We start from the raw sequence: 71,241 nt of genomic DNA, 5'->3' as shown, positions 1-71,241 counted from the left end.
TTTCAACACTATCATCTCAACCTGTCCACTTAAGTAGTATTAAAAATCTTTAAAAACTGTCTTTGAAGCCAGTTACATTTAGTCTAGGCGTCAGCACAGCGGAGGTGAGTGGGGAGGGCAGAACATCAGAATGGCTGTGCCCAAGGGACCTTGCTAAAAGCACGGCTGAACCTCATCCTCCGCAAGCTGTGTGTCCCCAGGGGGATTTCAGCACAGTAGGCAATACTGCTGCAAGGCATTTTCAGTCTCTAGAGGAGAGAGAAGTCTTACTTGTGAAGAAACTCAAGCTGTTTGGGAGAGGACTGGCTGCTCTTGCTCTGTTGGGCTTTTTCTTCCACTGCTTCTCTTCACCACTTCTCTGTATTTGCTCAGATGGGAGGCTTTACACAGGCCAATGTACAGCAGGAAAGAAAATGGACTGTTTACTCGACAATACCACTTCACGACTGTTCCTGAGAGTAACACATGCAATGACAAGGTGAAAAATTCCCTGCAGTGAATTGATCTAGGACATCCTTGAATAAAAGTTGGGTAAAATAGACCCTTTTGAGATGCCTGTCACCTCTAGACCTGTGAGCTTCTGACATCTCAGAGATGGGGACAAGCGTTATCTGTCTTTGGGCAGATCATGAAGAAATTTGTAGTCTTTGAGCTCTGTTTGCACCACAAGCTTTTTTTGCTGGACAAATGCTTCACAAGCCTGGCCTGAATAAAACCAGAGATTTTCTTTGGAGTGCATTGTCTCTGAAGTGCATTGCTGCTGGAGACTTTGTCACCCACAAGGAGAAGGGCAGCAGAGGGCAGTCCCCTGGTTTCATGTTTACTTCTCTTTTTGAGGTAGACCTCACCTCCTCATCCTTCGATTTTGTTTTCTCATCCTTCGAGCCCTTGTACCACTCCCTGGTCACTACCAGCTTGCTTTTGTCTCCTCCATGGTTGCCAGAAAAGTCTGAGGGAATCTGCTACGCTCTGCCCCACTCCTCACCTCTTCTTTTGTACCAACACATCCTATTGACAGGAACCGATGACCCAGATGTTGGTAAGCAGCACTAGCCTTAGAGGGCTCCCAGGAAATGATCAGACTCTGGATAAGGCTGCCAAAAGTTGCTTTCAGCCAGAAAACTCTGAATCAGAAACAAATCACAGAGAAAGTGTACCCAGCCCAGCTCCAGAAATGTCTAGCTTGAAGGATGACGGTGAGCTGCTCCAGTCTGGCAGGCCATGGGGTAAGAGCTCCAGGCCACGTGCACAGCAGGTCTCACCCATCTGGTCCTGCTCCATCCACACAGCCCCTCTTGTAGGTGACTTTTAGCTCTGCTAGCCATGGTTACCCCAGGTCTCTGCTGCCATTCATCAGCCTTCTGGGCTCATCCTTTTCTTCTTCTGAGCTAACTGCAGCCAGCTGTCCACTTGATCACTGACTGGCTGGTTACTCTCAAGGGTAGAGCAGGGCCTGCCACAAAGACAGCACTGCTTCACATCATTGCATTTGCATAAATCATTATGAATATGTAATTCATTCTATGTTCTGCATTGCCAGAAGATTATTATTGTTGCTAATCTAATTGGAAAATGATTTTACAGAAACAGAGCAAAAAGAAACAATCTTCCCTGGTTTGACTATGTGCCTTTGGTTGTGCTCCTGCTTTCCTTGCTGTAGGTTTAAGCGTACACATTCAAGTGCATACCCAATGTGCTACATTGCCCTTTTAAAATCTCTCTTGCCGCTAGCCGTGATCCCGTCTCATAGTACTTCTCAGCGAAGACAGTTCCCATTTAGGCGCAGTTCCAACCATTTAAAACTGACAGTTTTAATTCATCTCACTGTAGTTACCAAAGGCTTATTAGAGAGAGAAAGAAAAAAGCAAGAAAAAGATGAATACTGGACTCTCCTAAATATCAGGCTCCTGTGACCATTTTGAGCTATATAATGGTAACATGTATTGGTAGCATTTATTGTAGTTACAGGTAAATTGATTTCATTTCTCACAGGAAGAGAAAGAAAATAAGTCTGAAGATTTGTCTTCTGCAGAACCAGAGTCCAAATTGTTTACAGTGATAGCAGAGGGAATTAAACGGAGGAAGATACTGTCACTGTGACTACTGGTATCAGAATTTATCACTGTGAGAGTCAGCCACCTCCCTGACACAAAGTACTGCACTACTGTGAAAGTAGCTACAGCAAAGTTAGTAGCTCACCTAAGATGCCAGATTCATGTGCCAAAGTTCTGAAGGACTTGCAGAAATGTTAACATCAAATGATCTTAAGATAATGACTTTTAAGGTAAAACTGTAACTGGCCCAAGCAATCCACCCCATCCCTCTGAAGGACACTGTTGTTCCTCAGGCAGGATCATCTAATCTCCCCTGAATCCGTTCCACCCCAGATTTTGGCGCAGAAAATCTGATGCCCAGGGAAGACCTGGCTTTTCCAGGTGCCACATTGTCCCTCAGCAGGGCGTGATGACATCTGCTCATATGCCACGTCTGGCAGAGCTCTGCAAGCAGCAAGAGCTGGTTCTAAATCACTAGAATTTCTTTCAGTTTGGACTGAGAAAAGAGTGTCCAAAAGCCAAAAAGGAAAACGCCTCAACTCCTCTCTGAACTGAAAATAAAGGAAGGCTTTGCAAATGACAAGTCACTAAAACATACTTCTATGATGCTGCCAATTATTTGTTTGCATTGTGAACCGCTCAAAAAAATCGCCTGAAATGCTACACGCAGACAAAACCAGAAGTCTAGTAATAATAAGCTAGTATAAATGCATTATTCTCAATGGAATTGCGCTATTTTATTTTAACCTCCCCCCCCCCCAGTAATATATTTTTAAGGAGAGGTTATAGTTTAAGCAGTGTATTTTTCCTGAACATCTGCACAGAGGTGTCTCTTTTGTGATAAGATCTTGTTTATAAATGGGGCAGGCATTCTTAGCAGACAGGAACAAAGAAAAGCGTTTTTATTAGCAGCAGGAACCACATGAACAGCTTTGACCTCAATTTAGGATTTAGCTTATCATTTCACACAGAGGCTTGCATCAAGAATTTGACACTGGTGCCCTTTTCTAATTTGTAAAGCAAACTAACAGGAAAATAATGGAGTATGGATAAGTACTTTCATGAACCACTGAGCAGGCTCTATTCCGTTCTGCCCAAATTACCCCACCATCAGTCAGAAATCTCACGAGAGACAAGGTTGTCTTTTTGTTGTTTTTATTGCCCTAAAAAAGCAAATTAAACTGCAAGTCCTGTCCATCTCTATTCCAGTGGTGATCAGAAGTATTGTGGAATCTATAGTCTTCGTTCCGCTCGTCGCTATGTTCATGGAGGAAAATATTGCTTTGGTGAGGGGAGAATGCCTGTGAATGTTAAAGCTGCAGTCGTGTGATTGCAAAATAACCTAAGGTTAGGTCTTAAGTGTGGTAAGCTCTCACAGCTTTGCTCCAATTGGCTCAATGACATTCTCTGCTCAGCAGTGATCCTAATGTCTTGAGACTGCCTGAATTCTTCTAACCCCAGCAATTAGTTCTTTCATTTTCTAGAACTGTGCTCACTTGAAGTGTTATTTTTTGCACACTGAGGGCATGTTAGAGCTCGGGCTTAGCTAACAGTGATTGTGTTAGCTATGTGAATCATCTTTAAAGCAAAGACACGATGCCCTACCCCCTGTGCTGAGTCAGCCAGACTTTTATCACTGACAACAACAAAAATGATTCACAAATTTCAATAGATTTTCCTAAATGAAGGACCAAGATCTGTACAAAAGCAAAACTATACCAATGATCTTCCCAGGTAAGGGGTATTACCATCTCAGCAAGGGAGAATTTTAGGCTTTCTCTCCTCTGGGTGCATGATGACACAAGGCAAGCCTCCACTTGCATTACTGGTGTTTCACCCTCAATGCTGACACCACCAGTTTACACCATCAATATTTGTGACAGAACAGTCTGGCAAATTACAACTCCTTTTCAGAGGCATTTATATGGGCACTCCTTCCTCAGTCCTGTATTCTCCTGGGAGTGCCCAAATAAATGCAACTTTTCTGAACAAAACTGTGCTTCTACGTTGCTCAGAGTTATATGTATGTGTTACACTGATCCTCACGTTACTGAGATGCATACCTTTCCCCCAAACTTTGTATAAAGGCAGGCATTGTGGCCCCAACGCAGTGGGCCGTGGCAGGGTTTGCACTGCGTGTGATTCCAGCGAGCGCAGCAGGACTGGGGATGAGTCGGATGCTCTGCTTTCAGCCTGGGTAATCCTCACAGGAGGGGAAGCGAAGGATGCACAATATCTCTCTTTAGGTCAGCTTGTGCATAGAGGCACACAGGTGCATACACACAAACCACTATGCGTTTACACATTTTTGTGTCATCTGTGGGAAGAAGTACAATGAGGGAGGTTTAGGCTCTGCGTGTCATCGGGGGAAGCTAAATATAGGACAGGAAGAGAAAGTGAGGAGAAGAGGAAAAACATAAAGCAGGGTCATACATGGGTCTAGAGAGGAGAAGAATATAAATATAAATGAGTTAATAAGGAAAAAAGCTAGGGCAGGGGTGTGTCTGTGTTTGCATCCGCACAACAGAGCAATGCAGGCACAGTCTCTAGAGTGCAGGAACAAGACACATGCATGACCCAGCCTAACTGCGTGACTCCTTACTAAAATGAACTCCTCATTCCTCCCTATGTCATCCTCCCACTCTTCTGCCAGTGTTTGCCTCTGCTACCTGTTGTATTCATTCTCCTTTCAGAAGTCAGGCTGTCTGGCTAGGGAGCATGCCAACAGACACGTGCATAGGCCATATGCATGAGGATGGCCCTGACCCACACTGCTGAGAGCTGCTGTGTTGGATCCGTTGAATACATACCTGGGCTGAGGACTTATCTGGATACAAGGAGACTCCTTAGCTCAGCATCCAGAGAGGGAGAGATGTCTCCTTACACTTTAACAAGGGGTGCAGAGTTGGGCTTCCCATATTTAAGCCCCCAGATTCATGGAAGTATACATAACTCAAGAAAACACATCATTTCTTTTAAATCTTTTTCCTAACGAAGGCCTCTAGTTCATCAAAGAGGATTGGTTTACTTATACATCCTGCTTATGCATATACACTATCATTGTCACTATGTCCTGGATGGGTCTGCCACTCAACGTGTGTTTGAAGTCGAGATAGCTGATGGCAGCTTCGTTAGTCTGCCTGGTACTTGACACTCTTTTGTTTCCTAGGCTTTCCTGTCACGCTGCCGTGGCAGCTCAGCACACATCATGATGCATATCATAGCTGAAAAGTAAGTGCGTGTAACAGGCCGTTCACTATTCTGACATGCCTGCTTCAAGCCATCAAACATTGGGGTTCACCTCCTGCCTCACATGGGAAGCTGAGCTCTTTCTGAGCTCAAGCACAATCTGACTGCTGCTTCCTCAGGAGAGTTATCCTCTCTGCAATCTTCTTGTGATACATAACATTTGGGAAGTGATGTTTTCTGTGACAATGCATCAGAAGACCAACTTCTGAATGGTACTTTTGAGTGCTGGAAGAATACAACTGCACTTCCCACAGTGTTAACTGAACTGAGATGATATCATTGAAAATCTGAGAAACAGCTTAAAGTGTTGTTCAGCCTTTAGAAGCCCAAACAGGGCACTTTAATTTAAATAATGTGTGGTTAAATCTAACCCCAGAGTCAAGGCCAGTCCTTTATTCAACATGAATTTTACAAAGGTTTGCTCTGGGAACTCCTCCCAAGTGATAAATCAGCATGACAGGAAGACTGGGAACCCTTTCCAACCTTAGCTTGCAGGCATCAACCAGGTGTTCACATACAAAGCAAACTAGATTGGAGGGTGAGTGAAACAGGCAGAGTTCAAAAAGCCTTCTTGAAAAATTAGTATGCAAACAGCATACAGGTGAAGGTATAAAATTAATATGGTGCCTTGAACATGGCTGACAAACCCAGTGCAATGCAAATTAGGGATGAAGGGGAGAAGGCTGAGTCCTTCTCCGGCCATTCAGGTGTCGTGATGGGTAGTACATGAAATTGCATGATGCTGTGGGCCTGTGTCAAGCGGCTTTGGCTAAAATGATGCTTTAGCACAATATCTCCCATGCCCTGCAGTAGTTATGAAATCATTTGCATTTTCGGGATTAATTAAAACACACTCACCAAATATAACTTGTTCTGCAGCTAAGAGTGCAGAGAGGATCAGAAAATCCTTCCACCCATCTTTCTGTGTGAAATTACCCTCTTGGTTGGATTCTTTTTGACTTGTGACTCAGCAATGTCTTTCTTAGTATCCTCATTGCCAAGAAGCCCTAGCAGACAGGACTTAGTTTCATTTCAGAAGAAGGGGTAAAGACCATGGCTCAGCAAGTTTGCCCCCAGATCCTACAGATCAGATCTTAAATGAATTAACTACAAGCAATGCAAGACTGTGCTAAATAAATCGGCCTCTTCTGAAATCAGGACTACGTATGCTTGCACTTGCATCTTCATTTGTCAGCATGACTAACTGAAGAGATGATACTCCTCCTGTGATAGGTCTTTCCCATCATTGACTCTCCAGACTCTTATTCTTCATTCTCCAGCAGGCAGCAGTTACTTCTAGAGTTGAGCAAGATAGTATAAACAGTAGAGATGTGATCATTTAAACCTGCAAAGGATGCAGGAATGAAACAATAAGGAGTTGCAAAACCTGTTTTAAGAAAGTTGTTCTGCCCTTACCTGGACATTCAGAAATAGATGCTAATTGATTTTTCAGAAGGTTTTTCAGTGTGTATTTAAGACCAACCTATAAAACATAACCATTAAATTATGCTGGGACTCTAGTTAAAACTCAATAATACTTCATTAAAGGAGTTATGAGGTCTTCAGGACCTTTTTGGAGGCATTTATCATACTGATAATTGATTTTCTTGCAAACCTGAACAGATACATGTTGAGTTTGCAAGAACATTGCTTTGTAGAGGCAATTAAATCTCTCAGGAAAGGTGACACAAAGTATTTATTCGGTTAAGTAGTCCATGCCAAGGCAGGATGGAGTGTGCAATTCCATCTGCAGGAGCCTGTGGTTTCTACTGTTTGAGATGGGAATGCAGGACCTGGGAGTGTGACATGTCTCTTAGCACTTCTGGTCTACGGTCAGGACTGGGAAATGGAGACAGCTGGAAGCAGTATTCTCACAGCCTGCCTGGGGTGTTAAGTCAGGAGGGGAGGTCTTATATCAATAGCATTAGGCACCTCCAGAAGATGGCTTGGAGCTCCTACTGTGAACTGCTGCCTGAAGGATCCTAGATCTCTTCATTGCTTATACAGGGCAGACTAACTTCCAACTTTGGCACTTAAATTTAAAGCCCAGAGTTAGGCATGTGAATACTCCTCTTGAGCACCACCAGATTTTGTTGAAATGTTGATTTTTGATAGTTTTCAACTGAAAGATTAAAAAAAGACTCTAAAAACAAAGCATGCAGCAATGGAATGACACTCTGAAGTGTCAAAAAACTGCTGCTTCTAGACAAAATGTCTCATTTTGAGATTACTAGAACTGAAAGTTTAGAATTTTTTTATTCTGCAAAAATAGTGTTCTGCCTGGTTCTATTTTGAGATGACAATAAAGGTCCAAATTTCTGAAGAGAAATTCTGTTGGAAAACATGCAACAACATGCCGACAGCCAACAGTATGAAGAATATATAGTCAGTTATCTGCGTTAAATGAGTTAAATACCTTCCTTGCTGTCTTTCCCGTGCAGCCACATTATTGGATTTCTGGTGCAGTTTCAAATAGTAATTCTTTGTGGCTATTGTAAGCAAAAAAATGCTAAGAAAATGTTTGCTGAGACAGTTCAGAGTCCTGCGAGACTAGGAGTGATTCTTCCCAGAGGGCAACTCTGATTCCACTTTGACCCTGATAGGCTACAGAAATACCTGACTAGCATCTTTTCTGGCTCAGCACATTTTTTAAAAACCCTCCGTTGTGCTTTATTTTAAAAATCTACATTAGCTTTAAAAATCTTACTGGATGGCCTAGTTTCCTGTGGAATGATTAACAACAAAATGTGCCTTAGGCAGAATGACCTTATTCTTTGTATTCTTATTCCCTGCAGCTCTTCTTTATGCTCTTTATTGCTGTGATGTACTGGATTGTGTTTTGCATCAGTTGCCGGATAAAGTAAGGAAGTGGGTGTGGAAGCACAGGTCATGTGGGAGACAAGACATAAGCGCTAATCACTGGGTCATTCCCACTTATCCAACTTCATCTTTCATATTTTCTCACCAACTCGAACACCTATGGGAAAGCATGCATGACAGCCTCCTGGAGTAACGCACAGCCCAGCAGCTGCACAGTCTCATGGAGATGTGGGTCATGTCTAGGTCTTCTACCGCCTAGGTGACTGTTTATAATTGTCAGGTAAATAAAGAAAAGGTTGCCATTAGCTTCATCGCTATAAGAGAAAATGTATAGATGACTACCCTCCTCTCCTGCAACTGGAGTTCCCAGCTACCAGCCTCCTACTTCCTCTGCACAAACACCACCAGGCTCTGCCTGTCCCTCCATCTTCCACACACCACTTGCCCAGTGGTGAGTGTCACCTTGAAATGGGGTTCACATCCTTTCTATGTCTATTTAAAGCAGTGCTATGCTACAGACAGAAAAGGTGAGAAGACGAGGAGGAGCTTCCTCCCCCCATCTCAGGACTCTGCCAAAGGGGAGCAGACAGACAGCACAACCTCCTCTCTCATGTGTCAAGGGCTTTTGACCATGGGGACTTGAACACTTGTGGAAAAATAGATAGCAAATTGAACTGCAGAGTCTTCAAGAGGTGGCTGGCTTTCACTCCCTGCCATTGGAGCTGCTTCACTTTGTACAGACTATTAAATATTCATTGGGCCAGAGAGAGAAAAGCAAGAGATTGATTCTATTGCCCAGTTGCTAGGGTGCTCACCTGGGATGCGAGAGATGCAGGGTCAAGTCCTTGCTCCAAAGATGATTTAATTATTTATACAAAATGGAACAGCTTCAGCAAGAAGGATGTATGTGCCAGAATGCCTGATGGCCTTGTGGTTGAGCACTTTCCTGCACTGCAGAAAATCCCTTTCCTTTCAGCCAGCGTGGTGATTTGATGTAGTTTTTCTCCTTTCCAAGTAAATATTTCCTGACTGCATTTTGATTTGTTAACTTCTCTTTCTTGCTCCCCAGGCGAGGGCTAAGTTTTCTGCCTTGCTCCACAGCAGGACTCGTGGCTGAGATGCCTGATGGAGGTGGGCACATTGCCCTGGCCCACCAGTAGGTAACTCATTACTGATGCGGGTCAAGGATTAGTCTTTTACTAAGCCGGCTGCCCACTTAACTTGCTGGCTTCTGTCAATTCTCCTCTTCGTTGTCTATGAGGTAGAGGAAGCTCAGGCAGCTACAGTGAGGGTTAGGGCTTCAAGAGGCAGCAGGAAACCCAAGTTTCCATGGGGATTTAGCTCAAGCACCTGATCCATGGTGTTCATGGGCACTACTGTAACAGAGTAGCAATGAAAATAATGAATTTCAATTTCAATAAAAACCCTTAAAATTATCTCTTCCCGTTGATTCTTCCTAAACACTTATATGTGGATTTATTTTACTTGCTAAATGTTAGCGTCACTGCTGTTAGTTTTTTTTTTTTTAATCAGCTAATAGCATTATTTAAAAAGAATTGAGAATGAGAACTAATATTTTTCTTTGCAAGTGGTGATGTGAATGCCTGGGCCACATTACCCTCAACACTTGAACAATCTTCATTTCACTAGCAGTCCACAAGCTTTAGAAGTGTCCTGATTAAAAGAGCAATCAAGTAACCTAGTCTCCATTACAGAAAAGGATCTTACTGCAACTGGCTACAAACATAACTGTTTTTCCAGGTGGATTTTCAATTGGCTGTGCCACCTCCAGTTCATGAGACTCTCGTACTACTGTTCTGCAGCTAATGCTATTAGGTAGCACAGCCTGAAAAAACAAAGATTTCAGTATGTAATTTATACACTTAAATTTGCAGATGAGATTGCAATGGCAATGAGAGAACCCATCTCTTCACTTTATGCAGAGCCTGTCCTGCTGGTGTTCACTATTTTGTCTGGCTCACTGATTTTTTTCAGTATTCACAAACAAAGTAAAAGTTAATAATAAGGAAAATCACTGAGTACAAAAACAAACAGTATAAACATGACTATTCTGTACAGAAATTATTTTTAAAATGAAATGAAACAAAATGAAAAATGAGCTGCTATAAAAGAAAAAATGTAGTGCTTATACCTGCTATCAATATCAGGTTCTGTTGATTTCAGCTAATGTCTTAAATATTGATGATACTATTTGTTTTCTTACCCAAGTTCATGTTTACTATTACTGTTAAGTTTTGTGTTAACATACACTGTTTTAAATTATATGAATATCCAAATACTGGTTTGAAGTTTCTAATGGGAACACATGTGTTGCATTATCTTGCACGCTATTTAAAGAAAAAATTCTTCATTGTACTACTGTAGCCTGAGGATATTTTTGTGGTAAGCAGTTAAGGTTCGTTTTCCTGATCATGTAGCCTATCACCTCATGAAAACACTGGAATGTAATAACTTTTGTTCAGTTCTTTCTGCATTTTTGCTTTAATCATTTGTATTCAGTGAACTGTTTATAAATATCTGATGGGAGGGTGTAAAGTGGGGCAGGCTCTTCTCAGTAGTGCCCTAGGAGACATTCAAAACCCAACTGGACATGGTCTTGGGAAGCCTGCTCTAGCTGACCCTGCTTGACTGAGGGGTTGGACCAGATGATCTCCAGAGGTCCCTTCCAACCCCAGCTGTTCTGTGATTCTGTGAAAAAAGAATCATCATTTCAAATCTGAGTGTCTTGATAAGCATTTATTGGTTACTTCTAATTGAATAGTTCACTTCCCCATCCATAATGTAGAGAATGCAGCAAGATTTAAACAATCCAGTATCATCTACTTCTAAACTTCACCGATGAGTCTATATGTCCTCTGTCCTTTGCCCTCTTAATTCATCGTTAAGCAATTCACAACAGATATAAAATAGATGACAGAAAACCAAAAGTTGCCTAAAGAAGTTAGCATCAGAAAATCTGAACAACCACATAAGTACATCCAATATTTGACACATATTGGAGATAAGAGTCCTAATTTCTTTAAGCAGGGAACGCAAATTCAGGGTTGCCGTAACTCCACTGGAGTCAATGGATTTGTGTCTGTAGTGAACTCAGCTCTGCCGCGGGTTTAAATCTGTGTCAAACACACAGTTGCACAGACGCAGCCTTTGTTTCATGAGGATAAAAACTCACAGCTGCTGCACTGTGCTGAAACGTCTGTGATCGGTGGGTCTCAGAAAAGTTTCCTTCCTTCCTCGCCAGTGCCGAGCCTGAGCCTGGGTACGCAATAAAGGAGGAGGAAGAGGCTCTGAGCCACTCCGCCAGCCCCACACTTTGACATTGTTTCGAAGTGATTTGTTCTTCATGACAGGGTCAAGCTGCTGTGAAAAGGTTAAACAAACGGACTTTGTAAGCTCCTTTTAGGGGAAAGCTGGTCAGAATGCCCCTTTAATCACCAATCCCCTTTATTCCTGAGAAAATAGATCCACCAAGCTCACTTGCGTCTCTGCAGAGAGACGGGGGTGAGGGACGGGGATGGAGATTCTCTGCCACGTTGGGCTGAAAAAAATCCTCCTGGGAAGGCGTTTGGTTGGAAGCACTCGTGTGCCTCTTCCCGCGCAGAGGTGCTGCTGCGGAGGACATTCCTCTGGGGCTGCTGTGTAGCCCAGCGTCCCTAATGCTGTCTGCACCCATCCCATCAGGAGGGTAATGAGGGGTAAGTTCCCACACAAAAATGAAAAGCACCTCTGCCTTCTGCGTGGGGCTTGGAGGAACTTTTAATAGCAGCTCAGACTCCACTTCTCTCTACCATGGCTGCAGATCGGGCTCTTTACTTGGAAAGAAAGCCTCTTGCATTAGTTCCCGCAAACAGGAAGGCTTTTAGAAAAGTATCTGCTGCCCCATTTTGAGGTGAGACCATCTACTGGTCACCCAGTGCATTATGCACCTGAACTGTGCTTTCTTGTAGGTGCCTTAGGGTAGGGACCATTTCTCTGGCTGTATTATTCACAGAGCTGCTTAGTAAATAATCCTGGCTGTGGTCCTCTTGCACGGATGAGAGCAGGAACAGGGTGGTGTAATTCCTCCCACCCAGAGAGTGGGGAGCGTGCAGAGACCAGGCAGCTCACCGGAGGTGCAGTGGAGGGAGCAGGGCATGGCAGAGAAACTCCTCTGCCCCAAGTGATTTATTTAAGGATGTACGATGAGAGCTGAGCTGGGGCAGTGAGCATTGCGGACATGGCTACTGTCTCTTCTCAGAGCTCCTCTGCCTTTCTTGGCCAAATGATTTGTTAACTTGGGCCCTCATCTCCTTCCTACTCTTCCCTACTCAACATCCTCCTCTCCTAATTTCCATCTTGCCAGACTTCACTGTCTACCTGTTCCACTGCCACCTTCTTACACACACACTTTCCATCTCAGTCTGTAGACAGATTGGAAGCTAAAAAGTTCCCACCTCCCTCCTGTTTATTACCATGCCATATCAGAGATGCTGTAGTGGGGAACTCTCCTAATCTATTCCAGTGCAAAGTAAAACTGATTAATTTGGCCAAATGATAAAGATAATTTCTCTTAGTTACAGAGAAAGGGACTAGCAGTTGCAGAGTCTCAACAACAGGACCAGCTAAAGGCCACCACTTCTCAGTTGTTCCAGCTGGGTCCATAAGTGTGTGATGGTGTAAGATATGGATGTCAGTGAAAGTCCACTGTCTATGCTTCCAGGCCAACAAGGGATTTTTCTTTGCCTCTGAATCAGGATTTTCTTTTCTTCCTACTTTTTGAAAATCAATAGGAATCTGACTATATATAAAATGTACCCAAAAATTCTGTAATTGATCAAAAGAGGTGGTCAAAAGTTACTCTGTAACAGGCAGAGTAAATCAAGTGCCTTAAAGGTGAACACAAGGGGTAGATAGTGAAAGATAAAGAGCAATTGTTAAGGGGAATGTAGGTCTTTGTGTGTCTTGACCAAAAAAGAACTACAAAGGTAAATGGTATGTACGAATGGGTTATGAATGTAGTACAGGAATAACTCACACCTATATATGCTAAATATGTCGTTGAACAAGTCCAGGTGCTCCTGTCCCTATTTGCTGTACTCATTGGTCTTCTTGCTTACCCAAATTTATTGACTTCGCTTGAATTATTGCCTTCCCACCTACCTAGTCAGGACAATAACTGGAACGTAGCTTCAGAAGATTTGTTCACGTGGCACTTTCCCAACTCCACTCAATGTTTGCCTAAAAAATATAATGCCCCCATGTTATCCAGTACAGCATTTTCATTCATGTCTGCCATTAGTGTCCTCCATGATAAAAATATGCAAGGATAGTACTGTAGTTCCTTCTTTGAGCTTTTGTCTGAGTAATCTTGATGATGACTGAAATACAAACACAAACCCTCCTCCTATGCACAGGTCAATTTTGTATCCATTCTGCACTACTGAAGCCATTTCTCAAGCAATAACTTCAAGATCCAGGATGAAGGTTATTCAGACAAAATGATGAAGCAGAGAATAAAATGGTTATTACTTCCATTTGGTTACATGACATAAACTCCATAGTCTAGTCACCTTCCTTCATCCCTCCAATATTATACTGTCAAATAACTCATGCCGAAACAGCCATCATATTTCAAAAAGCTGAAATGGATCTTGCAATATTTTTTTCAAGAGAATAAAATGGGCATGGTAGCAACTGCCAGCTAAGGACCTGAAACTGAGCTACTGAAGAATAGCAGTTCTGCCAGAGATTTTGGGGTGAATTAAGAACCTGAATTCCATATGAAGCAACGTTTTTCTACCTCCATGGTCAGTCTTGAATTGCTTCAGGTGAATTAAAACGCCATCCTGCATCAGCTGTTAGCCAACCGAATAGTCTCCTTGACTGGAGGAATGATATTTTCATAGAAATGAAGCACTGAAAGAGATTTCAAGAGATCTTCCAGGCCATTCTCCCACCATCCTACCCCCTGCATGGAGGTTAAGGCAGCCAGCTTACCCATCTGTCATTGGTTGTTTCTTCTAACTTGGGGTTCTGAAGTTTTGATCAAACCCTTTGCTAGGATATCACCCTAAGAGAGAGATTGTTTTTCTAATATTTATCCTAATTTTCTTCGCAACACATATGAATGGTTTCTTCTCATTCTTCTTCAGTGGATCACAAGTGATCACGAGCAACTTTTTAACAAGATTTTACATATTGAAAACTGTTGTCCCCTTAGTCATTTTTTTGCAGTTTAAACAAACCCACATCCTTCAACCTCCCTGTTTTCTAGATCTCCTTTACCCTGTAGGATTTTTTCTATTGATCATTATGAGGGCCAAGCTTCCCACCCCTGCAAGCAGCATACCAAAATGCCTTTAGGATGGGAGCTGCAAGACACGTACCTTGGAAAGACCAGCAGGGAGGGAACCAGTGAATTGGAAGTGAGTTACAGTGCAAAAGGGCAGTGTTTTCTGTGAAAATCCACTGCTCCTCTGCAGGATGGGACTTCGCTGCTGTGGCAGCTGTTCCGCAGAGTAACTCAGTGAGTCCGACCTCACCAAAGCCCAAAATGCCTCCTTTTCTCTACAGCAGGAAACTCAGATTATACAACAGCCCCCAAATAAGCAAGGACTTGCAGTCTCTCATGTGATATAGCCCAGGTAGGAGAGACACACTTGGACTGTTCAAGAGCAAGAGTCTGCCATCCCTGCTGAAAACATCTGAATGTTTAATCTTATCCCTGCTTAAAATATCTGCATGCCCAGAGGAAGTCCACGCCCAGCAATGCGGTTGCTTCAGACATCATATGGACACTTTCATCTCAATGAGTGACACAACTGCTTTTGCATTAAGCTCAATTTTCTCCTCCTCATCAAAAGACGCAGATACCACGTTCTACTAGTGGGGCATGGAATCAGCCTTGTATGTTATCCATAATTATGTACAGGATCAGATCTGAATTAATTTAACTTGCTGTTCGAACTTAGACCTTGAAAACACGAGGATTGTGTTTTGGAGCACTGAGATCTGAGCCATGATTTCAGTCTTCTCCAATTTTCTCATATGTTATCAACACCAATTGCTTGTAGCTCTGACTTTCCAAAAGTATGGTTATTAAGAGGTCTTCAAGCAAATTTTCAAAGTTAATTCCAGCATTTGCTCACTCAGAATGATGAATTTTGTAGGTAAGATTTCACATTGGTATTAATGAGTTATCAAGTGATCAAAATTGATTTCAGAAAAGAATAAAATAGGAGCTTAAATATCTTACAGAACCAGAAATCTCTGAGAAAAATAGTATGGAAAAGCTCCAAAATGCAAAACCTCAGAGTAAGAACAGATTTACATCTCCCTAATGCTGAAGTCCATTAACAACATATCGTGTTGCCAGGGATACAGCCAGAGGTTACAGTCTACCCCGCAACTGACCTTTGTTTTGTTTCTTGTAAGTTTGCGCAAGCACGGATAACATGAGCCCAAGTTGCTCTTTGGGATGATGATACTCAAGACTTGGCACAGAAGAGCCAGCTTAGCATCTCTGCGGCTACAGAAGTTGTAGGTAGGTGGTCATGTTCTATAGGGCAAGAAATTCTATGGACAATATCGTAATATAACTTCTGAGACCCTTGATACCTTAAATATCACTCAGAATTTTATCTTACAGATGCCAGAAGACAGTGTCCAAGGAGAGCAAAGACAGAGTTGACCAACAAGAAAGGAAGGCTCTGGTGTCTGTTGTATTCCAGTTATCCTTTATAATTTTTTTTTTATTTTAATCTGCTTTTTAAAGAGTGTTATTGCTGTGCCAATATTATTGGACAGAGCAGAGTTCAGAAACAGACGTCAGCATTTTCTGGGTAAGAAGAAAGCAGAAACCTAGCAGAGAGCTCTGGAGGCCTGTGAACACAGGGGAGTGACACATTCCAGGAGGAGATTCCAGACAGGCAGGCATGGGAAAAGAGACAGGGAAACATTTTTTTAAAAGTTGAAAGGGAATTGAGCTTAAATCTGGCTTACTACGAATGAATGATTTTGCTGCTTTTAAGAATGGGCTCCCTTACCATCTGAGAGGGGGAAAGGGGGTAACATGCCAGCATATAAACAGAATATGGGACAATAACAAGGTTTGGTTGGAGAAGAACTCTGCAGGGTTCTGGGCATGAGGAAAATAGGATGAAAGCATGGGCACAGAAGTGACAGGAGGAAAAATGCCACAAACTCTGTGTGCAGTAGGCAGCTGTCACCAGCATTTCAATGGGAGTTCTGTATCCCTGTACAAACACTGCTATAAGGATTCACTGGGAACAGGGCATATTCCTGTGGGATTTTTCCCAGAGAAAAATACCTGGTCTGCTATTGATTTTCACAAAAATCAAGGTAATAGTTTCCTCTGTGATGAATCTGCGTAAGGTTCCAGAGCCTGGAAATGAGTAAGGACACACACTGCAGAAGCCTCTAAACCTATTTTAAAAGATCTTTGCCTTTGTAAAGAGAAAACTGAAAGAGATTAGGGAATGCCAGGATTTAAGAGCTTCCCGTGTGACACCTCTAGGGCTGGGTTTGTATCTTCTGTCTTGAATAATTACCTGTTTTTTCAAGTATTAATTCAAGTGTGTGAATTTAAGTTACTGCGTAGCAATTTGAATTCATCGCCCCTATTTTGTCCAAACCTAGAGAGTGCTAGCCAGAATAAGATCTTTATTAGAGAGAAGCCAAATACTCTGCTCGAAACGTACTCTTTTTCTGCTCCCATTTTCCAAACAGACAATAAAGACAGTGACACCTCTAAAAGAATAAAAACAAACAGAAAGACCAAAACATCGCCCTGTTTTGGAATAAAGCCGACAGAAGGGAAAGAGAGATTCCTGACGTTAAAAATCAAGCTTACGCGTGTAGGTGAGGTTTTGGGGGTTTTTGGGTTTTTTTGTTTTTTGAGGTTTTTTTTTGATTGCGGAACACGCCTTACCCTCTCGATTCCAGCTTTCCTCGAAGCGCAGGAAGGCTGAGTGGGGATCCTGCGGGTCACTTACTCTTTTGGCTCTGTGCCCAGTGACATCCTCTTTGGCAAGGCGACATCCCCGCTTTTCCTTGAGGCAGGGAGGAGCCTCGCACCCAGGCAAAGACAGTCAAGCTCGGCGCCTTTTGCGTGAACCCATCCTATGTCTGGGATCCAGGAAAAGTTACAGCCTGGGGGTGCCCGAGGGTGTTGCTCAAAATGCGGAGCTGCACCGTGGTGACGAGCAGCTCCCAGCCGGGACGAGGGGGCCGTCGGGGACCCTGCGGGCACCGGGCAGCTTTTCACTTTCACAAAACCCTGCGCGCCTCGTTACTGCGTTTTTTCCCTTTCCTTCCCTGCAAATCTCCCCGACAGGGAAATCCTGCCCTTGCAAAGCCAGCCCAGGGAGTGCCAAACCCCCCTCCGTGAAGATCCTCCTTCGACGGGGTCCCTCTTGCCCCTCATTGCACTCTGCTCTTTGGATCTATGTTCGCCCTCAAAATTCACGGGATCAGCATCATCTTAGAGGCCGAGGGGAAGCGATTGAGGAAACCCTGAATTTGGCCAGTTTGCACCCAGAACCCGTCGCTCTGCTGCCGGCTCCGGGGGGGGAGGTGGGGCGCCTCGCAGCCCCAGCCGAAGCCGTGTGCCCGTCGTTTAGCCCCTCCGCGAAGGCCCCGCAGGGCGGTGCAGCCCCGCAGCAGGAGCACCCCGCGCCCTGGGGGCTCTGCGCTGCCCACCCGCCCCCTCCCTCCCCCGCTGGCTGCTGCTGACGGGGCGGAGTGCGGGGCGTTTCTCCGCTTTCCGCCGCGGTTTTGCCATCGTGGCCTGGCTGCGGCGCGGGGGGGCCCAGGGCGAGGGAAACCCCGGCAGCAGCCGCGGCGGGTGGGCGAGGGGCAAGCAACGAAATCTGCTTCCAGCCTGGGAGAAATGCTCGTCCGGGGGGACGGAAACTCGCCTCCCTACCCCCCCCCCACCCCCCCAATCCTCCAGACAGAACAAGCCGCTCCTGAAAAATCAGTTTCCCTCGAAAAACGGACAAAAGAGAAGCCTTTTCCCCCGCCCCGTGTGCCCCGCCGGCGAGGCGGGGGCGGGCGGCGGGGACCCCCCCGGGCGGCTCAGGGTCTGCCCCCCCGACACCGCTCCCGCGTCCCGCCGCGCCTGCAGCTGGGACCCGTCTGAGGCCGCCGAGATCGGGGCCGGGAGCGGGTTCGGCCGTCGGGGAAGGCTCTGGGGCGGCTCCTTCGCCCCAGCGCCGACGGCAGCTCCGCTCGGCGTGCGGGGCCTGGGAAGGCGGCTGCCGGGAGCGGCTGCTGGGGCCGAGGCCCCCGGAACGGGCCCGCGTCCGGCCGCGGCGCTGCGGGGGCTGCGGGACACCGAAATCCGGCCGCGCTCCTGCGACCCCGACGGGGCGGGGGGGACGGGACGCGACATGCTCGTGTGTCACAGTGCGGGGGGTTCCCCTTCCCGCGGTGGGTGGCAGAAGCGACTGGGGTGGGTCTGGGGCCGGGGGCCCGAGCTGAGCTCCTGGCTGGAGACGGGGTCGGCTTGTGCCGTGCGCTGCTCCCCCGGCGGCTCGGACCCGGCAGCGCAGGGCGGCTTCGCCCCCCGACGATGGCGCCGGGCCAGGCCCGCTGCCCCCGGGACCCCCCCCCCCCCCCACCCTCCGGGGCTGCTCGGCGCTTGCCCTCCCTTCCCCTCCCTCTGGCTATTTCAGCCTCTTCCGTCTCCTAAATTAAGCCACAAAGGAGCTCGCTGCCCCGGAACTAGGACACGGGGAAGGTCGGGGCGGGATGGGGGGATTTGTCCTTTGCTGCAAGTCGTCAGAAAGTCCCCTCATTAGGAGCAGCCCAGTTCCGCTCCCGGGCAGAGGGCCCGAGCCCCTCCAGGGGCCCTCCGGGCGGTGGCGGCCAGGGCAGGACGCACGGTGCCGCCCCCGGCCCAGCCCCGTGTCCCCCCGCGTCGCCCCGCGTGCCCCGGCCCGGCCAGGGCTTCAGCCGCGAGGGGGGCAGAGCCCGGCCGTGGGGGTCCAGTAAGGCCAGCGGCAACAGGGACAGCCCAGGGCTGAGCCTTGTGCTATGAAGGACCTCAAAGAGCGAAAAGTAACTTTGCATTTACTCTTCTATTGGTGATTTTTTCACTCCTTGGCTGTGTCCAGCAAGTACATGCGTTAAAATCCATGCAGAAGCCTGTGGCATGCTGTCTATTGCAGTGTTTCCTGCAGACTCCACGCAGAGGCTAAACTGCATTTTAGCTCAAAATTATCTTCGTGTTATAAAATTGTATGTATTGAAAACAGGCTAATGCAGCAGTTTTATCACTGAAGAATTTTTCTTGCCAGAGTAAAAGCTAATGAAAACCTCTAGTATCAGCATATTAACTACTTCATTCAGTGACATGAAGGTGGGATAATGTGTTTTTTCCATTAGTGCTGCAAGAAAAAGTAGCCACAGTCAACGGTGACCCCTGGCTTTGGGGGAAGTTTGGTGGACGGGGGAACACTGGAGGCGCAGGTCTCCCCTGAAGTTAAGCATCACCCATCTCGAGCAGAGGGAGAACAGGGAAGAAGTGCATCTTTTCCCATTTGTTACCTGGCAAACAAAGGGCAGAAACAGTTCGTGTGCTTCTCAGAGGCCACCCATCCCAGGGGCCCGATTTTCCAGCTCGGACAACGTCGCTTTGTGATCTGCCCTGCATGAGGACCTTCCTACACGGGGTTACTGGCTGCACTGGGGGAGCTTGGGCATCACCAGGACAAGGCTCTGCCTTGCTCCACATAACCTACTCTGAACGGACGGATCTGTGCTGCTAATTTGTCTATAGCCTATAGAAAAAATATTTGGGGAATAAACAAACAATCCACATGACGTTTCTTTAGGGGTAATAACAGTAGGTGGTTATGATGACATTATAAAGTGTACTGAGCGTTTCACATTGCATTTTGTCATGATTTTTGCACTCATCAAGCCCAGATTTGTATTTGGTTTATGTATGAAACTAAAACATGCTACAACCTGATAATTCATTTATTTCTTTTGTCTCAGCTAGACTTTTATTGTGTTAAAAGTATAAAATTAAATCAATCAAGTAGGTCATGAAATATAATCGATCTCTCTTTCTCTCTCTTTTAAGCTTAAAAACCATAGACTTGAAATATGCTGGCTGAGATGTATTGATGAAAATAAACTAGGTTGCAAATCCCACTAACTCCATTGCAGAGATGGAAAGAAACACACCAAATTATTGAAATATGAAATTGTTGGAACAAGCAGTATGAAACAGATACAACGGTGAAACAGCTGTCCAAAGAAAATTTTGGAGTGCACCTGAGGGAAGATTCAGTCATAAACAGAAGCAGAGAGTGTTGCTGAAGGAGACTGCTTGTTGTGTTTTAAATTGAGAGGGTAACTTTGACATCATAAATCAGATCACTGGGATTATTTCAGTGGCATTGTGACTGTATCTTCTTGTAAAAACCATAAAAATGCAGGACAGATTTCATCTCCATGTCCTGCCTGGAGGTCTGCACTGGAGAAATTCATTGTGAGGCTTAAAGAAAGACAGAAAAGCAGGACAAAAACCAACAGTAGGAGAGCTGCAATTTCGGCATGAGAAACAGAGCTCCCCCAGTGTGAGCGATGGCCAAGTCCCTGTTAGGTAATTGATAGCTTTTCAAAGCTGCCTGAAGATGGTGCTGTTTATATGGCAGAAGCAAGGTCTCGGCCTGCTGCACTGAAGTGCTGTATTTTGAAAAACTGTCTTGCTTACCCAAAGTTGTGTAACAGCGATTGCTGAAATGCCAAAATATAAAAAATGAAGATATATTAAGAAAAGGCTTAACAAGGAGCTTCATTTCAGAATAATTTCATTGTGGCAAAACAATTCCTGACAAGGTGACAGTCCAGTCCCAGAGACTGATCGGCAGATTTTGCCCTCCCGGTCCAGTCTGGCTGCAGTACTTCTGCCTACGCTCCTGATGTTCCCCACCGAGTTCAGCTTTTTTAAACTTGCATCTGTGTGTCGGGTGACCTAAGGAAAAAAGAAGCTGAAGGGAAATACTCATGGCTGATTTTCATTCAACAGATGGCGAAGGAATTTAAAGTGGAATTTCCCACTATGTAGAAGCTTTAATGTTATTAAGCTTTATTTTAATGTGAATGAAAAACGATCTGCTATAGCTTATGACAGTCAGTTCTACTCTCTTGGCCAAACTGGGAACAAGACTTTCTTTTGATGGTATTAATAAGGACATTTTTAGAAGGGCACCAGAAACAGGACTAATAAATTCAAAAAGACATGCATTGGCATATTTAAGACTTCCATGCCACTCACAGTAAATAATATGAGGACAAAGCTAGCATTCTGGCAAAAAAAAAAGTTTTTGCAGAATTATGTTTTCCCCTAAATTGCACAATAATTTTTAATACCATACGCCAATCTGGGAATCTCAAATGTAGTAATTAGCTTTGAGTTTTTGGAACACTTCATCAGGCCTGGATTAATCCCAACTGTATTATCTGGTGTCAGTTACTGTAAGCTGGAGACAAGTATACTGAATTACCAACCAGTGAATTGTGCAATAATGACCATATGCTGCATGCTGTATTTTCTACCTATGACTTGTACTAGAGTGAATTACAGGAAAAATCATGTTTGTTCCTGATGCAAAGCGAAACATGCTGCATTTTATCTAAAGTTGATGTATTTCAAATGGCAGGCTTTAAGTCAGCCTCCTACTGAGCCATTGTACTGAAATATATGTTACTTTTTAGAACTCTAAATTAACTTCTTCCAGACAAAAATACTATCTTGGAGCTATGTAAGATCCAGCCATAGGACCTCAACAGCTTGCAGAGTCACAGTCTTGAATGGAAGTGCAACCTTGGCACTGGGTGATGCCGAAGGAAGCTGTTCCCCACAGCCTATTGCTGTCTCCTGTTGTCCCTCATTGTAACAGCCTTGGCTTTGTCTCTCCCATCTGAGTTCTCAGTCTTTGCTGCTACTTGTGAGGAAGTCCTCAGAGCACAGTCATCAGTCTGCATTATTTTCGCAGTGAAGTATGTTGCTCCCCCTTCAGAGGAGCCAAGAGCATTCAGTCTGTCCTCTAAAAAAATGCAGGCGTTAATGACGAAATTCGTCTCATTTTCTTCGCAGGTGGGAACAAGCTGCCTAAGAAGAGTGTCTAGCGTCATCTGAGCCATCCCAGAGTATCCCAGTGCAAGGTTCTGCTCCAGCACTCTGAGTCTCCCAGAGGTCCTGCGTCATATCTGAAGCCCTATGCAAATATCTTAGATATCCTTGGGAATAAAATGGCATTAAATGCCTGTGTTTAGGCAACCGAATTGTGTTTTGGGTGCCTGTACCTTGGCTGGTGACCATGATAGTCAGCTCACCTGATAGTCAGTGAAGAGTATTAGGCACTTCTCGGGTGCAGTGCATCTGATGAATATCTCCTGTGGATGAGACAGACAGCATGCTAAAACTGGATGTTTCTGTGCAGTTCAGGGTGTCTAGTAACGCAATTTCATTCTTTTAGAAGAAGAACCTCATCGATTGGGTTTCCATATGGAACTGCTTGCACGGTGTCATTGAGGGGTTTCTGCTTTAGCTCCCGGACTAAGCACCTAGTAAGAGAAAGCCCCATATCAGAAAGATGGTGAGATAAAATAAGCGGTGAGATAAAATAAAACAAACAGAAGGACTCTATGACTCATGAAAAAGTCAACACTTGGAAAAGCTGTTCTTTGACGTTAGTTGTTAAATTCTAAATTATTTGTAAACTAGACCTGCTTCCTACTTTTTCCATTTCCAAGTTTAAATTACGTCCCTGTTTTGTCTTGTGTGTTAAGATGTTAGATCAATATCTGAATAATTAAATGCAGCAGGACAATGAATGGTTTCATTAGCCCTGAGGATTTCAGAGCATTAGCTATTAAAACTAAATAGGAAAATTGGCTTGGACTGAATCATTTTATTTATAAATTGCAACTTGGCAAAAGTACAGATCTAAGTTTATTATGCATTTGAACTGTGCAATACAGAACCGCTAGGAAAATCTTAATCCATCTAGACCACAGCAATCATTTTTATTTGAGATCAATTTAATGCACTGTGCCCCATCAACATTTGTAAACATCCCAATGAATGCTGAAGTAGAAAGACTGTTTTGGAGCAGTTTGACACCACCTGACCTATGTTTCATTTTGACAGGGCTCGCAATGAGAGAAATCAGAAAAATGTAACCCTTGCTGTGGCTTGAAAGGGCTCTGCAGAGGTCTGTGTTTGATCCGGGGAGCGATTTGTCCTCGAGGTGGCACTGCGACAAGGCTGACTTCTTGGTTCACCTTGCCTTCACTGCAGTTAGCTTTCTGTTCTGATAATAAGTAACTAAAGCACATCTTTGCATACCGGGGAGAGGGTTAACAGAGATGTTCTTTTATGTCATCTTAGTTTCACTTATGTTTCATTTTCATTAACATTTGCATTTACTTGCATGCAAGTAAATACAGGCATAGGTACATTTTGAAAGAAGTTTAAAATAACCTGATGGAGCAATCCAGGACATTAAGTAACATCTTTTCTAAATGAGGAAACTAAAGAAAAAGAGAGAGAGAGAGAGACTTTAATCTCTTTCAAAATAAGCCCAGACTCTTCAAACACTTCTTTATTGACTTTGTATCTATTTACAGAAGGAAATTATGCAAAATGCTGATTCCTGATAGCAAAAGATATTTTCACATGTTTTGCTTCATAGATGTTCTTTTTCCTACCAAGGAAGTGTGGCTAAATGTGCACATGGGAGAAACCTCAGGTAAGACTGCAGAATAGAAATAAGCCAGGTCCAGAACCCAAAAGAAAGGCCATGTCACCTGTGATCCAGCTCGATCACAGTCCTAAAATAGGTCAGATCCAGAAACTAACTCAAGATATTCCCAGCTCAGGGAAAGGTACAGATTTTGGATCACTATCTTCAGATTTCATCTAGATCCAAACTACTCCTGCCAAATGAAAGCAAGAGAAGGCCATATAAACTTGGACACCAACTCATAATTTTTCCAAGTGCAGACACTGCGAAAAACAGTCTTAAGATTTTTATACTTATTTTCTTAAACATATTGATTATCATAAAATTTGAAGTAATCTGTATCTATATATGCCATTTAATTTGCAGTTATGTATAATTTATACCTTTATGATTTAGTACTTGCAAAATTAGTAGTAGCAACCTAAACTGGAATCTCGATTTGAATCTAAAGAATTTATAGATTATTTTTAGGTTTCAGCAGGGCTTCCAAACCGCACTAAACTACACTGAGGGTTACTCAATGTAATTGATAGCTATGCAAGGTGCAAGTACTGCTGATATCCCAATTAGTCCTTCCCATCCAGCTATAGATCACTACTTCAGATTTGATGCTTACGGAAAGAGGAAGTTCAGATTCCCCAGGTTCAAGTTTCTCAAGGATGATCTACATGTAAACTTGTACCTCCTAAGGCTAAGCTAGGTATTTGGGGGTCAAATCTCTGTGTGGAGTCCAGAATTTTAAAACTGACCTTAGTAAATATATGAAAAGGACACACCCGCATGTGGGAACACATTTTGGAGTAGGAGCACAAGATCAAAAGTAGTAAACCAACATTAGATGAAAAGATGCCTGCTGTTTCTGATTCAGAATAAAAGTCTCTTTTTAATCCACTGTTGATACCAGAGCTGCCTGTTACAAAGTTAAGGGAAACATTTCATTGTCACTACATGATCATTTTTTTCTTTTTCTGGATTGAAAGTGAGGTTAAACACATAACTAAATATAGCTAACTCAGATTAATATAATTGTTTAATCATTCACAGCTAAAAGTATTCTGGAAGTGCAGCATTTACAATGAGTCTATTGTTTTTTATTCTTGTGGGCTAAAACAGCAACAAATCTAAGCAAATACTCTGCATTTTGTCCCTGACTGAACTTAACTTTGTCATCATTGCATCATGTAATAATTGGGCCACAGACCCCCAAAACTTGCCATTTTACGTAAGGGCATGGTTGATGTGCATCTTTGTGTGGCATAGTTTTGAAGCTGTGTGTATACATTTCTAAGGCCGAGGAAAAGAAAGGATAATGACTCAGGTTCTTGGTCTGCTTCTGCTGTTCATCCCATTAAAACGCACAAGTGAAGGAAGGGCAAAGGACTAGTCTAGCTAGTTAAGCTAGAAGCAGCCAGAAAATAAAGGTAAGATTAATTTCAGCTAACTTCAGCCAGCTAGGAGTTAGGTGTTCAGTTTAATATAGTTGTCTTCTGCAGTCCTCTCTGACGACCTTTGGAGGCACTTCTAGAGACATTCGTCCCAGCCAAATAGAAATGCACAGGACAGGGGAGATGAGTCGTTCTCTGGAGGTGCCTCGCTTTCCCTCCCACACAGAAAAAGCCTAGATAAGTATATCAGACTAGACATCTGACTTTTGGCTGGCTCTTACCAGAGATGGAGGACAAGACATGCTGAAAGCACATCCTTGCTACTGTGGAGATTCACCTGGCTGAACACACACGTCCTCCAGCCTGGCTGAACCTGCTAGAGACCTATCAGTGCTGAGGCACGGGGAGACCACAGCTGTTACGCTCCCGGGGAGCTGTGAGCACCATGGATGTGCAAGCAGGTCACCACCTGGGAGGAGGTGTGACACGTGAGGCTGAGGGCAAGAGGGTGAGATGCGGCTGTGGGAGGAGACATCCCCGGCAGAACCTGAGGCTTTGGGGCTGGCAGTCAAAAGGTACCAGTAAGATGCCGCTGTAGTCTGAATATCCTGACTGCCATGGGTCTCGGAGACCCGTAAAAGCACAGGGCATGCTCAGCACCTTAAAGACCAATTGCAAACAGATGCTGGACATACTTCTCTCTTCCCAAATGTAAGAGAACAGGTTCTTAAGCATGGCCAAGTCTGAATAGCTCCGTCAGGAGCTGCGGAGGGGACTGAAGCTGCCTCACCTGGAGTAAGGAGCGTAGCAGGGTCAGGCAAGTTCTGGAAACGGTGGCAGCAGGGCACATAATGTTTCAGCAGCTCTGAGTTATACGACAGAGTGTTTTACCTGCTGACAGCTCCAGAATGACGGGATACAAAAAGCCTCTGGGCTGGTGCTGCAAAGGGGTGCCAAAAACGCAGAGCCCTGGCATAGTTCCAGCTCCTTCTCCTCTGTTGTTTTCCCTACTGACCAGCACAGACAGTGAGACAGTAGATGTGAATGAGACAAAGCCTTCTCAGCTCATCTGTTTTACCTCCTTGACAAGGTAGAGATATTACTCCCATTTTCTGCAAGGGGTCCGTCAGCTCTGTGAGGTAACACCATTTCAGATCATCTGGAATAAGCTTCAGAAATGTTGCTTTCATACACCTTAACAGCACATTTGGCGTGGAGGAGAAAAGTAGATATTCGCAAAAAATGATTTTATGGAGTGACTCTGGGATATGAGGGATGTAACTGCCAACCCCCCCACCCCAAGTGGCCAAATGTTGTTCTCCTTAACTCCATGGCAGCCCATTCAAGCACAAGGCTTGTTTGCTTATTTATTAAGTACATATGTTTTATGGAGTCTATGATCTGCAGAAAACATTCCAGCTTTTGGACCCAAGGGCAAAATCCTTCTTTCAAATCTGCACAGCCGATCTTTATGCTGATATTTTGCTCTTCCTAGGGGATTTCTGTGCAGTGAGGGAAAGAGAAATATCAGAGCTCAAATGCGCCAGGTATACCTGAAAGGAAAAGCTTGCTTTATTGTCCTTCTCTTTCCTTCCCTCAGCAAAAGAAGGAAAAAATACAAAAAGCAAGAAACAATAGAAAAAATGATGACTAATACTGCTAATATTTAATAAATGGACTATTTTGAACTAAATCTGGTGGCTTCTTGCAATAAGGTATCAGTTCTATCAACATTGGTAGGACTTCATATCTCAGCAAAGGAATGGAGATATTTGTCTCATGCCCAGCTTATGCATTTTCTGTGAGAATTGAACAACATTTTGGAAAAGGCTTCATTCCCATTCTTTAGAAGTGTGTGATCTTGGATCACCCCTCTAGTTTTTCTTCCTTTTTTTTTCAGCAAGTGTAGTCATTTCCAATAAGGTTCATGAAGGGTTTCTGCTTTTGAAGGTCCCAAATGGCTTAAATCACTCCTAGCACAAATGCACTCTCTATTGTGGAAACTGAAACCTGCCACACCATAAGGTGATCTGTATATTAGAACCAGATATCCCTTCACATCTGCATTTCCAAGCAGCACTGTGGTATGTTTCGAGTTAGCCTACTTTTAGAGAGTGGCTCATCAGATAGAGATACAGCTATAAATATTGCTAAAGGGCCAGTGTTTGCCAGGTTTCTGTGGGGATGCTGGCTGGGGAGAGAAGGATACCTAGACAGGGGACACTGCTTTGCAGACCACACCGCAGCCTGCCAGGACTACCATAACTGCGCACCAAGATGGCAGGGCACCTTTTCTTCCTGCCATCCTTGCCAGACGAATGGCAGGATTTTGGCCTGGTCTGGGTGCTCTGCCTTTGACCCATGCTGGCCCCATTCTCTAGCCTTGAGACCAAGTGGGATGACATGGATTGGGTCCACAAACTACATTGTCCCCACTGCAAAACAGGGTGACCTAATACCTACTGCAAATAGTCCCTGGCCTTTATTACCCTGTGAATGCCCTGGCATTTTCCGTGAGCGGGCTGGTAGGCCAAAATCCGCCAAGGAGTGTGCTTACAGTTGAAGGATATGGAGAACCATTGCCCGAGCTCGTGCCATGATCCTTTTCACCTTGCTGATGAACACGTGGTCAAGAAGGCCAAGCCATATGAAGTGTTTGAGTAGGACAAGCGAAGACCAAGTCATCTGAGACCTGGAGCTCAGAGGCAAAGCCATTACAAGATGCTCAATAAAAAGACCTGTCCCATTGCCCGCTAAGCGCCTCCCCCTTACAAAATTCAGTTAAATGCATCTTCTCTGAAGGGCTACCCTCCAACGTCCCGTACCATGGTATATATTGCAATAAAACTGCAAGAAAGCTTCCCCAAGACTGGTCAGTTGGGACAATTCACTGACTGAATGGAGAACAATTCATCTGACTTATTTTAGACAACAGTTGTAGGACGAGAGCAATTACCCCCAAAGTTCATAAAAAATCTTGACTAGACATGCATTGGCTCTAAGAGGAGCATAGAGTGAAAATCTCAGACAGAGATGTGTCCACTTAGTTTGATGAATCCCCCCGTACTAATTCCAAAGCTATGCAAGCGGATGAGGGGGTAAAATTTTGTATGAGAGAAGGAGATAAAAGGGCACTGGCATCTCTTCCTAATCAGTCGACACGGCACATGCTTGTGACACACAGTGAAGGTACACCTTCAGCTCTCCTTGCCTGTCTCCGCAGTATGCTCTCCTTTTAAATCAAGCTACCTCTGGGTAAGACATGGATTTAGCAAGGTGGGATATGGAATGTTTCCTGCAGCAAGTCCTAGGTACTTATTGCTCCAACTTCAGATAACTGCAGTGTAGATTTTATTATTCATAGCCAGAGGCATGTGTAAACTTCCAGGCTGACTTCTTACATCCTCACGAGGGCAGAATGTAGGTCTCGGTGTTCAGGTTTCATGAGGAATTACTGTGGGAAAGGCTCTCACCAGCCTAACCCAAGTGGAAGAGTTTGCAAAGTCAAAGGGAATCTTATGAGAAGGAGCTGATACGGCTGGGTCTCCTGCCGAGCTCTGCGCAGATCCCGGGGAAGATAGCCCGTCTCTGCCCAGCTCTCCGAGAGAAAACAAGCAGAGCTTTACCACCGAGTTCACGCAGTGTTTGACCCAGCTTTCCTACCGCTTCAGGGTTTTCTAGGACTAATCAGACTCGATAACAAAATAATTCTGGACAAGAAAGCGAATGCATTTGGGGTTTCCATGGATTTACATTAGGATCTGAGTTCATTCTGATACTAATTTTGACTAAATCCAGTCCTTTCTTAAGACATTTCAACACTATTTTCATGCTACGTGAAAATATAGTTTTCATATACCATAATAAACATATTCGTATGTATGTAACTGTATATATCTCCAGATACATATCTCCACATATGCCAAAGCATTGCAAAACCACTTGTAATACATCACAGAACCGTTTGCAAACTGCATTTATCCTCAGGTTTTAATGACTCACATAAACTCTAACTACTCCTTGATTTCTATTATTTCTGAGCTGATTCGAAAATTCATGGGCTTATACATATAATTGTTGATTGAGTTTTGTGGGGGAAAAGTATATGCCTCACTCAAATAAGTTTCACAAAAATATAGTTTTCACAGGTCCACAATGAAAAATATATTTCTTGATCTAATGACAGTTTTAAATCTTGATATGTTGTTCTCCACTATGATAAATGAATTACAATATGAATAGAAAGGAGATATTTTCTGTTGTCTGTCTATATATAGAGCATTTGCTTCTTAATATAACTAGGTGCTTTTTGCTTCTTAATAGAACTAGGTGATTTTAGGTGATTTTATATAGAATAAAGTTCCATGGAATTTTCACAAGCTTTTTTTCTTTTTTCTTTTTTTATCTTTCCCTTAGAACATATACAGTTTGAATCATTTTATTATCAATGTGCAGAAGCTAGTATAATCTTTAATTCTATGTTGGTGGTATTTCAGGACTAACTTTGATCTATGCATCAATTTTCCTTTAACATGAGTGTAAAAATACAAAAGATGTTTTGTACTGTACAGCTTCTAATACTTTATGTGGTTGAACTTGGCTCTGTCCTGGAATTAATCTAAAACTCCTGAGTCAAGCAGATTTAAGAAGGTAGGAGCTTTTACTGAGATCATTAAGCTTCAACTGTTTCTGAAGTTTGATCTAAGAATCCAGTGCATCAACACATGGGCAAGTTCATTACAATCTTTGACAGTGATTTAATGCTCCACCAAAAACATTCAAGAATGGATGAGGGAAAGAGAACAGTATTTTCCCTAAATTTATTTTAGGATACTGAACTTCAAGCTTTTGCAAAAAAACTTCAGATCCAATTCTGTAGGTAAATATAAATCAGAGAAAAATTCTACCTTGTCAATTAAAAAATATTTTCTTTGACATTTTTATATTGCATAACACAAAATCAAATTTAAATGTGATTTCAAAATAAAAACAGTTGTATTCTGAAAATGTCAAGTTCTGACACTGCAATATTTTTGTTTCTCTCCACATTTTTTGTGTTTCATTCCAAGACACCTTCATTTTCTGTTGGAAAATACTTCCAAAACTTCTATGGATATTAGATTAATGCTCAATAGCTCTGAAAAGTCACTTTTTTACTGTGTCTCTATTTTCCAACTTGATTGTTAACAGAACAAAATATCCGTGGTTAGGTCTGGTAAGGATCTCTTTCCATAATGCTCTTTTGTCTGTATAACAATAATAAAAGCTTTATTGGCACCTATTTCACATGACCCCCATAATTCTCCTGTGGCTGACCCTAACCAGCACCAATAAAACCATACATTCTCTCGCTGTGCATGCAAAAAAAAAAAAAAAAAAAAAAAAAAAGTCATGTTAAAATTGTATACTGAAATCAATGCCGAATATCTTTATGGAAAAGCCACTTTAAGATGGGGCTGTATTATAATTAAATTGTTTGTTCTATTCAGTAGGGGCTACCTTTTTTTAAGATATCTCATAATTCGCCGATTATCTGTTTTCTCTTTTTCTTCCCACCTCCAGTCAAAGAATGCGTAAATATTTCTGAAAAGACTCTGAATTTTAGCACATGTGAATATTTATCCCCCAAGTCACTCTCAAAGTGCATCCATTCTTCATTAATTTTTCATGTACTCAAGGATATCCCCCTGTTTTATCATTTATTACGTCCTTCGGTTAAATTTCACTCCTTTACCAAGGCAGTGACACTTAGGGGATTCCTGTTCCCGCTCGCACGCCCTCTGTAGCAAGCAGTGAACAGGCAGCGTGGACAGCTAGGAGCTTCTACAGGCTGCAGGAAGTTTCCATCCAAACTTCTCAGTGACTATCTGAGAATAACGAATACGCCCGTAGCGATCAGCCCCGGTTTGTGCAGCATTCTTGAAAGGGGAAAACTTCTTTGCCGATATTGTGGACAGTGAAGAATTCAATAAGCCTGGTTTTACGGAGTTAATAGTTTACCGAACATCCCATATCTATCAGTTTCGCTGTTTCTGCATCTCCAGGGGCCCCTTAAAGGGATTCCGAATGAAGACAAGAAATCAGCACGGTGCTGCTGCACCTCGGCGCAGCACATTATCTAACCCCCACTTGAAGTGTTTCAGGATGAGGCCGCTGGAACACGCCCCGGGACGGCTGCAGGTGCTGCTACGGGGCAGCAGGCGGTGGGGGGTGCTTCCCCCCGAGGAGCCATGGGCAGCGCTGTGCAGCCGAAACCTGCCCCGGCGCCTCCCGGCCAGCCCGGGGCGGCGGGAGCAGCGGCAGCTCCCACCCGCGGCGCCTCCTCCCCCGCCCCGCGGGGAGCAGCACGGCCCCGGCCCCCCCGTGTCCGCGTCGGGCCCCACGCCGACCCCTGTGCCGGGCCGGGCACAGCGGGACCTGAACCCCTGCCCCGGGCCCGGCTTTGGGAAGGGGCAGCGGCAGAGCAGAGAACTGGCCAACTCCATGCACGGGCAGCGCTGCGGCGGGCGGTGGCGGAGCGGCTTGGCGCGCCTCCCCCGGGAGCCTTTCCCTCCCCGCACTCATTGGGAGGAGGAGGAAGAGGAGGGTGTTTTACACAGAGGCACAGGGTAATACTTTTTTCTTTTCTGAGCGGGTTTCCAAAGCCCTCCACCACTGCTTCTGCCCTTCCAGGGGAGGTTTGGGCCCGAGCACGCCGCCTCCCACTCTCTTCTGTCGCCTTTTCTCGGCTGCCGCCGCTTTACTGCAGGCGCGAAGGTGGTCCCTTGTCTCTCTTCTCTTCACGGTAAAAGCGAACCTGTCTGAAACACTGCTTTTTATCTATACGTGTGTCTGTGTACATATATGTATATGTATATCCGTGTGTGTGCGCGTATATATGTGCATAGCAACCAAAGGCAGATGTTGGCCAAGAATTTCCCCACCCGCAGTGCAGACGTCTGATCTCTAGCACAGTGACAGGAACCGAGCGATCAACTTAACGCCACTTTTTTGGCATGGGGAAGGGCGAGATGATTCCCCTTCCCAGAAAGCCGCAGCTGCTCGCAGCGCTGGGGGTTGAACGCCCCCCGCAAAGACCCGGGCTCCCGGCGTCCCGCGAAGGCAGAGCGGATCAGAGGTTAGGTAGCGAGCGCTAGAGCCTGTCTTTCATTTCGCCTCGGCTTTACGACTTATCGAGGCAGCGCTGGGGGGGGGGGGGGGGGGGGGGCGGGGGGGGAGAGGAAGAGGAGACATCAAACAAAAGCAGGGTAATTGCATTCACATTGCAGGCAGGATCCCCCCAGCCCGCGCAGGGGGAGGCGGCCGGAGCGGCCGGGCCGGCGTCGCAAGGCGCTGCCCTCGGCGGAGCTGCCTTTCACACGCACACGCACACACACACACACACACACACACACACACATACACACACACACACGCCTTCAGGGGACTCAGCCCCCAAAACGCAGCTGTCCCTCCGCTCGTCCCTCCCCCGCTCCCGGTTTCACAGCGGCCGCGCACCGACGCTCACGTCGAGCAAACGCTGCCGAGGCTCAGGGCGGTGGGAGACGGTAGCGGGGCAGTTGGTGGGGCCGGTACCTGCCCGGCCAGGCTCCCTCCCTGCCCCTCTCGCCAGCCGTCGGCGCGGACTGGCACCGCCCGACCGGGGCCGCCCCGCAGCAGCCCCCGCTTTGGCCGCGCTGCGCCGGGTCCGCAGGCTGCAGCCCCAGCAGTGACCCAGGGGAAGAGCCTTGGGCTCCTCAGACGGTCTGCGGAAGACGCATCTGGGAATAAAACAGAGCCAGCAGTGGGGAAATACGGAGCACGCAGCCTGTGCTCTGACCTGGATCGTAAACTCGCCAGAATTAACCTAAAACGCTGGGAAATCGTTTCTAACCGGCCAGGGGAAGGCCGCAGCTCGCTGCCCCGTGCAAAACTCCCCGCTGTTAGCTACATCCCTCTGCAGAAAAACTCCGTCGCCGCAAAGGCAGCGACGGCCGTCGGGGAGAAGGCGATGGGGGCAGAGAGGGGCCGCGTCCTGCCTCGGCCCCGGCCGCCGCAGCCCCGCCGGGGGCCCGGGAGCCCCCCCGGGAGCAGCCCCCGCCCGCCGCGCCGGGTGCCCGGCCGGGGGGGCGGCGATGGCAGGGCCGCGGGGTGGAGGGGGAAGGCCCCGACCCGGGCAGGGAGCACAGCGGCAGGGGCACCCGAGGGGGAGCGCGGCGCAGGGCGCAACCCCCCCCCGCCCCCGGCCCTGCCATTTCTTCCCGAAAATAAATTTGTGGAAAATTTTTCTCCGGGAAAGGTCAGTCCTTTTTTCCTGGGGATTTCACTGTAGCCACCCAGCTCTATGTAAAGCGCAAGAAACGGTGTTTTCATACCCGCTATATGCACAAGCAGTATAAAGGGTTTGTAGTCGTGTTGCTATAGCTATGTGAAAGCTCCGTATACATATCTGCAAGGGTGAAAATACTCTATACACACACATATATGTACAAATGTTGTATTTTCAGATACAGAATTGTATTCATACTCATCATGTGTCTCAAGAATGTATCTGCGTACATTTGACTTTCACGTACATAGATCAGCACATCAGACAATTATATATCATATTACAGAAATATGGAGAAAAAACCCAAGAGCGAAATTACTGGACATTTGTTACACTGTTTCTGTATGGAAAGCAAGATATTGCTTTCCATGTAGAATATTCTATATGTAAGTTACACGACGACGGTGTAGCAACACTTTACAAAATACGGGCACGGGCTACATACATATTGTTTGCATATTGTAGATAAAAACTGTCGAAGTAAGCAGGGTCCACATTTTCATCATTTATGGAAAGCACGCATGTATTTTCTAAGTCTGGCAGTGGAAGAGAGGGGATGCTTTTTTAGCACGCATAGGTCACACACACCAAGACGCGCAGAGCATGAAAGAAATGTGAGTTAGCATCGCTCCTATCCCAGAAGTGACGAAGGCACTTTCTCCCTGTTTGCAGTTCACCAGCAGCCTCCTCGGTCTGTCCCCAGACAGGACTGAAACCCAAACACGCTCCTGCACGGTCCTGCTTTTTGAGGGCTCCTTTCAGAGCTCTGGTGTTCGCATTTTTCTGGGGCTCCGTAGAGGTGGGAATATTCATTTTTTTCCTAAATAGGCCCTGACCCACCGGCAGCCCGGGAAAGGCGGCGAGACCTCTCCGTGCTGCGGGAGGTCCCGGCGGGCCGCGTTCAGCCCCCGCCGCCGCCGCGGGTTCGAGCCCCGCCGCCCCCGGGGCCGCAGCGACCCTGGCGCCTCAGCCGGCAGCGGGCGGCCGCGCAGCCCCCCAGGCCCAGGGGCGGCAGGGAGGCGGGGCTTGGGACGGCTCGCTTGCCCAGCAACACTGCAAACCGGGGCCAAGCAGCAACATCCCGGGAGGGGAGGAAGAGGACGGCAGGGAGAAGGCAGCCGTCTCGCAGGGGAGCATCGCATCCGTCCGAGGGCAAGGCGTCGAGCGAGGCGAGCCGCGTTTCTAACCCGTGCAACCAGCGCACGCAAAAGCAGACGGGAGTGACTGGAACGAGGGTCTTGGGGGACATCCGTGTACTCACCCAAGCCGTCCCGGCTCTCCGACGCGTGCTCTGCAGCGGCTGGTCCCTCTGCAAACCTGGTCCAAGGGGAAAAGGCAGGGGACGAGCCTCCCGCCCGGGCGCCCCGCGGCGGGGGCAGGTGCGGGGGGTCGCTGCGGGCCCCTGTCCCGAGACGGGCGCATCCGGAGGGCCGGGAGAAGGGGCACAAAAGGAGGGCGGCTTAGCGGCTTTCCCTGGGCTGGGGGCACAGTAAGGACACAAAAAAGCCGGACTGCGGACCCCAACCCCCGACGCGACGAGTAGGCTGCGGAGACGGGGCGACGGGGCTTTTTTATAAATAAATTGTATGTATGTCGGTGTGCCTGTGTGTTGTATGCATATATATATATATATATAAAAATGACAAGGTTAAATGGCACCAACTACGCTATGAAGAGCAGCGCGGCCGCGGAAGACCCCGCAGAGGAGGACCCCGTGCCAGGCAGACCCCCCGCCGCCAGCGCGGCAGTGCGCGGCCGCGGAGCAGCAGCTCACACGCTGGAGGGCACCGGGCCGGCGGAGGGCAGGGAGATCCCGCCCCGTCCCGGCGCAAATGCTCCAACCCGAGGGCGTAAAGCGGGAAGGGGGATCCTCACCGCTCCGCCGGGAGGGTCCGTGCGGGGCGCGCAGAGCCGGGCCCGGTACGCGCCCCCCGGGCGGCGGAGGGCAAATCTCCTCCCTCCCTCCCTCGCCGCCGCCTTAAACATAAAAGCGGCGCCGCCGCCGCCGCCGCCGGGAGCGTAAGCGGCGCTTCGGAGGGGGGGATTATTATTAATGATATTAATATTAGCGCGGCGTCCGGGGCGCTGATTGGCTGGCTGAGCTGCCTGCTGAGCCCGCCTCAACCAATGGGAGGGCCGAGACTGGTCTTGGCCAAGCCCCCCCCGCCCCCCCCCCCCTCCCCCGCCGGCCGCGGCCCGTGAGCTGGGGCTCCCCCCGCGCCGGGATTTGCTCCCTAATTGACCTAAATCAGGAGCTCGTGAGCGGCAGCCCCGCGGCGGCGGGCGGGCGCGCACACGCGCACACGCACACGCACACGCGCACACGCACACGCACACGCACACGCGCGCTCACCGCGCACACACACACCGCGCACACGCAGCCCGGCGCGACCCCGGCCCTCCCGGCTCCGCGCACGCCGGCGCCCCGCTCTCCCCTGCGGAGCTCCCATTTGCCGCGCCGCTCCGCCCATCGGCGCGTTTCCCCTCGCTTGTAAAGCGTTTAACTCGCGTGACATTTTTATTTCGTTATTATCGTTTTCGCGCAGAATCTGGCGCCTCCGATGGGTTGCCGGGCTGCTGCTTTTTTTTTTTCCCCCCTCTCCATTCCCTTCCCCTCCGCCCCCTCCCCCCTCCCCTCCTAGCTTGCAGGAAATGATGGCAAACCGCGATCTGAAATGATTACTCCGGAAAAAAACCCTTTTATACCAGGAGAGCATCCGCGGGGCTAGGCAGAGCCGGGAGGCGGCGGCGGGGCAGCGGCGGCCGCGGAGCCGAGGAGCCAGCCGCGGAGGAGCCGGCACCCCCGCTCCCCCCCCGGGGGGTCTCGCCACGATGCCGGACGAAGCCACGGAGAGCGCCAGCTCCACCTCCGCCCGCGTCTCGTCCTTCTTCATCGAGGACCTGCTGGGCCCGGCGGGCGCGGCGGGCGGCGGGCGGCGGGCAGCGGGCGGGGGCGGCCGCGGGGCGCCGCGCTGCGGGCCGCGCTCCCCGCTGCGCCTCGGCGCCCCGGGCTGCCCCCTCCGCGACGCCGCCGTCGGCTGGTACCGCCGAGCGCACGCCGCCTTCCTGGGCTGCGCCAGCCCCGACAGTAAGTCGCCTTCCCCTACCCCTCGTCGCCGCTGCCCCTCGGCGGGTCCCCCGCGGCCGCGGAGGCAGAGCGCGCCGGGCCCGCGGCGCCCCTCACCCGCCGCCGGCCGCCCCGAGCAGACCTCCGAAACGCCCCGGGCGCGGCAGGCACCTGGAGCCCCGGCCCGCCCGCCGCCCCCCCGGACGCGGACGGCCCGGGCTCTCTGCCTGCGTGCCATCTTTTCTCTCGCTTGCTTGCTTTCCCCTGTTTTCCGCTTTTTTTCAAGGCGGCGCGCTGGCTGCTGCGGAAGCCCGCGCAGCGCGGAGAGCTCGCTCCGCGGGCGCAGGCCGCCGGCCCCGGTAGCGCGGCGGCGGGTCTGGACGGCCACGGCCGGGCTCGGCCCCGCGTGTCCCCGCGCTGCCGCCGCTCCCCGCGGCCCCCGCCGCTCCTCGGCCCGGCCAGCGCATCCCCGCGCGGAGCGGAGCGGGCGGCTGCGCTGCCGCCGCCGGGGCCTCTGTCACCTCCGGGTGCTGCGGGAAACGCGCTGCGGAAAGGGCCCGTGCTCCCGGGCGAAAATTAACGTCTGAGAAAGTTTATGGGCCGCCATCAGTGGTTATTTTTATCCTGATAGAAAAAATACTGTCCCTCAGCACATCTCTTTGAATCTGCCCTGGCCTGCGGAGTTCACATGATTGCTCAGTGAGGGGAAGAGGCGTGATTTATAACCCAGGGAGTTTCTTTCAGCAGTGTTGGGTTTATTGATATTTTTAATTTCACTCAAAAATAATTCTAGAAACAGAAAAAAAAACATCCGAAGCAGCCGCCTTCTTTTTCTAGTTTTCTTTTTCTTTTTCCTTTTTTCTCTGTGCTATCAATACTAGGAAATGTTTTTCCATATCATTACTAGGAAATATTTTTTTGCCCCTTTAAAACAGTCGGAAAGTACAATATTGGAACCTCCGCGGAGAGGTGTCGAGAGGCAATGCCACAACATTATAGCAGCTGATCCGATCGATTGGCTTTATCAGGTGCCAAATAACGTGAAGCGAGAAATATTTCCCATCCTCCGCTTTTATATATGCGCCCACTCCAATATACTTACATATAGAGTTGTAAATGCGTGCGTATGTATAATATATATATAAACATACGTGTGAACGTGCACGTGGGCCTATAAATATGTGTAGACATTTTTGTATGTGTGTACGCACATATTTGTGTATGTGCACACTGATATTTATATATGAAAGTATCCTTACGTGCATCTATAAAACGACTATATGTGTTTGTGTACTTATATATATACGCCTTTACGTGTATGCTCGTATACTTTCATATATACATGTATATAGCGCGTATATACTTTTAAATACATCCTCTCTATATCGTATGTGGGCTTTCTACGTGCCTGTGCGCGCACACATTTCACGGCCTCGGGCCCCGTCTCCCCCCGCCTTGCGCCGCTCCCCGCCGCGGTGCTCTCGGGCCCCGCTGCCGCCGCGCCCCGCCGCCTCCCCCGCGGGCCGGCGGCGGCGGCGCGACCGTGTCCCTCTCTCCGCAGCCAGCGACCGCGACTCGCCCGAGCCGGCCGAGGAGGCGGCGGCGGCGCGGGCGGGCGGCGGCGGGCGGGCGGCGGCGGCGCGGGGCCCCGCGGGCGGGCGGCCGGGCCCCGGCGGCCGCGAGGAGGAGGAGGAGCGCGGCGAGGAGCCGGAGCAGCGCGCCGCCGGCCGCAAGAAGAAGACGCGCACCGTGTTCAGCCGCAGCCAGGTCTTCCAGCTGGAGTCCACCTTCGACGTGAAGCGCTACCTGAGCAGCTCGGAGCGCGCCGGCCTGGCCGCCTCGCTGCACCTCACCGAGACCCAGGTGAAGATCTGGTTCCAGAACCGCCGCAACAAGTGGAAAAGGCAGCTGGCCGCCGACCTGGAGGCCGCCAGCATCTCCCACTCGGCCCAGAGGATAGTGCGGGTCCCCATCCTCTACCACGAGAACTCGCCGGCGAGCGCGCTGGGCTTCGCCTTGCCCCACATGTCGCCCCCCTTGGTGGGCTTCTCCAACGCCGTCAGCTACCCCCTGGGCACCTTCCCCGCCGCCTCCCTGCCCTTCCTGCGCTCCCAGATGACAGGACTCGTCTGAGCGCCCGCCCGCGCCGGGACCGCGGTCCCCTCGCTGCCTCGCCGGGCGTCCAGCTCTGCCCCCTCCCTCCCCAGACTTTTTATTTCCACTTACACATTTCTCGAGTTTCTGCTTCTTGACTTTTTTAAACGTGCAATAAACTTACTTTGGGGTAACTCGAAACAAACAAACAAACAAACAAAAAACAGCAGAAGGAGAGAAAAGGACTACAAGGGCCCCAGCGACGAGCCGAGAGCCGCCCCGTCGGGGTCTCCGCCTGTCACGCATCCAAAGAAAATGCAGTCCCGTGGCAGCGGCGGGTCCCTGCGCCCCGCAGGGGCAGCAACCGCCGCCCCCCCCGGCTCCCAGACGCTTCCCTCTGCCCTGGGACGAATGTAAAGGCCTCGGCCCCCCCCTCTTCGTCCGGGCCGCTCGCTCCGCACGGACCCCCCCCCCCCCGGCCGCGGCGTTACCATCCGCGCTGTTGTCCCGAGACCGCTGCCCGAGCGTGGGCTGATGCCGCCGGCCGCGGAGCAGGCTGTTCGGGCGGCAGCACCGCGAAGGCAGGTTGTGCGGATGGATTCGCCCCGCTGAAACCCGAGCTGTGAGGATTTGGTTTCTTTGTTTGCGTTTTATTTCCCTTACAAACTACCAACTGAAATACACGGTGGGAAAAAAATAATCTGCATACGGTGTTTTAACAGCTGGATTTGACGCGTATTTGGGTCTCCTGGCTAGGCTGAGGAAGGCACGGCTCAGCCTTTCTGGCTCTTACGGGATCGGTTTATGTAATCGATTGATAGTCCGCACCGGCAATTAAAAAAGAAAGCAAGAAAAATAATCAGGTGGCGACAGGCTGGGGAGTTGTATGACTAGTTATGCAAGCTGAACTGTAATGTGATATTGTATGAAGTATTATGCATGCCAAGCTGTTTTTCCTCAGTAATTATTATTTCTCCCCCTCTCTATCCACTGCTAAAATGAATACCGGGTCAATTATTGTTTCTAAAGGTTTGAATTTCTTTATCTGAATATTAAGAGAAAAAAATGACCTTGCAAAATTTAGCCTCGATGGAAGGTCAGGCTTTGCCGGTACGTTTTAGGGCATAATCAGATGTATTTTAACCGACCAGCTCGGAGCGCTGGCTGTCCCTGCAGGGAAAGCTACATGGTGGATCTGTTGGGGTATGTGCATGCGGACCTTTCCACAGTGAAGGAAAAGAAATGTAATTGTTACTGTTACCTACGGCTTGAATTGTGTTTGGAGTAATTTCATGCTTTCTTGTTATGAAATCGGTCAGCGAGACGCAGCGGAGCTTAAGCTTTGATGCAAAAAATCTGAAGGAAGGTGCAGTGACGGATTACAACCTCTCCATTGCTTTTTCGCTTCGGCCTGAAACACGGCTCTGGGCATCAGCCTGCACAGTTGCAGTCAGGAGGCTGAAAGCCTCAAAATCGCTCGAGAATGAAAAAAATATATATATCTATTTCGGGTTCCTGAGGAAAGTACTAATTTGTGGGGACGCTTGTTTCGACTCGGAACGGTGAGGAGCTGGGAGCTGTATTTCAACTGCTCCAAAAAAAAAAACAAAAAACCAACCTTGTGTGACACCAGGAGACCTTCGCCAGCTGTTTTGCTTGCATATCAGTTAAACACCCACCTGTGGGACGAAAGCTTCCGAAATCTGGTGAGCAGTTCCCGGGAAGCGCAGCAGGGACCGGGGAGCGGCGAGGCTGGGGACTGCAGCCTGCCGCTGCCGCTGCCTCCAGCTGCGGCCGGCCCGGCGCGGCCCGGGTTGACTCCGGTCCTGCGGTGCGGGGGGAGGCGGCTCCGGGGAGGCCTTCCTCCTCCTCCTCCTCCTCCTCCTCCTCGTGCCCGGCACCTGAGCTCACACCGCACGTCTGGAAAGCGTCGGCCGGGCCGCTCCCCCCGTGGCAGCCCCCCCCGCGGGTCTCCCGGCGGTGCCCGCCGCGGCGAAGCCCTGGCCCGCACCAGCCACCCCGGGGCGGATCGTAACCCAGCGCGAAGCTTCACACGCCGCCGCTCTCGCACGCCTTTTCTTTGGAGCGACATCCGCGACTACCACACTTCTGAGTCCACTAAATATCCTTTTCTCGAAGTTGAGGAACTGGCAGGGCTAAATGATCAATCGGATTTTTAAAATGTGTTTTGACATTAGTTTGTTTGTTTTTTAAAGACGTGCTGATTATATCAATAAACAGATTTTTTTTTCGTACACTGTATTTGTAACTTATGATCATAGTAAAATATTAAAAGGTACAAGACGTGAATTCCTCTAAGAAGAAGTGCTTACTCATGCCTTATTCTGTACATGCAGGGACTGCTTTATAATGGATTATTAAAAGTATGTACTAAAAGTGGGAACATAGACACCTCAGGTTTTTTTTACCTCATATCTTTTTTAAAGGTCCTTTTCATTGTTCCTGAGGTCAAGAGCATTCTGCAGGATTCACAGAAATACCTAGCAGAAGACGTAGTCACTGAGAAACTACCATTTATATCGATGAATGTACACCGACGACTTTAAAGCGGGCCAAAAAAAACCCCCCAAACCATATCCACAAATCAAGACAACATATTTCTCGCAGTTTTATTCCCTGTATATATTTTTATTAAACAAATTAAAGAGGTAAGAGTCGAGCTTTGTATTTCTGCAAACAGAATGTTTTCGGAAGAAATATGTCGGCGGACTGTTGAGCTAAAAGTAGTTTCGCAAAGGCTGTTTGTGACATATAGAGACATACCTTGCTGCTTTATAGATCAAAGCAACCTCAGAATAGCTTTAAAATAAATCCAGTTATACTACAGCTGTAATATTATTATGCAGCATAAATCCTTGTCTGTTGACATTTATTTAATGAATGTTGCTACAACAGCTTAGCTAGATGGCACTCCAGAGGCGAGGCGAAGGAAAACCTTGCCAGACTGCTTACAAAGATAACTTGTGTTTGTTGGATGTTAATAAAAATAATTAGTGAAAAAAAATTCTAAGCACACCAAACGAAAATCAAAATACCGTCTGAACTGACCTTCTGAAATAAATTCTTGGTATAGCTGCTGTAAGATGTTATTATTAATTACACTTCGAATGGAAATGATCAATATACTGAAAAGCACCTTGTTAAATGGCTACTTTGCAAATGGTACATTGCTCACCGCCTTAAGATGGCCTATAACATTTCTTATAGGCATGGATCTAAAATATTCATGCAAATCAATGCTTGATAAATCTCATAGGTGCGCGCTGGCTCCACGGTCGAACAATATATTTGGATCGATTTTTTTTTCTTTTATACTGCATTATCTTGGAACAGACTGTCTCCCCTCCCTGCAAACACGCGAGCCTGGCGGGGTGTGAGCTCTGTCTCCCCGTCGTTTGGAGACTTGCTCCAGCATTTCCCATGTATTTGGAGTATTTAGTGCTCTCTGCTTGAAATTAGATCCAGGCAATTTTATTACATTCCCGGTGAATGTAACTTTACGGAGGAGCTCTCAGCGCTTCATCGAACCGCCCTGAGTTTCTCAAGTGTTCTCACAGATCCTACATTTTAATTCCTACGTAAGGAGATAAGCGCACATCTGTGTGTACATGCTACTACGAAAATCCTGATATGAGCCTGAAATTTAAAATGTCCATCTCGCCTTGCCTTGCCTTGCCTTGCCTTGCCTTGCCTTTAAAAATTCTGGTCTTCCGAGCAGCTGATAATTAATTGCTTTATTCGGAAATCCGCTCTCGGGTTTCAGCCTCACGCCTCCGGTATGGAGCGCAGGGGCTGCGGGGCGGCGGCTCAGCCGAGGACTCCGCACCGAGCCCCGCGGAGGGCGGCAGACCCCCGGCGGCGCCGCCTGCCCCGGCCTCGCACGCGGGCCCGATCCGGCCCCCCCGCGCCGGGGCCCCCCCGGGCGGCGCCCCCGCGTCCCGCCGCCCCCGGCTGCGGCGCCCCCGGCCGGGTCTCGCTGCCGCCCCGGGGGGCCGCGGCGCCCCCGCTGCTGCCCGCGGCGAGAGGAGGCGGGCTGCGGCAGCGGGACCCCGAACCGGGACGGCGACCGCTGCACCCGGCTGCGGCTAACCGCAAAATGGGGTCCCGGCCCGGGACTGGCGGTGCTAAACCAGCCAACGCCGCCGAGGTTATTCTGCCGAACTTGTTTTAGACAGCGCTCCTGGGTTTTTTCACCTAGTCGCTCCGGCTGCGTCCTGGGCGGGGACACCTAAAGGCTTTCGCGACTCGGGTACGACTCGGCTGTATTCAGTTCTTACTTGCAAGGGGCTCTGCAGTCCGGAGAGGGCCTGCTTTGCTGTGGAGCACCTGAGCAAACGAAACCACCTCAGATCCGCACACCCAGCAAAGCCCCGCTCTTTCGTATTTCTCTAGAATCTAATTAGACTTTATTTCGATCAATTTCAGATTAAGAGTAGAAGACTCTTTCTACCCTGGGCTAAAGTGGAAATAAAGATATGTGCGCCAGGTGATTTTTGGTAAAAGCTTTCCCAGGGTTCAGCTTGATTTTGGCTGTTTTTACAAGAATATGCCAGTGAAAAAAAAAAAGCAAAAATAAAAAGGTTCGTTTTTGCTGAGCCGCTGCAGTGTGTCCCCCGACTCCGTGCAGTGACACATCTGGCGGCAGGATTATTTAAAGACAGAATGGGAGCGGAGTGCGGGATTAAAAGCCACCCGCGCTGCAAGGTCTCTAACTACCGTAGGAAAATTGCTTTCAAACGAAGCGGTTACGCGCCTTGTCCGACGGCCTTTTGGAGCCTGCAGCGCGACTTGCGCGGGTGCGGAGAGGAGCCGCGGGGGGAGCCGAGCCCCGCTCCCCCTCCCCGCGGCCCCGGCCCGGGCAGCAGGGAGCGAGCGCGGGGCGCCGCGGTGCTGGAGCAGAGCGGCGGGCGGAGCACGGGAGGAGCAGTGCTCCGGGCCGGGGGGCTCCCGCTTCGGTCTGCTTTACAGACTGTGCGCGAGTCTGTTCACCGACGCGTTTGCAGCCAGGGTGTAAAAACAAGAGGTAAAAGTTATGTCTCCTTCCTCAATTGCCTGCTTATTTTCTGTCCTTTCGAGTTCCAAGAAAAAGCCTTTTAAGAAAACACACTGAGCAGTCAGGGCTTTTACTTTTTAAGACGGATTTTGCAGGACTAACAGGGAAATGTTCTGCAGCAAGAACGAGTGCGAATGCCTTGGCTGTACCTAGCTCAGCCTTTTCTAACTGCGGGAGAGGAGGCCGAGACATCTCCTGGGGCAAAGACCAGCCCGAACCGTGATCCAGGCCCCCATGCTCCAAGTTTTACCAGCCGACACTGAATTATTGAATTATCTATTCTGCCTCTTCTTCGCAGTTTGCACTCCCTGTCCCTTCCCCTGCCCTGTCGCTCTCTCCTAACGGGACATTTCGCCCCACCAGCACTGCTAACTCGTATAGGAGATCGCAAGACAAATAAAACGCGTTTGGGCATTTAGCCAACGATCGTGTCAAAGGAAGATGGGATTTTTTTTTCGCCTGGTGGGAAAAGTGCAGTTCTCCAGCAGACGGCTGCATTCAAATCTGAGTGCATTTATCAAGTGAAACAAATTTTCATGAAAAAGAGCTGAAACCCGCTCTTCCAAGAACCAGTGCGTTAAAGATTAGCGCAGTCCGAAGCCGTCGGATGCCCTGATTTTAGCTCACGGACTCCACGGCATCACCATACTTTGGATCCTGCCAGCAGCTCTGCTGCCAACCCTTCCTCAAGGGTTTCTCGCTTGCCCTCAGCATTTTTCCTGGTGGAAACTTTGAGTCCGGGACTAGGAGGCCTCTTAAAAGCCGGTTAGTGGCACTCCTCCGGCTTTCAAGGGGGACACAGGGAAGGGGACGGTTTCCTGTGCCCAGCAGCTGCTGCCGACTCCAACTTAGCAGCACTCGCTGCCTTAAAAAGTGTAAACAGTTTTTAAAAAGTCGAACTGTTTATAGGCGCTGGGGGGGCAAACATCCTCCGGACAGCGCACAAACACAGCGATCCTTCCCCAAATCCCGCAGAAATCTCCCAGAAAGCGCTCGCTTTGGGAGCGCGTGTCCTGCATCCTCCAGCAGGCGCAGCCTGGAAGTGCACAGACACGCACTGACACACGCACACGCACACGCACACACGCACACGCACACGCACACACACCCCCCACGGCCACGCACACCTTTGAGGGCTCCGCAGGCCTCTCGGTGCACCGCCCTCAGCATCGCCAGGGCCCGCACTTGTCGCCCGGCTTCTTAGTTCTCTGTCGCTACCTCCTGACTTTTTTTCATCCGCTCTATTTTATCTCTTTCTTTTTACCCGCTCCCCGCACCCCTCACTCGGTGGCTGCTCCCGCTCGCTGCCTCCTTCCCCTGGATGCTCTCCCGCTGCCGCTCCCTCCCCACCACACCTTCATCCTCCCCTCCTCTTTCCTCTCCACTTTACTGCTCTCCTGCTCTCTTCCAGGCCCGCTTCTTTCCACATCCCGGGCCCATCCCCGCCGCTCTTGTTCCCAGGCCTCCCTCTTCACCCTCCTCTTCCTCCGTCGCCCCGTCCCGAGGGATCTCCGTCCTGCCCCCCCCCCCCTTTCCCGCAGCCCCTCCTGGGCCGGCGCTGCCCCTTCCCCTCGCGGCAGCGGCTCCCCCCGCGGGGCGCCCCCCCCCCCCGGGGCCCTTGGCGGCCCCCCAGTTCCTTCCCCCCCGGCTCCTGCTCCTTCCCCTCCCTCTCCCCGCCGGCGCTGCCCTGCCTCCCTGCCCGCACCGCTCTCCCCCCGTCCTCCAGCCCTTTGGCTCCCCCCAGCTCTGTCCCCTCCCTCCGCCGCCCCGGCCCTCCCCCGGCGCCCCGCTCCCTCCCTCCCGCCGGCTGCCGCTGCAGCCCTCCCGCCGCAGCCAGTCCTGCGGCTCGGCGCGGCTCGGCATGGTGCAGCTCGGCGGTGGCCGCGGAGCCCCCGCAGCGGCCCCGGCCGCGCCGCCGGCCTTCAGCATCGACAGCATCCTGCAGCCCGGCCCCCGCCCGGCCCGCAGCCCCGCGCGGCCGCTGCCCGAGCGGGAGGAGGAGGAGGAGGACGAGGAGGAAGAGGGGCCCGCGGAGCGCGACCCCAGCAAAGGCGCCGGCAGCTCGGGTACAGAGGCTGAGCCCTGCGGGAGGCTGGCTCGCACGTCGGGGCGCGGCCCGGCCCCAGCGCGGGCGGCTCCCCCGGCGGCTCCGGGCCCCGGCGTCCGGGCGCAGCCCCCCTCCCCTGCCCGCCCTGCACACGCACCCGGAGCACCCGCGGCGCTCACGCCTTTCCGGTTAAGAGGCAAGAAGAGGGACGGCGGCTTTCCCTCCCGCGGCTGCGGACGGATGGGCAGAGCCGCCACGGGCGCACACATGCCCCAGGCTGCTCCCCGGGTCTCGTGCAGGGTGTCTGGCTACCCCCCCCCCCCGCCCCCCCGGCCTCCTTGGGTCTCCTCCCAAGTGCAGGAGCCCTTGGTTGCTCCGGCGTAGAGCTGGCAGACTCCCCAGCTCCTCAGTGGAAGCCCCTCGCTCCTCTCCCCCACGGGAGCCGTCCCCCGCGCAGGGGCGTGCGCTGCCGGCCCTCGGAGCCGGGCCGGGCCGGGCCCTGCATGCGGCGGGAGCGGGGTGCGGGCCGCGGGCAGGGCTGACGCTGTGCTTTGCCCCGCAGGCAGCGAGCCCGGGCGGCTCCCCGCAGACGGGCCTGCCGGCCGCCTCGGCCCGCGCCCCGAGGGCAGCGGAGGGGCGGGCTCGCCGCCGCCGCAGGGGCCGCGCTGTGGCCCGGAGGAGGCCGGAGGAGCCGCAGGCTGCGGCAAGGAGAGCAGCAGGTCGGCGGCCAGCAAGAAGAAGACGCGCACCATCTTCTCCAAGAGCCAGGTCTTCCAGCTGGAGTCCACCTTCGACGTGAAGCGCTACCTGAGCAGCTCGGAGCGCGCCGGCCTGGCCGCCTCGCTGCACCTCACCGAGACCCAGGTGAAGATCTGGTTCCAGAACCGCCGCAACAAGCTCAAGAGACAGATGTCGGCCGAGCCGGAGGGTCCGGGCCCGGGCCCGGCGGAGCCCCCCGCGGAGCCGCTGCCCCCCGCCGCCCTCCCCTTCCCGGCCCTCTACAAAGACAGCACCTTCCTCAGCCGCTGCCTGCTGCCCGTGTCCTTCCCCCTGCTCTGCCCGGGCAGCGCCGTCCCCTACCTCTGCCTCCCCAGCCCCGGCAAGTACTTCAGCCTCCTGGACGGGGACGTATAGCCGCGCCGCCGCCCCCTCCCGGGCCTCTTCCCCCGCTCCCCGGGCCGCGGAAATCCGCCGACGCCGCTTCTCCGCCCGGCGAGGCCGTGGGGCGCCCGCCCCCCCCCCCGCGCAGGGCACCCGTGGATCGCTGCTCCGCGCGGGGGCACCGGCCGCCTCCCGCCCCCGCCCCGCCGGCGCCCGGGCTCGGGGAGCCGATGCCCCGCAGCCCGCGGGACCGTCGACGGCACCGTGCAACCGTGTCGCCTTCCATGCGGCGGCTTAAAAGCAGAGGCCAGGATGCCCTGCTGCATCTCAAACGCTCCACCTGTAACACCCCCAAATTAACTGCCCCCCATGACATTATCAAAGAGTAAACACCTCTGCTCGAATCTGGCTCTCAAGCCGTGGCTTGCCTGATTTTATTTTATTTTTTTCAAAAAAGACAAGCTCTCTCTCCTTTTTTTTTTTTTTTTTGCTAACCCCTCTGAAATCTTGTGGGACAGTTTTGTCTATCCTAGAGTAACGAAATGTTGGGTTTTTTTTTCAATAGGTTTCCAAACTCATTTATCTTCCTTTCGTTTTCAAGTTCACACTCTTTATACTCAAAGGTGGGAAATAAGCCTTTTCTATGAGGGAGCTGAAATGCATGCCTTTCCAATACGGCTACTACTAGGCAGTGCAAAAAGAAAGATGTTTCCTAGCGTGCATCGATGGCTTTTATTTTAAAAATAAAGGTTAAAAATACAATTGTGGTATTATGAAAGTCACGTCTTACTCTGCATTAAATATCGCCAGCATAGTCCACTTACAGGCTAGACGAAATAATAACTGAGCTGTTTATAAAATCATCAGGGAAGTTAAAATCAAGTACTATTAGAACCGTAGTTCTTCAGAAAAAAAGTGGCAAAATCCCCAAATGAGTGCTAGGGCAATTGGCAAGAAGAACTGGAAAGGGGAGAACACGGTTAAAAAAGCAGGCCCGGCTCCCAGCCGGCTGCAAGGAAACCCCTGTGTGCGTGTTTGGGGGGAGGGGGGGGACGGTCGAGCAGATATTAAAGCTCACGAGGTAAGCGGGTAAACTGCAGAGTTTCCAAGTGGGAAAAGGGAGGTATTTTGGCTAGGTAAGCCAGGTTTTTCCTTTCTTCCCCCACTTCTGTTCCGTTTTTATTTTCATGGACAATTAATAAATATCCGGACTAAACCTGGGTGCCAGGTGCGAAGTGTTCAAGGAGCCCTGTCGGGCGCACTTCACAGCTCAGGTTTCCCCAATCTGCAGCTCCCATCAAGGTGCAGACGACGAATTAACAGCCCGGACCGTCCCCTCCTTTCGTATCCGACTATACGAGGATATTTAAAGAAATTAAATCCTTCTGAGTCCCCCTGTTACTCCATATCTAAGCGCGTTGGGGGACACATAAGCGGTGACGTCCTTATTTCCAAAGATGTGATACGGTCCATGTATGCTTTTTTAAAGTGATGATCTATACGGGAAGCTTCTTTTAGTAGTTACTTTTGTTATTTCCAGTGTCGATGCACAACGATTTGGCTATTGCGATGGGATTAATCAACACTGGTAAAGAGGCAGAACGGGCTTTTTCAAATTTCCTAGCAAAGATTGTTTCATCAGCGGTAGCAGCTACATGTTAAGGACCTTTTCTCTGGTTCTTTGACACGGAACTAAACTACAGTTAAAGAAATTCTCCTTCCACAAGTACAGATGTGTCCGTGGAGAAAAATAATTATATAAAATTCGCTGTTTGGTACTTAAGCTATTTTTCACCACATTTACTACACCACTTTGAGTTGCACTCTGTTCTCTATCTTACCCATTTGTTTCCGAAGTATTTCTGTGAGTTTCCAGAGTTACATCGGCAGCTCAAGGAAAGTATCTCCCCAAAGCACCGAAAGATTTATTTTATAATAAAAATAAGTGAAGGAAATCTGTATAACTGTACTCCCAATGTCTAGTTCAATTTCACAGCTTGCTACTGCTCTAGCTCCAAAGTTACTAACTGTCCTTAAAGAATTAATATTGCCATCGGTGATGGTCTAAAATACTCAGGTAGATGGAGAAATAAATATCCATCCCTAAATATCCATTCCCCATCAAGATATAACCGCTAGCATTAAGATCATTGACCAAAAACATTAACCAAACTGTTACTATTCAGTATAACACGGCCAATGGCAAGGTAGCTTTCTCCGAAGAAAACCCAGTTCACAATGTATCAGGATTCCCAGACGAATCGTCCGTTCCAGTCATACAGAATACTACTACAGTTTCTTTTAGACCTTAAAACAATTGCTTCTGCAAGTACAAATAGTTCCTTACTACAGCAGCAGATTACTACTAGTTACCATATTACCTGGATACTTTTTTAAAAACTCTGTAAGTTCTTGTAAAGACATCGAGAAGAAACGAAACAGCGCTAAAGCTGCTTAGTTGCTGGAAGTGACATTTTAAAATGTGCTGCTAAAGTTTCCCATGCAAGAAGAGAGAGTGCAGCTGGGTGAGATGCAGGTGGAAGACACGACCTGCTCCCACATTTAAGGGATTCTCTGTTAGAGGCTCATCGTGTGAGCGTCAAGCATATATTCTGTTGCAGTTCATTTTTTTGCATTAGACGAACAGCTGGAGGCCCCCCAACCTGTGACGGGAGGTCCTTTGCATTAGACACTGGACATACAGCCTGCCCCAGAATACTGTAAACTAAACAGAAAAGGAAAACATGCTTAAAACGTGGTAGGAATTCAGCTGCAGAGCTGGGAATGACCTCAGTGCCCTGGCATTAAACAATAGTGGTTTTTATATTGACTAACCTGAGAAACGTTGGAGACGGACAAAGTGTTTCCAATGTTAACTTGAAGCAGGGCAATATTTGCTTACTTGCTTTTCCTCTTTAAAATTCATTTGAAAAGGGGCAATGTTGGAAGTGATGCCTCTAGGGCAAACGGTCTCTGGCCCTCGGACCTTCCAAAAGAAGGTGAGTAATCGAACAACTTTCCTCAGCAGGGAAATATACTTGAAAAGCAATTAGATATATATATATATACACATAATTACACTACTTATGAAATATTTCAATACAAGGGATAGTTATTAGTCATACTCCCTTTAAAAAGCCACCCTGGCTCTCTCTCTCCTCCACCTCTTCATAAAAGCCATGCCGTGGTGATTCTCCAGAGAGCAGTCTCAGGAAACTTGGTTCTGATCTCGCTTGCGGTGGTGTAAAATTCCCTGGGGTAAGGATGATCACACTCAACCACACTGGTGTGCATGGCAACTTTTCCTGCCCAAGCCCTGGCTGAGAATCAGAAGATCCAAATATTACTTTGTCTTTGTGTGCGTTTGCTTTGTATGAAGGTTTTACAAAACTCCCCTAGGACTGTTTTCCTTCAGGAGTCTCTTGACCTGCCAAAATCAGACATTTGCTACTCTTTCCTGAGCTTTGCTGTTTTCTAATCACTGTGTACACAGACAACTTCATGGACCAGCACAAGGACATTGTGCCAACTCTTTTTATCACCTCTGCTGCTGTTTGGAGTTCTGCTTCTATCCAGACTGGTGCTCACCTTCCCAAGCTGAGAGAAGGTACAAAACAGCCTACAGAGAGAAAAGTTACTCTGAGAAGCTCTTTGGCCTTGCCAAGGGTTGATCTGTTAATCTAGACTACAGAATATTGTCCTGCTCCCCTTTGCCTTCTCTCCCTGACAATCGTAGCAAGTCTTTCCTTCATTAGGAAGGGACTGATCTTACCAGACCTTTTCTCTGTTGATATGCAGAAGCCTCCACTATTTGGAGGAGGGCTTGCAGCGGTACCCCAAGAATATACATCATTCTTTCACATTCTGCAAGGAAACCACAAATTTACACTATCAAAATTAGGAAGAGACATATCCTTACCTCCAGGGGGACACTCCTTTGAATCCAGTCAGAATTAATCAATTTTAAGAATGATTTATCACAGCATCACTTTGGAAATAGTTCGAACAGTCCTGTATCTTACACTAATCCTACATCATCCGCTTCTGAGGATGTAGGTAGTATACACATATGTACAGCTAAATACACAGTTGTCAGACTCACTTTTACTATTGAATGTTTTTTCAGCTGGAAAAAATAGCCTAGCTATACAGTATGTTTCAGAAAGAATATAAGAGGCTCAGGAAAGGCACAACAGTGATCATCCAAAGTCACCACAGACAACAAAACATTCATTTGGAGGGAGACTCTGAAGACTTGAAACTGTTTTCTCATCTCAGTTACAGTGATGCAAAGCCTCTGCTGCCAACGGTGCTGGGGTGACGAGATCTCGCTTTGCATCTTGCATCGAGCCTTTGCACCTTTGCAGTAGGTCTCCACTTGCCTCTTCGTGTGATTGTACCTAGTGGTCTGGCTTTGCAGGTTAAATTAATTCAGGCTAGGGCTGACTCTGCTCTCCCTTACATACACACAGTCTGAAGACAAGGGTATGACCTCAAGAATATGTCTGACTTAGAGGTGAGTTTGCCAGATTGAGTCCTTAGCATATTTTCCTTGGTTAACTATGTGAAATATTAATATCCTCACAAATATAATATGAAATAGAAATTATACTGAAAAAATGAGATGTGGGTTTACTGAACAGGCTTGGAAATTGGTGAAACTCATTGTTCCCTATGTAGAAACCATAGTCACTATCACTGTGAAATAAATACTTCCTTAAGTTACTCCTGACAATATAACCATCCTCATTTCTCATGTTTTGTACACAAGCGAAAAGTTTAGATCTATGTTGCAAATCAATAGCTGGACCCATGGACTGAAAGCTTTTCTTGTTTTCTTAGGGCTTCAATGTCTACTGAATCTTTCATTGTGTATTACTGAAGTTGGAGTGAATCCTTTGTACAAATGGAAAAGGATCTGACTATCACCACGTTCTTCCAAGCCTTTTGAGATTTATATCTGTACAATGATTCCTAGTCATCAGCTGAATAAATAACCAATATTCATGTATTTTCAGACACATTTCCTTGTGTTTTAGCACATGAGACACTGAAAAATGTTAAATAGTAAACAAAGTTTTATTTATACTAATCTCTAATATTTTATACATACACGATTATTTGATAACTTATCTAACGCATACTGTGATGTAGCTATCTGTCTGTCTTATCCTACAGTATAAGTGAATGAACCTGAAGCTGTTATGATATATCACTGTGTAATTTCAATGTTTTCTTAGAGAGTCATTAATGTGCAAATCGTCATTGCAAAGAACCCTAATTACTCTCTGGGAAATGTTATGTGGTAGGATGAGCATGTGTTTTTAAAAGAGCCTTTAATTTGTGGATTTGTAACTAAATATCTGCATTCATTTTCCATTATTAGATAATTCCTTCACATATGTACATCTGCTTTCCTAGATTCCTAAACCTGACTTTTTTAATGGATGAGGAAAACTGCACTAGTTTATTTATCTTTGTGTCAATGAGCTTTATATAGCCATGTGTTATAAGTTGTAGAATTGGGATCAAGGCAAAATAGATGACAAAATAGCTATGAAGTTTTCAAAAAAAGAAGGTATGCTTAGAATTAAGAGCTTACAGATTGCCTCCTGAAATCTATGAGATTGTACTTGGAAAATAAAGATGTATTTTATTTATTAGGAGCTCACAGAACCAAAAGTACAACAAGAAGCAATTTTTTTTTTAATGTATCCCTGATGTTATTTTGCTAGATGGCTTTCATCCTAAAGGAAAAATTATTTATTTTGAAAGGAAGACTTCTGATTTAGTAGCACAAAGTAGTTTGAAAATAAAAATTAAAAGTAGCAAATCAGTTATTGAAATAAATTCCATCTTTTATGAATTTTTCCAGAAATAGAAACTTGATCTTGCAGCCATTTGCATGTGTAGCATTTTTCTGTCTCAAAAGAGACAGGGAATCTGTAAGCATCACTATCAAAAGTAACAGATGGCTGATACAGTTAGGAGATCAGTCTCCTTTGCCATGTCATTGGACTGTGATCTAAATCAATGGGGAAAAGTCCCTAATATGTCTACTTACTTGTCCCTTTATTGTATAATCTTTTGACCTGGGTCAGATGTCAGGATCAATGGATTCTCATGTTTTCTGTTGAATTCACTGACTTCATATTATGAAAAGGACTACTTAGTACAGTGACAATAATAGCAGGGGACTGCACTTGAACTGAAAGTGCCTTCCACCATAGGTCTGGCCTAGGATTACTACAAGCAAACATTGAGAAACATAGTAAGTGAAAGCAATTCGGGGCGAGGCTCTGGGAACTTCTGCAAGGCATGCATTTTTAAACATATGGCTTTTCGCTATGGAGCTGTGTTTTGGCGAAGCGCTATTGTCAGACTTGATTAGAATATTATGGCCCTTGCGGATCTGCTTGGAAGCTGAGGAAAACATCTAACAAATCCATGGGGGCACGGGACCAAACCAAACCAAGTGACTCGAAAAGGTTCTCTCATCTCAACGAGCTTTTGATCAGGTCTTTCCTCAAAGACAATCTGGCTACTCTTCTTACTAAAAGTAATAGGAAAAATGTGGCTTAATTTGCTGGAGGCAGGACCAGGTCCATATCATATATATGACATGTCTCAGACATGAGGCTGTTAGAAATATCTAAAGAAAACGTGAAGCTCTAGCATCTTTTGAAAGGCTATGTGCACTGATTCTCCACTGCTGTTTCTGCTTTCAGCTACAAAGCCCAGAGGAATATACTGTTTATACTCTCAGATCATGTTATACACTCAGATTATTCTAAGATCTCTTTTATGAACATGCAAAACTACAATGAAATGTCAGATTCCCAAATCAAGCATAACACTCTCTCTGTACGAATGGGATCAAGGAGTGTGCATTTTTCTTCCATAAACTTTGCAGGTCAAGTGTCCAGTGTCAGACAGCATCAACTTGGCAAAATCAAAATAAACACAGCAATATATAGGTCTGTGAAATGGGGTTGAATCTCATTCCTAAGTAGAATATATTTGTGCTGCAGGAATGGATTCTGGTTACATTTTAGAGTAGGCACATTCCAGCCCAGTTTTTAGTAGAATTAATATTTGCACCTGGCACCACCACTTTCTAGTTACAAAGGGAACAGATCCATAATTGCAATTATTCTCCTCCTGGGTGATTCAGTTCAACTCCCTGCCTCATGCACATTTCCCTACATTATTTCTACTACTTATCTAATCTATTATTGAGTAGTTCTAGCGATGGTGCCTCAATTACCTCCATTACCTCTCTCCCAATGCCTAACCGCTGTGTCTGATATGATTTCTGCCCCTGATGAATGACTCGGATCATTCAATACGTAGTTTTAGGTTATCTTCCTTGGTTTGATCACTTTTACATTGTTGGAAACCACTACTTTGAAGTGGTTTATAGTATCATCAGGACTTGTTCTGTAATCTCTTCCATCCCCAGGCTTATGAACTGGGATCCGATCCAATCCTTCTAGCAATGATGTGGTTTTTCTTTACCTTTTCCTGAAGTCTTCACTGTGTGTGCTCTGCTTTGGGTTTGTTTTTTCCCACACCAGAACACATGGACCAGGAATGCACACAGCACATTGATGTAGTACCTAAGCCGGTGGTTTACAAGGAAAGTTTTAAAAAGTTTGCTCTATGCACTTTCCTTCGTATTTCAATAACACAGTGTTCCAATACAGCCATAGTTTCATATGATTTTGTTCAGGACGAGCTATTTAACATGTTGCTTTGTTTTATCTATAGAATGAATCCTTATATCTATCTATCTACCTATCTGTCTGTGTATCAACCTGTTTATTTCACGTCCACTTCTACTATGCAGTTTGAGCACAGTATATCAATAACACCACGTATTTTGCTTATAGAAGCAGATTTATGGCTCCTACCCTTATTTTCAACTAAACAGCCACTCTCTCAAGAGCGTTTGCCAGTGACCCCACTGCCCTAAATACTATGTCCAAGGGAAAATGGTAAAATAGAACTATAATTTATTACGTTTAGCTAAGCAAAACAGGACCAATCTTGGCTGTAAACTTAAGGCTGACAAATGTAAGTGTGTCACATCATCAGCAATGGTGATGAGGCTGATGATGTGGTTAGAGATCCTGCACTGAATAAACACGATGTAACTTGAGATCTGCTCCAACTTTCTCAGTCCACACGTGCTGGGACACAAACCCATCTAGTGAAATGGGCAGGCTCCTATCTAAGAGCAGAGCCTAGATGTGACTTAATAAAGATAAGCAAGATGGTAATACTTTCCACCAGTGAAGCTTTCTATGATTATGTATGTAAACTCTATTACAATTACGTGTAACACATGCATGAAAGTTTTACATACATGAAATACTGGTGGACAGTTGGAAATGGCTGGAGAAGTAACATAGTTCCTAAGGGTGGAAGGTGGAAGATGGATTTGAGGGGAATAGATATACCACTAGGCCTGGCTAATCTCTGGAAAAGATGTAGTCTGGACTCAGATTTGTGCCAACTTCCAGGTGATGACTGCTGTGGAGGAAATGGGTTATCAAATGAGGAGTGCACAAGCTCCTTGCCCCTCTAGTAGGTTTTCAGAGCTACTGCTAGTGCAAGTGTCCTCCCATCACTGCTGTTTCTGACCACCAAGACTAGATGCCCCTGCCAGGGGGACCTCACCATCCCTCTGCCCACATCCATGGAGTCCACAACCCTGTCCAGCCCCAGGCCCCCATCTCAGCCCAGCCCAGCCCAGCCCAGCCCAGCCCAGGGCCACCAGTCCCTGCTCCACGGCGCCGCCGCGGTGCTGGGCTCATGGGGCAGTGGGACGGGCCCCAGGTGCGAGGAGCCCCCGCAGCACCTGGTCACAGGGAGCCGCTGGCCCCCGCATCACCCTGGCAGCCCCCACTGCAGGGTCACTCTGAGCACTAGCTTGTCTGGCTTATGAAAGTGTAATTTGGCCCTAAATAATATCTTTGCCTCTCCACGCATTTAATAGGTAGTATTGACCCAGGGAAGAGAAAACTAAAGTGAGGACAATTAAAGGAGAGGGATAATTAATCAAGTTGTTCAAGGTTATGTCGTTAATCTGTGAAACAAGTAGAAACAGACTCCAGGCCCAGAGAAATTCGATATCCCCACTGGTGGAAGACAACCTCAATGGCTATTGTAACTAGAATCTCAAAGTTCATGTTTTATTTTATTATATTTTCCCCTTCAGCCGGTAAGACTAGACTAAGCTGTAGATCTGGAGATTTTTCAGCTAAATATATTTTAAATGTAAATGTTGATTCATCTAAAACCTATCATGGGAAAAGGAATATTTGGATGCGTTACTTGACTCTAGGGCATTTTGAAAAACACTTCAAAATCATCAGGATTTGTAGATGCAACATTTTCAAAATGACAATTGCTAACTTCATGGCTCTAAATAATGATTTTATTCTTTTTCTAGAAGAGGAAAAAGAATTACAGATCAAGTGAATATGTTTTTTAATGTGTGAAGTAGAAATGAAATATTGACAAGTTAGAGAAAATTTTTTTTAGATATTTGTGATTTTTTTCAGGTTTTGACATCTTTATTTGGAACAGGAATATCTTTCAAATCACAACAACGCTTTTGGGGCTGGAAAATTAATTCGTTAACAGATTTAAAAGATCTGTAAGGATTAGCAACGAGCAAAACTCAGATCCTTTCTAGCATTCTTTTCCTAATTTCTCTGCTCAAAGTGGTGTTCAGTTCTCAGGGTTTTAGGCTGACTTCTTGTAACCTAGGCCAACCTAACAAAAATTCATGTTTCAAGCTCCAACTCCCAGCACACCTGAACACCCACAAAAACACAGGCAGACCCCCTCCCACTCCCAGCCCAGTTCCATAGCGTAAGTCAATGCACGCAAAATGTTTCGGCAGTATCTCTAATGAAGATGGGCTGAAATCAGTATTGATTTTAATTATATTTTGGAAGTACTCCATGGATTAGCTCCAAAACAAAAAGTTGAGGAGAAGTACACATTACATGTGCAAGTGTAACAAATAGAGTCTGACATGACCAGCAAGAATTAGCTCTGAATAGCCCAGCTTTGTGCACTGTGACAGACTTCCATGACCGCTCTCTGGAGCATGAAATAAGAAGTCTAAAGTGTAACTGCAGCTCTATTAACAGTGTCTACAGCTCACCATACTTTTTTTATCATTCTCTGAAAAGAGTGAGAAATCATGCCACTTCTCCATGTCATATGCATACATATTAAGGAAGTAACAGTTACATGCACAATTTTTATAAACAGTTGAGGAAATACAAACTATTGAGAACTTGAAGTTCAGAAACTGAACCGATCAAAAGTTGTCACACTCTTGAGGAGGAGATTCAAAACTGTCTGAAAATGTTTTGGAATCTAAAATATCAGTGAGTGTCATCCGAATTTAATTTGTCGATCTGGAGAGGACAGCACATTGTCGCAGGAAACCAGATCCCTTACATAGTTAAGGGCTTGATTCTGCAGTCTCTCAGGTGGAAAACTCCCATTGGAGTAATTATGAGAAAAAGCTTCCAGGATTGGGCCAACACTTTCCTATATAGCAAAACAAGACATACCAACCACCCAAAAAGTTACCATTGGCAGTAAAATACAGATTATAACAGGAATCAAGGTAAGAGTTGAGCCCTGAAAAACAAGTCAGAAATTCACATTTTTGATTGGCTCGGTGAGAATGGAAGGAGATGTAAAGTAGGGGAAGGGAACAGCATAGTTATAGCATTTAGAGGATAAGGATTCTGTGAATGTTACTAGCTTGCAGAATTATCAATGATCTCTATTTCTTGTCAGATTAGAACACATTTTTATTTACAGTTACATATGTATTGGATATTGTCAAAGGTGATATTTCTGTTTTAAAGGAATGAGAGCAAAATGAGTTCATTAAACTACAATCAGAATAGATCTTTGTACAGAAAGTATGGAGCAGGTCAAACTGGATGAAAATGTGTGAAGTTGGTTAAAGATGATCTCTTCTTAAGACAGTGGATTAGCTTTTCTGGTCAGGTACTATGATATAAAACTGTGATAACTCTAGTTAAGCCAATGTAACTGTTTCTGAATTAAAGCAGAAAGATTCATATCAGAATCTGTAGTCCCAGAGGATCCAAACTTCAGTTCTTTAAGCTTCATGAGCAAATAACAGAGCTATGAACCAGATCCTGTACAAATGATTAAGCTTTATTGATAATTTAAAAATTTGTGAAAATACTTGATGTTTATAATCCAGTCAGATTTACTAATGAACTCTTGACTTACTGTCTCTGGTGACATAATATATCTGGCTTTATATATGTTTCTGCTGAAGCAAGGATCAATACAAAACATTCAGGTAATTGTTTATACTTACCTGTCTGTTTTACAGGTGAAGAAATAATATACTGAGTTCCTGGACTCTGTATGAGCTATTTTCTGCTGTAGAAAAGAGACCTTAACTTCATTTTCTACCTGGGGACATTCTGGTGAAAGAAAAAGACGTGGCTTGACTTTGTGCTTCGACAAGCTCTGCTCTCTTTGGAGTTGCTAAACTCAGTAGAAAATAAGTTAGTCTTGGGGCTGCTCTAAGTAGCACTGCAGGAGAATTGGTCCCTGGTCACTTGATTTATGTCACCGAGGGCATAAGATTGGTTAACAGAAGTCCTGTTCTGCACAGATCTCGGGTGGATCCAAAAATCTAGTGAAAATACATCTCATAATATTCCTATCTAAAGTCCTTCTCTTAGCATGTATTTGCCCAATTTATTCATAAATCCACAAGCAAATACACACATGCCTTTATAGAATTTATCCTTATAAAAGTCTTCAATAAGCACTTACAGGGAAGAAAACCGTACAGAATTAGTTAATTTCTGGGAGCAAAGACAAAAAGAGAAGTAAACTATAATTATATTCTGGGTGATAATATATGTAGGAATCTTTCTTAATCCAGGCTAATCTTGTTCCATGTTCTTACCTACTATAAAAATCTGAACAATTTTTGACAAGATCCAAAGTTTTGTCAGTTGTTAAGAATTAATTGAAAAAATTACTAGAGCACAGCAGCTATTTCAAAGGGACTGACCCAGAACCAATTAGAATTTTGTAACAATTGACCATTCACCACAAAACAGTTATCATGAGCTTTGGCCTCTGAAGTGTGGTGTTGGGGGTGGGGGAGAATCAGATTAAAGAAACTTTATTTTCTCCCCCCTTTAACTAAAATATCGTTAGTAACAGCTTTCTCAACACAACTATCAATCAACTTATCTGGGTTTTAAAGGCTATGTTCAGCTTGCAGGAACAGCAGTGGAGAGTATAAAGGATGATTATCTCCTGGCTTTAGATGATACACAATATAGGTTACTATCTTGAAAAAACAGGTCAGACATAGGAACATTCTTTATCAAATTGCTGTTGACAGCCCAAACAAGAGATTGAAGAATACCACAAAAAGGTTCTTTCATCTAAAGACAACAGAGTTTATAATTGGTCATTCTTTCCTCCTTCATCCTCTCCTTCTCAGCAGAAAAAATAAAATTCCAAATGCAGTTTCTTGAACATGGTCAGCACAAGCATAGACTAGTGTACACTGAAAAATAGATTCAGTGTTCAGCCTTTCTGTTTAATGTTCAAAATCCTGAGCGGGGAGTACAAGTCAAGAGCAGTCTTAAAAAGGAATGAGAGCAAGGTGGAAGTTTGTGTAGATCCTCAGTATTTGAGAATGACAAATATGTAAGTGCTTTGAAAGTAAAAAAAAAAATCTAAGACATAAATATTAACTAGATAATTCTCTAATCTTTACAGTGTTTTGTCTGTTACCTTCAGTCCATAGCAATATATGTAGCAGGTATGTAACTGCATGCAAATACGTGTTCTCACATTATATATTTCATTATATATTTTATATTTTTTGCATATAGGTGTAAAACTCAAAGATATACACATTTAAAAGGATTTAAGAAGTATATACTTAGTGTTGAATACTTATAATCTTGCAAGAATTACAATCTTAATTTGAAAGTGCTACAACTACAAAATTTACTATTCTCTTTGGTATTTTTTTCTAGTGGTTAATCCTTGCTGAAGAATAGCATAAAAACTGAGATCAGAGCAATTAAATCATTATCCCACAAACACTTATGCTTTTGCTTACCCTGACACATGTGAGTAGCTCCACTGAACTCAATATAGAGAGAAATCGATAGAACTACTCATGTGTATCAAGTTAAATATATGAATAAGTGTTTTCAGATTTGCAGCCTGAAATGGATTTGGACAAAGTATACAATAAGATTTTTACATATTTTACAACTGAATTTCATCCTGAAGAGGAAGATTCATCCAGGACTAGATAACATGCATAAACGAATCTGGCCATTATCTTGTGCTAAAACTCAGCTCTGTTTAACTCTGGCTCAGCATTCTCACTGGCAACAATTGAAGATACATCTAACCTATGCAAAAATTACAGCCAGAAAAGCAACAAACTGCACACAAAAAACTCATATGGATTCCCTCTACACACTTCCTTAAAGGCAAGAAACAGCCACAGCTGCTAAGTCTACAATAAAGGCAAAGCCCTACAAGTTGGACATATATCCAAAGTATGTCAAGCTACTTCTCCAGGGACTGAGAAACATTTTTAGTAGCCTTCTAATAAAAATGAAGAGTTTTCAGCCCATTGAAGGATGTTGTACAAGGTCTTCAGCTGTAATAAATCATCACAGATTTATTAAAAAACATAGAGTTACACTGATTTATAACCAGTAAAGATTCAGGGTTTGTTTTCTGCATTTTTTTAACACAAGCCCTGTCAGAGCTCTCCTGCTTATTCACCTCAGCTGCATGAACAAGTTGCCCTAGCAGCAGTCAACTTGTTTTTTACCATGGAGACTTACTGCAGCAGGTGCAGCCACTTAACTTGTTCCAAGATTTAGAGAGGAGATAAATGCTTTCCAGGGAAGTGTAAGGGTCTTTGCTTACAGGGGGTTTTGTGGGGGGAATGTCCTAAACAGCAAGTGTGGAGCAGAAACAGTGGACTGTGCAGTATTGCTCTTTTTGGCAGGTTGGCAAGGCTAGGTCCTAGAATGATGGAAAGCTGACTTGGAGCCTTGCTGAGGGTAAGTTATGGTGTGAAGTGTTTCTGGCGGCTAGAAGGTCTGCTGTCTATGGCTGGGTAGCTGCTACTGTGAGATAGCTGAAGAGAGAAAGTTTCTGACAAAGTGAGGAATCTAAATGTGATTTACTTCTTTAGGGTTTTTGCATAAGGCTCTTAAAGTTTGTGGGCTATGTTTTGCCTTGTTTTACTGTATGAGTTTTGAGTAATATCATTCTAATAGAGTAAAGAATCCTGTCATCTGCTCCCTATGAAATTCAAGGATTTTAAAGGCAGAGCAGAAGATGAAGCCCCCTTTCAAGAAAACACTTTGGTGGTGTTTAGTAGCATAGCACTGCCCAGAACCCCTAGTGGAGCAGGGGAAATGGAGAGCTGCAGAACAAGGACCTTGTGGCTTCCTTGCTTGTGAGAAGACTGTATGGGAGTCTCACTTGAGCTTGGCTTCTAGATAAGTGTAATTCCAGTCTCTTCAATGGATTTAATTCCAGTTCATTTAATGTCATTGTGAAAAGAAACAGACACAAACTTTGCTTTGGCGTTGCATGTTGTGTTGCATCACTGTCTAACAAGCTTCCTATTGTGCGTTTTTTCAAATGGGCTCATCTGCCAACCCAATACATACAAAAATAACTCGCATGTGTCTTATGTTAAAGCCAAACGAGAAATATGATGCTATGTCAATGTAGTTCGTTCACCAGTTAAAGCCTTACTATCTCATTAAAGACATCAGAGAAAGTTGTGTAGATTTTCTTATTTTGGTGTTGTTTTTTTCCCCCTCCTCCTATTAGCTCATAGAGACTAGATCAAATCCTAAGTCACTTCCATTCATCTAATTTTTAGGATGTGCCTCTCTATTTTTGTGTGGTGCTACTGAGAACCTCATGTGCCATTTTGTTGTATTTCCCCTGCATAATGTGCCTAGTCTTGGAGCCATGCTATCTGGTCCTATTTTCATTGTCACAGCTTGGTGGTAGCTAATTATATAAATCTTGAAAGTCTTAGTTCACACTGAATCTGCAGTATCTGTGTGGCTCTAGAGACTTTGCAGACTCTCTGAAGATCTTGCTATGGCTTAGATTTTCATTTCCGCTTCTGTTTCTTTGCACTATCTGATGTGGTTCATGCATTTATCCACAGACTGAACTGTTTTTTGTAATGCTCTACTCTTCCTGTATGATAAAGCTATTAGATGCTCCCTACATTGAGTCCTAGTCAAGTTCTTGAGGAAAGAGTTCTTTTGTGTCATGGCACTGAATGAAGAGTAGTTTGCAGGGTTCCTTGGTTTTGCTGTCAGTCTACTCAATGTGGCTCTGTTAGTCCCATCTTGAGCTGACTCTCCCAGCGCGTGCTTGTGCTGTGCCCTCTTGGGCAAATGAGTAGTTGCTTCTATACAAATGTTCCAGCTGGAAAATTGACTCACAACTCAACCTACCTCAAAGTGTGTTTTGGTTGATTTGTCTTGTGTGGCTATGTTAATGAAGTGATAGAAATGGTGTCTGCCACCAGGCTGTCTTTCTGTCTTTCTCTCAACATTTTATTCTTTACACAATGAAAACAGCACTTAAAAATAACAGAAAAATGGTTGCTATGGCTTGCAGGCCTAAATGAAGTAATCATGGAAGATGCTTCAGACAACTGCTGAGTTCTGTTTTTTTTTTCCACAATTGAATAGAAAATATTGCTTTGTTCCTTTTTCTTTTTGAAAAGGCACAGTGATATATTTGCATTATACTGTATCTAAAGGCACTAGCCAGCCCAAGGGATCCATTGTGTGGGTTTGTGCTCACAGTATAAAACAGGTTTTACTGCTCATCACTGTCAATCTAAATAAGCGAGACAAATAGTTTGTTTTTCTTGTACTGTGTTGGGGGGTGAGGGAACAAAGCAAATTTCTGCTAGAACTGGGAGTCGAAACAAGCCCAATGAATGCCAGGCAGTGCCTTAATCTCCAGACCACGCTCATCTTTATTATCATTTATTGTTGGACTTTTGCTTTCACGAACTCAGGAGAACGCTTTCACCTACCTTTTCTGTGATTTATTATTTGCCAGAATACTTAAAGGCCATGATGCTCTAGTGTGCCTAATGTGCACCTGGGCTGGCATTGTTCTCTCCCCTAACCAGTTTGGTTTGAATCAAGGTTATATGGTGAGACCATAAGAGTGTGAAGGAACATGAGATTACTCATACCAGAGAAGTTGCAGTCTGTCTCAAATTATCATGTGTGTCTACCTAGCAGCTTTTCTTGGCACTGGTTGATTTGTTGGGGAAAGATGAATCAGTGAGCAGGGTTATTCAGTAGGAGGTAATTTTTTTCATGTTTGCCAGCCAAGACTGATATTTTACCATCTTCATCAACTCCTGTCAATGACAGCCTCCAATCTGTAATGCTGACCATAATAGCACTAGCAACCGTGAATGAAATATCTGTTTCTTACTGTGTTATGCTAAGGAAGTAATAAAATAGATAAGACTTGTGGGTTGATGCAGCTTGTAGCTGCCATTACTACTTTCCCTTTTATAATGTTACTTTGTGATTAATACAGAATTTATGCAACTTAGCACTACATGATAGAAAACTTCTCCCATCTTGGTCTGCTTCTGAACTTTGAATTATGGAATGAAGATGTAATGTGCTTTTACCACAAAGTCCTCTTGATGTACTTTCAATTGTAACGCAGTGCAATTCACAAATAACTCACAAGAATTTACCGTCTTTTTCCTTTAAGAGGAATGTCTAGAAAGATTGTTGTCTTCAGCATTCATTGTAAGAAATCTATTCCCATCTAAATAAACAATGCTTGGAGGCTTTGGGTTCATGTATTGTTTGGTTCATACTTGCACAATAATTCTCTATTGGAGCCGTCCTGATCAGTGGTAGTTAGTCATGTGAATAATGTAATATTGAGTCCATGATTGTGTGCAACAATGAAAATTTATGAATGCATAAAGAAAATTAGCTCCCACAAGCACTTATGTTAAGTCTTTGCATTCGTTTCCCAGGTTATTTAAAGGGAAATGCCAAACAGAAATGGAGATACCATGTGCAGTGGAGCTGTTGTTACCTTCAAAGGTTTGGTTAGATTTGGCCTGATTATTGAAAGAGGATGTGTAAAATTCTGCATGGAAAACATACCTGAAATTGTTCCGGGAATGCAGGAAGGACTTGCAACAGAGAGACTGCTGCACATGCAGGACGAGGCGACAGTTCGCCCCAGTGCGCAGCTGCATGCCTCCGTGGTCGCTTGTGCAAACAGCGATCAGGATGTAGCATGGAGTTATGGCAGCTGCATGGCAGGAAAAAAGGCAAGAGCAGGCATGTGCAACCTGGAAGTTAGGAAGTGAGGTCAAAATGTTAAAAGCAGGAGACCAAAATAGATTCTGTTCAGTAACACAGTATTTTCCAGGTGACAAAGTTAAGCAATTTGATATTGAATTATTATTCCCTGTACCCTTTCCCCAAGAAAACAAGTTTTCAGCACTATAAATATGAGGAGAGGGATTTGTAGTTTCCTCTGTTTCATAGTGGTAAAATGAGGAGGTTTGGGCTGCATGAATTTGAGTCAAGTGTTTTTGCATTGTGCTTGGATTTCTACAGGAAAAAAATGTATTTTTTAGCACTTTCCTGAGAAGCACTTGCTTCAGTCAAGAAAATTGAGAGTGAGAGCTTGGCATGTCACCAACATAAACTAAGAAGTTGTTATCTTAGAAACACAATTTCACAAGGTGGCTATGCCATATTTTTCACATTCAAATTAAGATCTTGTAGGGCACTTTTCTTCCTGCATTTGCTTGGCATGAAGGGCTAAACTCGAGGTTCTATGGCAATATAAATAAAACAAATTGTGTGTTATGTCATAGTTAGAAATCTGTTTCCAGATATATTTAGACCATTCTGGATCAAGTTCAGGCTGAGGAGTTTTCTGAGAATCAGAAGACTTAAAATAGCTGAAGATTTGGCAGTCTAGGAAAGTAAACCATTTTACTAATATTAGCAAAAAATGTAACTCAGGATTTTACTTGCATATGCTGAGTAGAAATTTACCTTTACACTGAAGTTGTTCTTCTCCCTCCCTCCCCTTATTTTTTGCATAAAGGAGAACAGAGTATGCAAATTCATATAGCTGCTGTTTTGCTTGTCCCTGAGGCAGTTCTTTAATGTGATGGAGAATTAGGAATGTCTCTTACATCCCTTGCTCCCAAGAAATCTGCTGAAACAAACAAGTTGCATTTTTGACTTTAAGTCAAATGCCGAATAGTTATAAATAGCTTTGATCTACTTTGAGTCTTTTTTAAGATTTTGGCTTTCTGGAACTACCTCATTCCTTGAGCCAGAGCCTGCTGTGAAAGGGGCTAGTGCCTCTGCTCTAGAGAAATGCCCATTGCCAGCCTGCTCCTTTCAACAGCCCCCAAAACCTATTGTTTGGGATGTTCTGGGGGTTAAAGAAGCCTTTTATGCTGTATTACGGCAGTTTTCTTCAGTTCCCCCTCTTTTGGGGATATGTTAAAAGGCTCATATATTGATAGCAATTGTGGGGGGCGGGAATGCAAACTCTCATTAAGAACCACTTTACAGATGGTGAAGTTGCACTTTTGAATGCTGACTGTCTGGGCAGCACATGGACTGCTGCAAATGCAGGCTTGCTCTCATGTGTTTTCATTGTGTCTTGACCAGCCACATAACTTGCTGAAGTTTTCCTGTTAGTTCCTGCATTTTGTTGCTATCTGCTTTTCTAGCCTTTTATGCTTCCTTTTTTCCCCCTAATTAGCAGGTCTATAGTCAGGCAAGATGAATTCAACCACAGAAGGCAGTGCACAACACCAAATTGTATGGTTGTATAATGTTACTAGTTTCCATTTTTCTTGAATGCCTCGGAGCTATGAAAGGTTTGAACTCTCAAACTAATGTGCCTGCAGGTACCAGTCAAGGGAACCTGAGGAAGCTGATGCATCTCTAGAATGTTGTGATTTGAACTAGTACTATGTTTCTTTTCTAAATAAACCAATTTCACCCTAATGAACTTTAATCTATGCACTTTTCTCTTTCAGTGAAATTAATGATGTGGATACGGGGGTCTTCCTCTTGGGAAAATAGCTGATTAAAGTAATCTACTTCCTCCTTCACCTTTGCTGGCTGAACATGTATAAAAAGTCATTTGGTACCAGAGTCTAGCAACTTTGACTATTATTCTGTTTTTTTTGCTGGAATTAGTGTGTACCTCAGATTTGAGAAAGAATTCTATAAAACCAGGAGAATTAAATATCCTCTGATATTTTAATCTAGCTGTGGGTGACCAGTTTGTGGATTTTAAGCTCTGAATTCTGCTACTTGGGTGCCACTGAATGAAGACATTTGTATCTGAATAAGAAGGAAGAGTATGCTCCTGGTGTACTTACTTTCAGAGAGAAGTGCCCAAATAGGCTTAATTCCTGCTAAAAGTTTGCAAAGCAGGTGAGTAGTTTGCTATGACCTATGCCTAGAAGAAGGAGCAGCCCTGTGTCCTCCCTTGCTTTCTTCTATTCTGGCTTTCCAAAGCTCCAGACCAGCAGACTTCCTGGCCATTTCTAAGGAAAACATTCTCCACACAGCTGTGCAGCCTGCAAATGCCAGCTGTGGAGCCCAGAGCAACACTCAGAGGTGCAGGGAGAAGACGACACTGCCTTTCCTAATGAGCTTCCATTAATGGATAATTTATAGCGCAGATAATGAAAGTATTGATTGAGGCTCTTTAACTTTGAAATATTACGTTGAGTTCTAGGCTGTAAAGATTGTTTATTATAGCAGTGATAATGACACTCTGTGGAAGCAGCAATGCAAATGTTGACTTCTGTGGATTTCCACAAAATATAAGTGAAAAAGTACTTAAAAGGTCAACAAGGTGTGGAGCGTAGGGGATTGTTTTCACAGGAGAACAAGGATGGTAGTTTTAGAGAAATCCCTTGATCCTGCTTATGGCCAGGAAGAGGGTCTGTTAGATATGGCAGACCTGAGCATCAAAGCCCTTGGTAGTGGTTCGGCCCTCTGCTGAAGGCTGGCCTCTTATTTTTAAGAATCTTTTCCTTTTGAAATGTATCCTGGCTTTGAGAATGAGCCTTAGTCTGGAAAGTCTCCGGAGCTGCAGCCTTGTGCCTGCAAGCAGGCAGCTGGCTCTGGGCATATATTCCCTGGTTGGTTGGCATAAAAATGGGGAGTGCCATTTGCATAAGCGCAAATGCAAGCTGCTGTTTTTGGAAAAAGAAATCCTTCTGCCTGTCTGCTGAACAGCCAATAAATCTCTCTGATTTATCCAGACAGACTGCTGGGAAAGTGCATTCATGCTTGTACAACTATATGAAATTGAAGGGGCTATGTTATTGCTACAGTTTGCACTGAACAGAAATTCTTCTATTAAACATGCCAATATTTTTCAGGAGATGTATCTGATTTCTCAATGCTTTCCCCTTAGATAACATACATTTTTGTTTTTTCTTCCCCCTGCAGTCTTCAGTGCTCTGTCTCAGGCCATGTATGCAGCATCTGACACACTACTGCAGTGAAACACGGGTGGAAAATTCTGAAGCAGACTGTACACAGATAGAAATTGCACTTGCTATTAAATGGGACCTGTTAGATTTACTTCCATCATTCAGTCTCCTAAAGTTTTGACAGCTTGATCAAACTAATGAACACAAAAGTGACAGACATATTGGTTCACTAATATTAGGTTACCAATCTTTTCCTTAAGCCCCCATTAGCGCTTCTTCCTTTGCCTGCTAATGCTAGGATAACAGATAGCAGCCAGACTTTCTGGCTCTACCCATGTGCAAAACTTCTAAACATTGCGCTGTTTTTGTCTCCCACTGCACTTTGCTATAAAACCACAAGGTTAACACGACCTTCTGGGCCATTCCATTTTGTGTCTTGTTTTGAGTCAAGCTTTGTTAGGGACAAAAATCTATGTTATATTCCATCTGATCAAAGTACTTCAGATGAAGACATGCCATCTGTATTCATTTAGTGATATCTAAGACTATAGAGCATTATAGTGGTATTTCGTACATAGTATTGATTGGCTTCATTTGTAGCTATTATAGACACCGGACACTCTTCACTTTTAAACTGGAGCGTCAGATTTCCCATCTGCAATCTCAGGCACTCTTCCTACCCCCTGCTTCCATGGTAGCTTTCAAAGGCACTGTTTGAAGAAGCTTTGATTGAAATCGTGTAGTGTGTTATACCATACACTTTTCTTTTCAGAATTTTGTACATGATATATATCTGTCCTGACTCCCTGGTGGAGAAAGGGGGTTTAAATCTAAATTTCATTCACCCCTCTCAGAAAAATCTGTTTGCATTTGATTTCTGTTTGTAGTAGTAGCTGTATTTTTTTCATCACTGTAGGACCCTTGTTATAGAGCAGGACTCCATTAGTTAAGTACTGTAGTTTTGGTTCTGCTCTTGTTCAGCTCCTTCAGAGTTGGCAGTCTGCTCACAGGTCTGCTGACTTACATCTTGGTGTGAACAGGTGCTCAAAACCATCCCAACTGACAAGTCTTCAGATGGGTTCTGGTGATGGAAATGTGTCAGAGGTAAGGGAAGAGATAACTGGCCACTTCACAGCTGAGCAGAGTTGATGCATGAGATTTTTCAGCAGACATGCATTTTGCACTTGGGCATATCAGCTAAAAATGTAATCTGTTTTCTTGACTAAGCCTAATAGGATAAAACCAACTGGTTTTGGTAGAAATTATTGAAAAAGTGATAAAATTAATTGAAAATTATTAATGGGCTTTATTGTTTTAGAGCAACCCTGCTGCCCATTACCTCTAGCAGGACTTTATAAGGGTTGATCAGAACCTGGCTAGGCAAAGCAAGCATGAGCTTAGGTTTAGATGTGTGGTTAGATCCATTTCTACTGTCAAAAGCACTGCATCACCCACAGTGAGAGAAAAGTGTCATGCTCCATATGGACCTATTAAATTCTCAAAATAAGATAAATCTAGCATGAAAACTGAGAATGGGGGTATCTATATTCACAGACATGATTTCTACCATTGATATAGAGGGTGAGACCATACTTGAACCAGAAAAAGTTTGCACGTTGCCACTGTGAGCAGTGCTTTAGAAAAGCAAAGGAAAACAATTCTCAACAGCAGCATGAACAAGTGGATGTTCTCAGAGCACTTCAGAACATTACACACCCCCTTGCAACTGACTTAAAGGACTGCAGCTTTTTACAGAAAATCTGTAGCCTTACTTTTGAGAACAACTTTGTGAACAAGGAGCAGCTTTCTCATCTGTCTTCTCATCACACTCATCTGTGTGCCTACATGTTGCAGGGCAGTGCTCTGTTCCTGGGGTGTGAGACAGGAAAGGAGGAGGGAGGGGAAAAAGTTCAGAAGACTCTTTGAAAATGGTGAACTGGCCCAATGATGCATGCAATAGTTTGAGGGTTTTTGGAAGCAATCAGAGTAGATGAAAACTTCCACTGTGGTGACAGCACAGGCGGAGAGTGCCTCTGCTCTCAGCCTCTTGTTCTCAGGGCTGGCCTTGACTTTTCTCACATGGGAGGAATAGGTCTGAACTGTTACTTCCAGCTCTGCTTTTCAGCTGATCTTGCAGTGAAGCCTCAAGCCAGAACTGTTTTCTTCAGCAGGAGTGAGAAGACAGCTGTGCCTGTTTCCATGGTCTCTGATGCCAACACCCAACACAGCACAGCCACTTTTAGAGCACCGTCCAGAAACAACAGATGTGTGTGTGGGCTCCGCTTCCACCGCTTCTAGCGGATGCACCAGAGCACCTGATTCATAGCCAGCAGCAAGAGGAGACTGCAGCCACAAGAGGACACCAAGCAACGGCCCTCCTGCCCATTCATGGCTGATAAAAACCCACAGAGTATGAAGTAGTAATGGTAAGTTTTCAAGCCATTTTAATGGTTTGAATTAACTTTAGACTAAACAGCTTAATTTTCAGAAAAAGTTGAAAAAGTAAACCAAAGGCTTTAGTAAAGACTTGATTTATTATCAGGCACCTGTACTTTTCAAAGGAAACTTAGTGTAGGCAACCACCAGATGCTTCCTCTGGGTGAGCTGTTTGGATGGGAACCATAGCTGCATAACAGAGACCAGATTTTATTCTCTTTGCTCTTCAAGTGTGGGGTAGATGGAAGGAGAATGACTTTACAGCAATAAGCCATTGCTACCAATACACATTTTAATAACTTTCCACAAGTAGGGACAAGAACAAGAAACAAATCTTCAAATACCAATCAAAAGACTAATTTTTCACATAGCTGTGCTGCATCTCTGTAAAGAACAGGAACATCCTAAAAAGATTTGCAAGAGACTTTGTCCACGAAAAGGTGAAATTTGTCAAAGAATGCCCTTAGCAGGAAGCAGTGACAATCAAGTGTCTATTTTGATATTGTTAGTTTCAGTGAGATGTAAGTACATATCTATAAGTAAATTTAAATTCTTTTCAGGATGGATGTTTTCCTGAATAGGAAATGGGATTCTGATAAATCTGCTCTCACATCATCTCCTATTAAAGATTTATAAAGTTTTTGGCCCACAATGCCTAAGGAGCTGTAGAAATATATGATAGGATCTTTCCTAGAAAAGGATTCTTCAGTCATTCAGTCATCATAAGCAGACCTATTTGGTAGCATGGTCCTTCTGATGCAATGTGTTTCTGCCTAAATGTAAAGGTCTTCCTGGGCTGACAAGACTCCAGATGTGCACTCCAATTAAAAACAACACTCAAGTTGCCTGACAAAGTAAATTAGGCTACATATAACTTTTGGAAGGGTTCAGTTGTGATATTTGATAGGCAAACGCTGGGTTTTGGATTCATACAAGCCACATACAGCTATGAGAACCATCCTTTATTTGTTTTCAGCCTTTTGCCTTTTTTCTGAAGAAAGTCTAAATTTCTATAAAGTAACATTTTGCACAAGGAGTAAAACTTGTAGCAAAAAAAATCCAGGGAAGCTGATGGCAAATGCCCAGGAGAAAAAAGCTTTAACTCAAGTTTGCCTTTGCAAATAGGAGTCCATGTTGAAGCATGCAGAGAACTTGTCCATCAGGGTAGGTGTTCACACTGGTGCAACATTCAGTTCATTCAGGTCATGTCTAGCACATGTCT

General features: G+C 46.1%; 2 protein-coding genes and 1 long non-coding RNA gene across 4 annotated transcripts; 2 read left to right on the top strand and 1 right to left on the bottom strand.

Moving 5' to 3' along the window:
* Positions 1-20,111: 20,111 nt before the first annotated feature.
* Positions 20,112-35,546, bottom strand: LOC135328316 (uncharacterized). Of its 2 annotated transcripts, none has more exons than XR_010389145.1 (3): positions 34,863-35,546; positions 22,497-22,727; positions 20,112-21,148 (listed from the first exon to the last, which is right to left on the bottom strand). It is a non-coding gene; the product is annotated as an uncharacterized LOC135328316 (long non-coding RNA). The 2 variants fall into 2 exon arrangements; XR_010389144.1 differs by having other exon boundaries at positions 20,112-21,132.
* A 384-nt stretch (positions 35,547-35,930) lies between these two features.
* Positions 35,931-38,881, top strand: LOC112996453 (homeobox protein HMX1). Its single transcript, XM_064511484.1, has 2 exons — positions 35,931-36,689; positions 38,230-38,881. Exons 1-2 carry the CDS (start codon positions 36,434-36,436, stop codon positions 38,799-38,801), a joined length of 828 nt encoding a protein of 275 aa, XP_064367554.1. The 5' UTR covers positions 35,931-36,433; the 3' UTR covers positions 38,802-38,881.
* Positions 38,882-45,671: 6,790 nt separating this feature from the next.
* LOC135328315 (homeobox protein HMX2-like) lies at positions 45,672-47,746 on the top strand. Its single transcript, XM_064511485.1, has 2 exons — positions 45,672-45,902; positions 46,446-47,746. Exons 1-2 carry the CDS (start codon positions 45,698-45,700, stop codon positions 47,015-47,017), a joined length of 777 nt encoding a protein of 258 aa, XP_064367555.1. The 5' UTR covers positions 45,672-45,697; the 3' UTR covers positions 47,018-47,746.
* Positions 47,747-71,241: the final 23,495 nt, after the last annotated feature.

The sequence above is a fragment of the Dromaius novaehollandiae genome, chromosome 4 (assembly GCF_036370855.1).
Source record: "Dromaius novaehollandiae isolate bDroNov1 chromosome 4, bDroNov1.hap1, whole genome shotgun sequence".
NCBI classification, from domain to species: Eukaryota; Metazoa; Chordata; class Aves; order Casuariiformes; family Dromaiidae; genus Dromaius; species Dromaius novaehollandiae.
The sequence above is the reverse complement of the archived record's forward strand: the minus strand, read 5'-3'. Positions and strand labels throughout refer to the sequence as shown.

Excerpts from the sequence above, each read along its gene's own strand:
- LOC112996453 (XM_064511484.1), top strand. The coding sequence starts at position 36,434 with ATGCCGGACGAAGCCACGGAGAGCGCCAGCTCCACCTCCGCCCGCGTC. Across the intron at positions 36,690-38,229 it reads GGGCTGCGCCAGCCCCGACA|CCAGCGACCGCGACTCGCCC; the intron begins GTAAGTCGCCTT and ends CTCTCTCCGCAG.
- LOC135328315 (XM_064511485.1), top strand. The coding sequence starts at position 45,698 with ATGGTGCAGCTCGGCGGTGGCCGCGGAGCCCCCGCAGCGGCCCCGGCC. Across the intron at positions 45,903-46,445 it reads CAAAGGCGCCGGCAGCTCGG|GCAGCGAGCCCGGGCGGCTC; the intron begins GTACAGAGGCTG and ends TTTGCCCCGCAG.